Source organism: Acomys minous, assembly GCF_964271855.1.
Source record: "Acomys minous genome assembly, chromosome: 12".
Classification (NCBI taxonomy): domain Eukaryota; kingdom Metazoa; phylum Chordata; class Mammalia; order Rodentia; family Muridae; genus Acomys; species Acomys minous.
In genome coordinates this window covers 95005604-95065354 of record NC_140493.1, presented here as the reverse complement: position 1 = coordinate 95065354, position 59751 = coordinate 95005604, and the positions used below count along the sequence as shown (strand labels likewise).

The 59751-nt window shown below is 52.5% G+C and overlaps 1 protein-coding gene and 1 long non-coding RNA gene across 4 annotated transcripts; one reads left to right on the top strand and one right to left on the bottom strand.

Moving 5' to 3' along the window:
- Positions 1-6651: 6651 nt before the first annotated feature.
- On the top strand, positions 6652-8773 carry LOC311578281. The gene is made up of 2 exons (XR_014772810.1): positions 6652-7114; positions 7292-8773. It is a non-coding gene; the product is annotated as an uncharacterized lncRNA (long non-coding RNA).
- Positions 8774-22913: 14140 nt separating this feature from the next.
- Positions 22914-39743, bottom strand: ADAM11 (ADAM metallopeptidase domain 11; the record flags this gene model as incomplete). Of its 3 annotated transcripts, XM_084748049.1 has the most annotated exons (27): positions 39593-39742; positions 38934-39118; positions 31583-31659; positions 31361-31427; positions 30077-30162; positions 29906-29981; positions 29411-29477; positions 29276-29343; positions 28848-28922; positions 28669-28740; positions 28334-28500; positions 27919-28003; positions 27718-27808; positions 27530-27581; positions 27040-27139; positions 26899-26970; positions 26706-26798; positions 26289-26369; positions 25546-25596; positions 25401-25464; positions 25061-25160; positions 24801-24920; positions 24542-24710; positions 24321-24435; positions 24144-24234; positions 23615-23632; positions 22914-23106 (listed from the first exon to the last, which is right to left on the bottom strand). In XM_084748049.1, the coding sequence occupies exons 1-27, from the start codon at positions 39654-39656 to the stop codon at positions 23091-23093; spliced, it is 2322 nt and encodes a 773-aa protein (XP_084604175.1). In that variant the 5' UTR covers positions 39657-39742. The 3 variants fall into 3 exon arrangements, with proteins under 3 accessions (XP_084604175.1, XP_084604174.1, XP_084604176.1); XM_084748048.1 differs by lacking the exon at positions 22914-23106 and having other exon boundaries at positions 23241-23632; positions 39593-39743; XM_084748050.1 differs by lacking the exons at positions 22914-23106; positions 23615-23632; positions 30077-30162; ... (2 more) ...; positions 38934-39118; positions 39593-39742 and having other exon boundaries at positions 24140-24234; positions 29280-29343.
- Between the last annotated feature and the right edge of the window lie 20008 nt (positions 39744-59751).

Genomic DNA, 59751 nt, shown 5'->3' with positions numbered 1-59751 from the left:
ATGTGTGTGGTTTGCCCATGTCTGCCAATGTGGGTTTCTGTCTGCCTGGTCAGTCTTGGAGATGAGCAGCTCGGTGTTTATTCCCTGTTAGCATATGCACTTGTTAATGGCAGGGATTGATGTTCATAAAACTAGTAGTTTGCAGTGTGGCCTTGCCATCTTCCATCTCATACCACACTGCAGAGCTTTATCCCCGAGTGCTAAGTCGCTGTATACAGCGTTACGGTAAGGTGAGCAGAGCTCTAGGTCAGCGAGCGTTCAGGGGTGTCTTGCTCTTTCTAATAGAAAGCTTCTGCAAGCCACCTCTCATTTTGAAGTATTTTGTTTTCTTTTTTCCTTTTCTTTCTTTCTTTTTTTCTTTTTCTTTTCTTTTTTTTTTTTTTTTAGATTACATGAGGTTTATTAAGTGAGCATGGGAAGAGAAGGTGTGGGGGGAGGCATACCCCCCGGGGGGGGGGGGACGTCAGACAGAGACAGAGGAAGAGAGAAAGAGGTAAGAGAGTAAAAGAGCGTATTTTGTTTTCTTAGATGTGCAGTGCTACCAAGTGGTAGTGCACACGCTGTAAGTCCTAGCACTCAGGAGGCAAGTCAGCAGATCTCTGCGAGTTGGTCGCCAGCGTGGTCTACAGAGTGAGTTCTAGAAGAGCCAGGGCTTCACAATGAAACTGTCTTGAAAACAAAATAAAAAATCTGAAATGCCAGCTCTCTGTTACTTAGAACACTGGGCAGTACCCAGTGTTTGCTCGTTTGCCTTTGCTGTTGTCTGTCCCCTCCCTGAACCCACTTTAAATTTTAGCCTAGAGAAGATCCTTATTGTCTCTTAACCTTTTTAGTAGATGGGGCTAAAGGAGTGCTTCAGAAAAAATATTTTTATGTATCATAAGTAATTAATAGATAGACAGTCCTTCCAAACCAATTGATTATAATAGGGAGTAAGACTGGCAGGATTTTAACCACATAAGTCTAGCTAAAATAACCCCCAGTTTGAGCCGGGCGTGGTGGCACACACCTGTAATCCCAGCACTCGCAGGGACACAGAGGCAGGTGGATCGCCGTGAGTTCCAGGCCAGCCTGGTCTACAAAGCGAGTCCAGGACAGTCAGGGTGATACAGAGAAACCCTGTCTTGAAAAATGAAAACCAAAAATCTCTCAGTTCTTGCGTTGCTAGTGCATTCAGAGTTCTCAGTTGAAGGACAGAAAATGCACATACACTCCAGACATCTCTCCAGAGCCTAAGGGAGAGCAGAGTGGCTGACAGCAGAAGGATTGGGAATCAGTGATGAGAGAAGGAGTCAAGCAGAAAAGCCAGGAAACCAGGCAAAGGCATTTGGTGCCAGGAGCATCCATTGGTTTCAAACAGTGCCCACAATGCTTCATCTTGACCCATTATGAGAATTTTTTTTTCCCCTCTAGCTGACTCTTCAGCTTCTCAAAGCCTATAGAAAGTTATTCTAGCCGGGTGTGGTGGCGCACGCCTGTAATCCTAGCGCTCGAGAGGCAGAGGCAGGAGGATCGCTGTGAGTTCGAGGCCAGCCTGGTCTACTAATTTGAGTCTAGGACAGCCAAGGTGGTTGCACAGAGAAACCCTGTCTTGAAAAACCAAAAGAAGAAAAAAAGTTATTCTAGGTCACCTCCTTATGCACATACACTATAAAGTTTATTTTTACCCTTGCTCTTGCTAAAGTTTTAATCATGACAAGGATTTCCCAACTCCCGATGCCTTCTTAGCATATTTCTTCCAGATTTTGAACATAGACTTTTGCAAAATACGACATTTACCCCTCATGACATTTTATGGACCTACATTAAGGGAAAGAAGGATCCACAGTTAAGAGTACTGGCTACTCTTCCAGAGGACAGGTTCAAATCCCAGTACCCATACATACGACAGCTAACAGCTGACTAACTTCCGTTCCAGGGGATCTGACGGCCTCCTCTAGCCTCAGCAGATAGCACACATGAGGTGCACAGGCATGCATGTAGGCAAAATATGCAAATATACATAAATAACAAGAAACGGTTAAGAAAAATTGATTTTAAAAAGTCATAGGACTGCCGGGCAGTGGTGGCGCACGCCTTTAATCCCAGCACTCAGGTGACAGAGGCAGGTGGATCGTTGTGAGTTCCAGGCCAGCCTGGTCTACAGTGGGAGTCTAGGACAGCCAAGGCTACGCAGAGAAACCCTGTCTCAAAAAAATAAAAACAAAATAGTCGTAGGACCAGGCATGGTCCTTTAACTCCAGCACTTGGGAGGCAGAGGCAAGCAGATCTCTGAACTCAAGGCCAGCCTGGTATAGAGAGTGAGTTCCAGGACAGCCAGGGCTACACAGAGAAACCCTGTCCGGAAAAACCACCAAATACTTGGACTGGAGTTCCATCTCAGAGATGAAATGTTTTTGCCTGGCATTCATGAGGCCCTGGACTCAATCTCCAGGTTTGGGTATGGAACCCCAAACCAAAATAACCATTAACAGTTTATGTCTGATCTCTGATCTTCAAAGGCATGGTCAAGTTAACGGTGCCATTGAGGTGCTTTGGTTCTTGTGTCATGGGCATCTACAAAGATGTGGAAGACCAAGGCGTTTATGTCAAGAGTGGACTTCAGTCGTACTCCTGTTAAACATCTGATTTACACATCCAGTTTTTATATGTCCATGCATTTATATGTTTTTTGAGAGATGGTCTGCTTCTAAAAATAACATGTATAGGTGCTGATATATTTTAGGCCAGCCAGCTTTCAGTAAAGGGCAAATATGTTACCTCCTTTAATGCCCTTTTGTAAATCAAAGGTCTTTCCCAGTGATTTAAAAAAAAGGATTTTTTGTTTTTTGTTTTGTTTTTTGAGACAGAGTTTCTCTGTGTAGTCTTGGCTGTCCTTGACTTGCTTTATAGACGAGGCTGGCCTCGAACTCACAGCGCTCCGCCTGCCTCTGCCTCCTGAGTGCTGGGATTAAAGGCGTGCGCCGCCGCTACCACCACCTGGCTTTATTTATTTTTTAAACATACAACTGCTGGTTGTTTGGGTTTGGGTTTATGGTGAATCTTGTGGCCTCAGATTGACTGTGTTGTAGCCAAGGATGACCTTAAACTCCTCATCCATAGTGCTAGGGTTATAGACATATATTAATTTTCCCCCTCCTGGCTGGTCGTTTTGCTTGAAAGGTTCCAGTATTAGAATACTTGCATCTTTATACAATCATGTGACCTCTTAAAGTCTTGCCTCATCAGAGTAAAACCCCCGCACCTGTACAGTGCAGCTTAGAAAGAATTTCCACTTAGTCTCTATGCAATAGAAGGTCATAGTGCACAGACATCAAGCGTGAGAGCCACTAGGCTGAGTCCCCGGCTTGCCACTCATCCCAGCCCCACAGACAGACTTGGAAACACCCTATGGCTGATGTCCCTAGCGTTCTGTCACCGCTGCTAGTAATGACCGTGTTAAGTGGGTTTGATTCAGGCACCTGTGTTGTCAGAGAAGCACACGTTGTTACTCTCTAAATCCAGGTGTTTAAATGGCTCTCCACTCCAGGCCACAGTCTCCCGTAGAAAATGGTAAAATTCTGCTTCTCAGGGTTGGCTTGTTGGGTATCGGCTAATATGTGCTCCCATTATTTTGAAAAATTGTTTTCTCCAGTAAAGTCTCTACCTCAGGCACTAAGTGTTGGTGCAGTTCCTGTATTGGTTCCAGAAAACATAGCTAGGACTTTACTTTTTTTTTTTTTAAGATTTGTTTGTTATGTATACAGTGCCCATCAGATCACATTATAGATGGTTGCGAGCCACCATGTGGTTGGTGGGAATTGAACTCAGGACCTCTGGAAGAGCAGTCAGTGCTCTTAACCTCTGAGCCATCTCTCCAGCCCCTGACTTTATCTTCTTAAGATAATTTAAATGTAACCAGGTGGCTTCACACAGAGCTCAGGCAGAGGCAGTTGGAGTTCAAGGCCAGCCTGGTCTACAGAGCAAGTTCCAGAAGAGCCAGGGCTACACAGAGAAACTATGTCTCAGCAAACCAAGAAAAACTTTCAATGTAAAAATCAATTGTTAGGGATGCTGGGCATGGTGGTGCACGCTTTTAATCCCAGCACTGGAGAGGCAGAGGCAGGTGGATCGCTGTGAGTTTGAGGCCAGCCTGGTCTACAAAGTGAGTCCAGGACAGCCAAGGCTACACAGAGAAACCCTGTCTCAATTTTTTTTTCAATTGTTAGCCATCAATCTAATGTTGCTGTCATGCAGTCATGTGGAGTGGAGTTTGGATGTTGCATGAACAGCTAAGGGATTACCTGTGTTACTGCTAAGGAGCACCCGTTGTCCATTTGTTCTGTATAGTATGTAAACTTCCCATGCTGCAGACAAGCACTATGCCCAAGGCGCTTGGTCTTTGGAGTGTTGTCCCTTTTTTTTTTTTTTTTTAAGATTTATTTCTTGAGGCGGGGATGGTGGTGCACACCTTTAATCCCAGCACTCAGGAGGCAAAGGTAGGTGGATCATGATGAGTTCGAGGCCAGCCTGGTCTACAAAGCGAGTCTAGGACAGCCAGGGTTACACAGAGAAACCCTGCCTCAAAAAAACTTTAAAAAGAATTTTTCTTAAGGTCCTTTTCGAGGTCACGAGCTGGGAGAAAGATGTCACCTCATGAAAGCAAGGCAAAGCCGTGCTCTAAGCTCAGGAGCTGGGAACAGTCACCCATCTTTGGATCCGTTCGATTCATAGACATTGTGGGAAGAGGCAGAAGTCTAATCCTCCCTTGGAAGGGGAGTCGGAGATGGGAGCATTAATCTCCAACAATACATTTGGTTCCCCAGAGAGCAGACACAGGAGAGTCAACTGGTTGCACGCAGGGGCCCGAGCTCTGCGGCACAGACTAAACCAGTCAGCCAACCATATTTGGTAATGAACTTGTGAGCCATTTAAAGCCTTGACTCTGCTTTGAAAGTGAGTCTTTGCTAGATTTGCTGGTACCTAGAGAAGGTGGTAGTGTCAGGGTTTACATAGGATATCCCCCTCTGTGCGTGCGTGCGTGCGTGCAATATGTTCCTGTGCACGGATATGAGCCTGACTGCAGAAGCTGTAGGTCCATGTCAAGTGTCGTCTTCAGTTACTTCTCTGTTATTTTTTGTGACGTGGTCTTTCTTTTTTCTTTTGTTTTTGTTTTTCGAGACAGTTTCTCTGTAGCCCTGGCTGGCCTTTGTGGAGGAAGGCTGGCCTCAAACTTGCATCAATTTGCTTGCTTCTGCCTCCTGAGTGCTGGGGTTAAAGGTGAGCAGCACCACGCCCAGGTTGTGACATGGTCTCTTACTGAACCTGGAATCGGAGTTTTGACCAGGCAGGAGGCCAGTGAGTCCCAGGACCCACCTGTCTCTGCCCCTGTGCACTGAGGCTACAGATGCGCAGCCACACCCAGCTCTTATCCAGTGTTAGGGATTGACATACAAGTCCACACCAGCTCTTATCCAGTGTTAGGGATTGACACACAAGTCCACACCAGCTCTTATCCAGTGTTAGGGATCTACACACAAGTCCACACCAGCTTTTATCCAGTGTTAGGGATCTGCTCACAAGTCCACACCAGCTTTTATCCAGTGTTAGAGATCTACTCACAAGTCCACACCAGCTCTTATCCAGTGTTAGGGACCTACTCACAAGTCCACACCAGCTCTTATCCAGTGTTAGGGATCTACACACAAGTCCACACCAGCTCTTATCCAGTGTTAGGGATCTGCTCACAAGTCCACACCAGCTCTTATCCAGGGTGTTAGGGATCTACACACAAGTCCACACCAGCTCTTATCCAGTGTTAGGGATCTGCTCACAAGTCCACACCAGCTCTTATCCAGGGTGTTAGGGATCTACACACAAGTCCACACCAGCTCTTGTCCAGTGTTAGGGATCTACTCACAAGTCCACACCAGCTCTTATCCAGCGTTGGGGATCTGCTCACAAGTCCACACCAGCTCTTATCCAGTGTTGGGGATCTGCTCACAAGTCCTCCTGTTTGCCCAGCAAGCTCTTCACCCACTGAGCTGTCCCCCTCGCCCCCAGTACTATACTTTTCATGCTTATGGCTCTTAGCAATCTGAGGTGAAAGCTGTTACACAGGCAGGAAGAATGTGGAAGTAGGCAAGTTGAGGACAGAATCCAGGCCTGTGGGATAGCTGCCCAGTGCCTCATCCAGTGTTCTTTGCTCTTTCCAAGAGGGCTTGAGAGCCCTGAGGCAGGGCTTCCTCTCCCTTTGTGGCTTTGTTTCTCACTGTAGTTCTGTCCGCCCTGGAACTCACTCTATAAACCAGGCTTGAAAAAACAATAACAACAACAAAAAGATGAGGTGAGATTTTTCCTTTCTTTAAAAAAAATATTTATTGTTTATGCAATATTCTGCCTGCTTCTAGGCCTGCATGCCAGAAGAGGGTACAAGATCTCATTAAAGATGGTTATAAGCCACCATGTGGTTGCTGGGAATTGAACTCAGGACCTTTGGAAGAACAGCCAGTGCTCTTATCCTCTGAGCCATCTCTCCAACTTTGAGGTGGGGTTTTCTTAAGCGTTGAGGGACAACTTTGGTTTTGTTGTGCCCCCCCACCCCACCCCTGACAAATGTAGCCATTACATCATCTGTTAAACAGATTTCTTAGGCCTCTATAATCAGAAGAATCAGGTCTATGGATGGTGGTTTTATTTTAAAATAAGTGGTTTGGGTTTAGTGATAAGGACAGAAGTTAAGGCCGTAGTTGTGCCAGGACTGCATTTTGTCTCCAGGTTTACCCACAGACCTAAGCTCCCCACCCCCCACACCTTATGTGTGTGTTTCTGGTAAAGACTGAACCCAGGCCCTCAAACATGATAGCAAATTTTCCACCACTGCCTTTCACCCCATCGATGTATATTTACTTAATTTTGAGTACTCAGTTGCCTACAGTGCCTGGTTTCAAACTTGAAAGCCCCCTGCCTCAGTCTCCTGAGAAAGGGCTCATAGGGCTGTGCCACCATCCTTAGGCCAGAACTTTTAAATTATGTTGTAATCTACGTGCAAAGAAATATATAAGCCTGTTCTACCACCAAAATTCTCTCTAGCAGATTGTTAAATTATGGCTTTAGAAATTAGTCTTAAGAAAAGGTACTTTGGGCCGGGCGTGGTGGCGCGCGCCTTTAATCCCAGCACTCGGGAGGCAGAGGCAGGCGGATCGCTGTGAGTTCAAGGCCAGCCTGGTCTACAAAGTGAGTCCAGGATGGCCAAGGCTACATAGAGAAACCCTGTCTCGAAAAACCAAAAAAAAAAAAAAAAAAAGAAAAGGTACTTTGAAATGCCGGCCCTAGTGAGGGAGAAGAGGATGTTTACAGTCTCCGGTGCAGAGAGAGGTTCAGACTGTGCCATAGCGAGTTGGATCTGAGCTGGGAATGATTGGTGCCTGGGGGGAAGACTTTGTCCAGGGCTCAGGCTTGTCCATCCGGGTTAAAGCGAACGAACCCAAAGTGACTTTGGAAGCCAGGCACAGGGTACACAGAACAGTGTGCCATCTCCAATTAGTTCCTTAAGCCTAAGTTTTCAGAGCCTGAAGTGTAGATTCAGGACGTTGTGACCACGATTAGACCCACGGGAAAAATCATCTCACCCCTAGGTGAGTCAGTATCATTACCTAGAAATTTCTCCAACCTGGACAGAACGGTATCTCAGGAGTGGAAAGCAAGGGAGAGGATGCTGGGTAGCGCTCATTGCTAGTTGATTTCCTCCGCTCCCTCCGTCCTGAGGAAATGGGACAGAATTTCCTTGCCCTGTCCTTGACACGCTCTGCCAACTTTAAACTAGATTAAGGAGCTGTGAAAGAAAACCTTAGGAAGCCAGCCCACTGCTAGTGTCTGGAGGAAAAACTGACTGGATTCCCTCGTTGAACCTCAGGCAAACAAGTGTCTCTATCTGCTCTGTTATCCCTGGGGGCCCAGGGAGGCTGGCAGCCCTGAACCCGAGGCAAGGCAGAACCAAGCAACCGTGCATAACGAGTCCGTGCATGGCCAGTGACCTGAATGGGACCTGACCATGGGGGAAAATGATACAGAAGTGGATAGCTTTTCAAATATTTTATTTTTAGTATGTGTAGTCTTGTGAAAGTGAGATGTTATCTTTGTGCCAGGAACATTAAAAAACACTGACTAGGGAGCAGTTCTGGCCTGGCCCGGCCCGTGGTTCCGAAGGCATGCTGCAGCTGTGACCTCTACCCAGCAGGCAGTGGCCATCTTAGATTCTGTACCCAGGTGCTGTTTAGAGCAGTGACAAGTCTTAGGCTATACAAAGAGGTCAGCATCAGGCCTGGGGTCCCTGAAGTCCACATCTCCTGAGAAGGCTTGGACAGGGTAAGCACAGGCTGTCCAGACTGTCTGCACATTCCTGTTGGGAAGTGAAAGTAAGCAAGACTCCTGAAATAGACCTGGATTTACAGCATTTGGACCAGGCAGAACCTTTGGTTTCAGTGGTCTGCTTACTGTGGGGTGGTGTTGGATTTGTTCGTTTGTTTTTTATTTGTATATGTGTGTATCCTGCCTGTGTGTGAATGTTCACAAAGATGTATGCACATCTGTGTACACATGTGTACTTGCAAGCACACATGAAGGTCAGAAGTGCATGCCTGATTATGGTTGGGCCGCTGTGGGTGGCCTCTTGGTTTTTACCTGGGTGCTGGGGATTCTAACTCCTCACACTTGCCTGACAAGCACTTTGTCCATCGTGCGTCTCTCCTACCTGTCTTTTCTGTTTATCTTTATTAAATTTATTTGTTTTTTTTTTTAAGGTGGTTAGGTGTTGTGTATATGTCTACGGATATGCATATATACCACGTCACATTGGAAGGTCAGCCTCGGTTCTGTTCTTATGCTTTCATGGACCAGGGAACAGCACTTCATCATACTGGGGGAAAGTGCCTTTACCTGCTGAGCCATCCCACAGGCCTGGTTTGGTTTTTTTTTTGTTGTTGTTGTTGTTGTTGTTGTTGTTGTTTTGGGTTTTTTGAGATAGGGTTTCTGTGTGTAGCCTTGGCTGTCCTGGACTCACTTTGTAGACCAGGCTGGCCTCAAACTCCCAGAAATCCACCTGCCTCTGCCTCCCGAGTGCTGGGATTAAAGGTGTGTGCCACCACACCCGGCTTATTTTGTTTTGTTTTGTTTTTTAAGACTTATTTATTATGTATACAATATTCTGCCCTCGTGTGTGCCTGCCCAACATTTGTGGTTGCTGGGAATTGAACTCATGACCTCTGGAAGAGCAGACAGTGCTCTTAACCTCTAAGCCATCTCTCCAGCCCTCCTTTTTTGTTTGTTTCATTTTGTTTTTCAAGACAGGGTTTCTCTGTGTAGTCTTGGCTGTCCTGGACTCACTTTGTAGACCAGGCTGTCCTTGAACTCACAGAGATCCACCAGCCTCTGCCTCCCGAGTGCTGGCTTTAAGCGCATGCACCACCACGCCCAGCTTTAAGCTGCTTTTATGCTGTCGTCCTTTTGCAGATCAAGCTGTCCATTTTGCAGTAATCCCCCTGCCCCTACCTTGTAATTGTTGGGATTGTAAGCACATGCCACCAAGTGTGCAAATCTCTATTTGATTTTGACATGCATCCTGAAAGTGTAGCCCAGAAGGCAGGGAAGGAATTAGAAAAAAAAAAAAACAGCTCTAAGGGCTTCCTCAAGATCTAGCTAGTCCACTCCTTGGAATATACCCAGAAGGTGCCCCAGCACACAACAGGGACATTTGCTCAACCATGTTCATAGCAGCCTTATTCGTAATAGCCAGAACCTGGAAACAACCTAAATGTCCCTCAGTAGAAGAATGGATATGAAGCTGTGGTACATTTACACTGTGGAATACTACTCAGCTATTAAAAACAAGGAAATCCTGAAATTTGTGGGCAAATGGGTGGAACTAGAAATGATCATAATGAGTGGTTAACCCAGACTCAGAAAGACTCACATGGTAAATACTCACTTATAACTGGACACTAGCCCAACATGGATGTCCCATGAAAGTCTTCAATTAACAAGGAGATTGGGATAGATGTGGGGACCTCCTATTGGGACTCTAGGTGAGAGAAGTATAGGAGAATGGGGAAATAGAAGGACCCAGAGGGTCCTAGAGACCTACAAGAAGAACATCATGACAGGCAGATCTGGACCCAGGGGGTGTCTGTTCAAACTACTGCACCAACCAAGGACAATAGAGGCAGTAAATATTGAACCCCTACTCAAATCTAGCCGAGGGACAGGACATTCTCCACAGCTGTGTGGAGAGTGGGGACTGACTCTGGCATGAACTCTGGTGCCCCATATTTGACCACTTCCCCTTGATGGGGAGGCCTGGTGGCACTCAGAGGAAGAATAGGACGGCTACCGAGACGAGACTTGATAGGCTGTGACCATATGGTGTGGGAAGAGGTCCCCTTCTGCCACAGACCTAAGGGAGCAGAAGAGGGTGAAAGAGGGAGGGAGAGAAGTACGGGAGGAGACAAGCAAGGGGATAACAATTTAGATGTAACCTGAATAAATTAATAAAAAAAGAAAGAAAGAAAAAAGAAAAAAACAGCTCTAGGTGTGAACTGTCTGCTAAGTGTGAACTGCTTTACTCTGTTGACAGGAAAGAGTGTGAGTCTTTCCTGTACCTGCCAGTTCTCCTTGGAAGTAGGAAGCATGTTTGATTCTGTAGTTTTGTCAGTGCCAATTTGGTACCATGTCAGTTCAAACTCAGACCAGCAACCTATTTAAAAAAACAGGTGGTGAGCCGGGCGTGGTGGCGCATGCCTTTAATCCCAGCACTCGGGAGGCAGAGGCGGGTGGATCGCTGTGAGTTCGAGGCCAGCCTGGTCTACAAAGTGAGTCCAGGACAGCCAAGGCTAACACAGAGAGACCCTGTCTCGAAAAACCAAAAAAAAAAAAAAAAAAAAAAAAAAAACAGGTGGCGCATACCTGCAATCCCAGGACTCAGGTGGCAGAGGCAGGCAGATCTCTGTGAGTTTGAGTCTACCACAGAGTGAGTTCCAGGACACCCAAGGCGACCTAGAGAAACCCTGTCTCAAAAAAAAAAAAAAAAAAAACAACTAATGAAATAGATGTTTAATTCAACAGCCCCACTTCAGGCTTGTACCTGAGATAATTGAAACAGGGTCCCACAAACTGTTTGCACACCCATATGTAGGATTCCTCACAAACTAAGATGTACAACCACCCCAAATGTCAGGGAAGAATGAATGGATTTCGTATAAATTGTGGGGCTGGAGAGATGGCTCAGCTGTTAGGGGTACTTTCTGTTCTTCTACAGGCTGCGGTTGCATTCCAGCACCCCTGCTGGGCTGTTCACAACCACCTGTAACTCCAGCTCCGGAGTGTCTGGCCCGTGCTCATACATAAGCACACTCACACACAAACCTAAATAAAAGTGAAAGAAAGAGCTGGGCGTGGTAGCGCACGCCTTTAATCCCAGCACTCGGGAGGCAGAGGCAGGCAGATCGCTGTGAGTTCGAGGCCAGCCTGGTCTACAAAGCGAGTCTAGGACAGCCAAGGCTACATAGAGAAACCCTGTCTCGAAAAACCAAAAAAAAAAAAAAAAAGTGAAAGAAAGAAAACAAATTGTAGGGTCTGGGGAGATGGCTCACTTGGGAAAGTTCCTGACTCACAGGCATGAGAGCCCAAGCTCCCATGCAGAGCCCCCACATAGAAAAGATGGCACGATGGCTCCCTTTTAATTTTAGCTCTGGGACAGACAGACATGCTGGAGACACTCTGGCCAGCAAGCCTTGCCTGTGTACTTAATGAGCTCCAGGCCACTGAGAGACCCTATCTCAAAACACAAACCAAGGTAGATGGCTCCCAACGAGGAACCCACATCCGAGATTGAACTCTGGCCCCCCCACCCACCCACGTGCACCTACAAGAACCCCCTCCCCCGTACTTAAAATGTGAGTGTATACAGTGGAATTTTATTCAGCTCTAAAAGAGGAAGTCCCCTGGTGCTGCACATGGGTGAGTTTCGAGTACCTTCTGCTAAGTGAAATAAGCCACTCACAAGAAGACCAGTGCTGTGTGAATCCACTTAGACGTTTAAAATAGTCAAAACCATGGAAACAAGATAAAATGATGGTTGCCAAGAGGCTAGGAGCAGAAACAGATTTGATGGATGGAGTTTCAGTTTTGCATGAAAATTGAGTTCAGTTATATATAGTGTATGTATATATAGTGTGTGTGTGTGTATATATGTGTGTGTGTGTGTGTGTGTGTGTGTTTATAGTGTGTGTGGATATAGTTAATACTACAGACCTGTCCACTTAGAAAGTGCTGGGGATATAGCATACAGCACATACTTACTACGCATGAGGCCCTGGGTTTGACCTCAGTGCAAAATAACAAAACTATAAAGTGCGTATAAAGTTTTGGGCTGGTGAGATAGCCGGGCAAGTAAAATGTCTGCCACCAAGCCTGATGACCAGAGTTTGATGTCCAGGACCCATGTGATCAAAGGAGAGAGAACCAACCCCTGCAAGTTGTCTTCTGACACATTTACACTCTGGAACACACACACACACACACACACACACACACACACACACACACCACACACACATCACACACACACACACCACACACACACACATCACACACACACCACACACCACACACACATACCCCACACACCACACACACATACACACCACACACACACACACACACACACACAGAGTGCAAATTTTTAAAAACAAGGGGATTATTTTCCTTAAAACTTTGTTTTTGCCGGACAGTGGTGCTGCACACACCTTTAATCCCAGCCCTCAGGGAGGCAGAGGCAGGCAGATCGATGTGAGTTCAAGGCCAGCCTGGTCTAAAAAGCCGAGTCCAGAACAGCCAAGGCTACACAGAGAAACCCTGTCTCAAAAAAACAAACAAACAAAAAACCTTTTGTTTTAAATTTTATTTTGTTTTTGAGACGGTCTTAACTCTGTCCTCTCAGCTGGCCTGAAACTATGGAAATCAGGCCAGCCTGGACCTCAACATGTTCTCCCTCTGCCTGCTCCCTGAGTGCTGGACCCTGACACGGAGTGGGGTGGTGTGTGTTTGAGAGGGAGGGAAAATCCCATTGTCCTGAGGAGGGGCGCTAGTGGGGAGGAATTGGGGCTGGCAGGATTTGGTTACACCAAGGCCAGTGGAACCAGAAGACAGAGGGAGGGGCCAGGTGGACATGGAAGTCCTCGTCTCCAGGCTGGACTTCAGCCTCCGTCTGCTTTTCAATGGCTCACCACTACAACTTTTTCTTCAGTTTTGTTTGTTTGTTTTCAAGACAGTGGTTTTCTATGTAGCCTTGGCTGTCCTGGACTCGCTTTGTAGACCAGGCTGTCCTCAAACTCACAGAGATCCACCTGCCTCTGCCTCCCGAGTGCTGGGATTAAAGGTGTGCGCCACCACGCCCGGTGAGTCTCAGCTTTCTTGACAGCATTCATAGATGCTGTGAAATAAAAGTCCCCACAGTGCCTATGACTTGCTTGGATTGACGTGTGTTGAAGTTACTGCTTTCACACTCCAGAAATCACTCAAATTCCAGATTAAAACCTAGAAGAGCATCCATGAGCCAGTCTGACTCTATCTCCTATTGTGTGTCTCCCTTTGGTTTCTACCACACACACACCATGACCATGCACTCTGCCCTAACTGTTGTGCAGCAGGGAACGGAGAATTGGGGGCTGTTACTGGCAGCTAATAAAGAGAAAGTGCTGCAGGAACACAAAGCCCAGACCCCTGCAGCCAGCTAGCGTCAGGAAATGCAGCCCAATAGATATACAAGTCAGACAAAATGAAGGTCAACCTATACATGTGGGGAAAGTCCACGGACGAGAACCTTCAAAGAGCTGAAATGCCTCAGGCTGCAGTCTGTACTGAAGGAGGAGCCAGGATAGCAGCAGGAGGCTGGGAAGAGGCTTCCACCATCCTATGTGCAAGAGGTGATGGGGGAGCCTGCGTGGAAGAAAGAGCAGAGCTGCCTGGTGCCCCAAGCCGGTGGGTGAGAGGCAGAAGGTGGATTTCAAGCTGACAGCCTGGAGGTTTGCATGTGTGGTAAGGAACTGCCTGTGGGATCCTGGGTTCTGAGAGGGAGAGGAGGGGAGGGCTGGGCTTTGAGGGCACTGATCTAGGATGGATCTGGTGCAGGGTTTGGGACTATTATTTGATTAATTAATTTTAATTTTTTTTTTTTTGTTTTTTTTGTTTTTTTTTTTTTTTGTTTTTCAAGACAGGGTTTCTCTATGTCACCCTGGATGTCCTAGAACTCTATCTGCAGATCCTGCCTGCCTCTGCCTCTTGAGTGCTGGTACTAAAGGCGTGCACCACCACTGCCCTACTGGGGTTTTTGTTTGTTTGTTTGTTTTTTTGTTTTATTTATTTATTTATTTATTTTTGAGACAGACTGGTCCCGGACCTCACTGTGTAGGACGAGGATAACTTTGAACTTCTGATCCTCCTGTCTCCATCTCCCAAATGCTGGATTTACATGGATGTGGATGTGCCACTTTGCCCAACAGGATGGATTTTTTTTTTTAAAGGACAGAAAGCGCCAAGCATTGTGGCGCACGCCTTTAATCCCAGCACTTGGGAGGCAGAGGCAGGCGGATCAATGTGAGTTCGAGGCCAGCCTGCTCTACAAAGCGAGTCCAGGACAGACAAGGCCGCACAGAAAAACCCTGTCTCAAAAAAACTAAATAAATAAATAAGAAAGAAAGAACAGAAAGGACTTGATTTGTCCAGTTTGAGGCCAGCTTGGTCTACAAAGCAAGTCTAGGACAGCCAAGGCTACACAGAGAAACCTTGTCTCAAAAACAAACAAACAAACAAACAAAAAACACCAGGAGAAAAAAAAAAGGCCTTGGTTCATGGAAAGAATTAGAATCGATTTTGGGGCAAGGATTGGTGAATGGTAGATGTGCCCTAAGATGGGAAAAGGGAGAAAGGGAGGGTAGCCCTTGCCACTGGTCGTTGTGGAGGGGGGATTGGGGGGGGGGGCTCTGAGGAGTCGTCCAGCGCAGAGCTCCTCAGCACCACATAATAAAATAGTAAAAGGCAGGTGGGGAGTTTTTTGGGCTATGAAGAGAATGAAAAGTGTTTTCTGGATGGGAGGAAGTGACACGGAGTACTGAAAACAATAAAGGGTTAGAACAAGGAGAGACACTCAGCGCTGTGGCCAGCAGAGGAGGAGGCTGCTTTCCTTTTGTTTTTTTGTTTTTTCTAAAGATTTATCTATTTATTATGTATACAGTGCTCTGTGTGCATGTACACCTGCAGGCCAGAAGAAGGCATCAGATCACATTATACATGGGTTGTGAGCCGGGCGTGGTGGCAGAGCCGGGCTGGTGGATCGCTGTGAGTTTGAGTCCAGTCTGGTCTACAAAGTGAGTCCAAGACAGCCAAGGCTACCCAGAAAAACCCTGTCTCAAAAACCAAAAAAAAACAAAAACAAATAGATGGTTGTGAATCACCATGTGGTTGCTGGGAATTGAAATCAGGACCTCTGGAAGAGCCGTTAGTGCTCTTAACCTCTGAGCCATCTCTCCAGCCCCCCAAGACTTCTTTTGTGACGACATTAGTTCTGATCCAGGATACAAACAGCCCTGCCTGGGGTACAGCCCTGCCTCCCAGCACCCCTCTCCCATGCTTTGCTAACCCAGCCCTGCCCCAGGGGTGAGTCCAACAACTTCCTACAGCTTGTGCTCAGTGGTGACTGATACAGCTTGGTCAACTTATTTCCAGAGTCCATCAGGATGGGGAGAGCTGCTGGGGTCGGCTGAAGGAAAAGGAGATAGCGAGTTTATTTTAAACCCAAGTGGGCACTGGAGCTGCGGACAAGCAGGCAGCTCTTGGGGAGAATGGAGATTGGCAGCCTCTCAGACACTTGTAGGCTGCCCAGCAGACATGGCCCTGCCAGAGGGTGTGGGCATAGGGAGAGTGGGAGCCCAGTTCATGCACTGGCCAGTGCTGGCCAGAGGACAGCGACCTCTTGAGATAACACAGACCCGGGCTCTGAGGACTGCCTGTGTCCCCTCCCCAGTGGGTGCCACTGTGTCTGCTGTCAGACAGAAACACACACATAACTCTGTTCAGGAGTGGAGAAGAGCCAGGATGTGTTAGGGGCCCCCGTGAAGCTAAAGCTCCCGCGTGCAGATGCTCTTCCAGCGTCCATCCCCTGTCTTCTGCATAGAAGATAGAAGCCGTAGCTTGCAAGCCCATGGCCTCACCGAAGGTGGGTGAAGGGGAAATGGACAAGTGGAATGGAACTCCTGATGTCAAGGACCACGAGGGCTCAATTCAGGGCATGTCACTGGAGGTGGCCTTTGGGTAAGGACAAGACAGCCATAGCTCAGACCCCAGCACTGCCGAGAGTTTCTATTCTACTTTTTTGTTGTTGTTGTTGTTTTCGAGACAAGGTCTCTCTGTGTAGCCCCAACTGTCCTGGACTCGCTGTGTAGACCAGGCTGGCCTCGAACTCACAGCGATCCGCTGCCTCTGCCTCCCAAGTGATGGGATTAAAGGCGTGTGCCACCGGTGGGCTAGAGAGATGACTCAGAGGTTAAGAGCGCCACCTGCTCTTCCAGAGGTCCTGAGTTCAATTCCCAGCAACCACATGGTGGCTCACAACCACCTATAATGTAACCTGATACTCTCTTCTGCAGATAAAGCACTCATATGCAATAAATAAAATAAATAAATCTTAAAAAAAAAAAAAAAGGCGTGTGCCACCACCGCCCGGCTATGCCAAGTGTTTCTTTCCCTCATAATTTACTTTGAACACTCGAGCACCTGTTAGAACTTCCTGGGTTTGGCTAGAGGTTGTCAGGAGTCCCCTCCGCACCAAACCTCAGCCAAACCACCGTCTTCCGGAGTCCTAGAAAGGCCAGGTGGTCTTAGTGCACTCCACAGGCAGGCAGGGTAGGGCTAGGTTCCCCCCCCCCCACCTGTGCCAAGTTCCCGGCTCTTACTCTTTTGAAACAGTTCACCATGTGTCCCAGGCTGTCCTTAGATTTGCAGTCTTCCCACCTCAGCTGCCGGTGTGCGGTTCCAGGTGTGAGCCACCATACCAGGCTTTAGCTCTTCAACTTGCCTTCTAGCAACAATGATACATACAGGGCCCTCTGACCTCTGGCTGGCCCAGCTCTACCATGCTGTGCCTCTTCTGCCCTGCTCTTGCCTGACCTCAAGATTTCTGGGTTTCCATGTTGTTCCTCCACAGTGTCAGTTAGAGCCACACAACGGCCACTGGGTACTTGACATGCGGTTAATCCAAATTTAGGCATGCTTCAAATGTGGAGGGCACCTCCGATTTAAAGGCCGTGATCACCTTGACACAAGCTAAATTCATCTGAGAGGGGGAAACCTCAATTAAGAAAAACCTAGGGCCGGGTGTGGTGGCACACGCCTTTAATCCCAGCACTCAGGAAGCAGAGGCAGGTGGATCACTGTGAGTTTGAGGCCAGCCTGGTCTACAATGCGAGCCCAGGACAGTCAAGGCTACATAGAGAAACCCTGTCTCGGAAAAAAAAAAAAAAAAAAAAGGAAAGATCTACATGAGTTCAAGGCCAGCCTGGTCTACAAATCATGTCCAGGATTTCCAAGGCTACACAGAAAAACCTTATCTAAAATAAAAAGAGAAAAGAAATTGATGCCTTTAATCTCAGCACTTAGGAGGCAGATGGATCTCTGAGTTCCAGGCCAGCCTGGTCTACAGAGCAAGTCCCAGGACAGCCAGGGCTACACAGAGAGACCCTGTCTTGAAAAACCAAAGAACCAGGTCTAGAGAGATGGCTCAGAGGTTAAGAGCACCGTCTGCTCTTCCAGAGGTCCTGAGTTCAATTTCCAGCAACCACATGGCGGCTCACAGCCATCTGTAATGAGATCCAATGCACATGCAGGCAGAATACTGTATAAATAATAAATAAATCTTTTTTTTTTTAAAGAAAGAAAGACCAAAGAACCAAAGAAAGAAAAGGGAAGAAAACAAAAAACAAAAAAACAAAAAAACAAAAAAACCAAAGGGGGGGGAAGAATGAAAGAAAGAAAGGGGAAGGGAAGGAAAAAAATTTAAAAGTGATCCATAAGCTCAGGCTGTAGGCAAGCCTGTAGGGCATTTTCTTAATTAGTGATTACTGGGGGAGTGTCCAGCCCATTGTGGGCGGTGCCATGCCTGGGCTGCTGGCCCTGGGTTCTGTAAGAAAACAGGCTGAGCAAGGCATTAAGCAGCACCCCCCATGGCCTCTGCACCAGCTCCTGCCTTGAGGTTCCTGCCCTGCTTGAATCCTGATTTCCTTCAATGATTAACAGTGATATGGCAGCATAGTAAGCTGAATAAACCCTTCCCAACTTGCTTTTTCTTTTTTTAAGATTTATTTATTATTTTTTAAAATTTATTTATTATGTATACAGTATGCATCCGATCACATTATAGGTGGTTGTGAGCCACCATGTGGTTAACTGGGAATTGAACTCAGGACCTCTCCAAGAGCAGCCAGTGCTCTTAACCCCTGAGCCATCTCTCCAGCCCTCTATTTATTTATTTATTTATTTATTTATTTGAATTTTGAGACAGGGTTTCTTTGTGTAGCCTTGGCTGTCCTGGACTTGCTTTGTAGACCAGGCTGGCCTCGAATTCACAGCAATCCGCCTGCCTCCCAAGTGCTGGGATTAAAGGCGTGTGCCACCATGCCAGGCTTATTATTTTTTAAGATGTATTTATTATTATTATGTATACAGCACTCTGCCTGCATGTACACCTGCAGGCATCAGATCTCCTTATAGATGGCTGTGAATTGAACTCAGGACCTCTGGAAGAGCAGTCAGTGCTCTTAACTGCTAGGCCATCTCTCCAGCCCCCCAACTTGCTTTTTGATCATTTTTTTTTTAATCACAGCAATAGAAACCCTAACTGGGACAAAGACTTTCTCCCTTTCTTTTTCTTTTTCTTTTTCTTTTGTTTAAAGGCTCAAGAAAAGGCATGTACCATCTTGGCGCCGGGATGTGGCGGAGGGTAGAACACCTGCCTGCAAGCCCTAGATTGTCATATGTTGAGATAATTATGTATTGAAATGAGGATAATTTGGGTAGACTGCATTGAATGACATAGTCAATCTTTTCCTGTTTTTTTTTTTTTTTTTTAGATAGGCTGTTAGAACGTCTTAAAATATGTATGCAGCTTGTCTGTGTGGCCCGAATCCTATCCATCTGGACGGGACGGGCACTGTCCTGGTCTAGACACTGGCGCGCGCCCTTATGACTGACTGGTATGGTTCCTTCAGCTCAGCAGGGAATCCAGTACCTGTGACGTGTAGAGAAGGCTACCTGACCCCAGCCTGGCTACCTGCAACAGGTGACAGAGGACAGTGGGGACACCACTAGCCAGGGACGAGGTAACTGGGAAGCACAGGTGAACGCCATGCCCATGCCTCACCCCGAAGTCCTGACTGGGGAGTACTGCACAGGAAGAGAGGGAGATGGAGAGGCCGTGTGGGAGGTGGTCCAAACAAAGGACTTCTTAGTTTCGGTTCTTAGACGAAGGAGTCTCCCCACGTAGCCCTGGCCGACCTGGAACTGTGTAGACCAGGTGGTGACCCCGCTAGTCTTCCACAGTGCCCTCTGCCACGCCCCTCACTCCCTTTGGGGCCGTGTGTTGGGGCCACCAGACAGAAGCTGCGAACTGAGAAAGGGTTAAGCGGGAAGATGGATGACCTGAGAGCCAGGCGCCACAGAGGAAAGTTAAAAATAGGATGATCCAGCTCAGAGGACGGAAGAGAGGCAAGCCTGGGGAGTGACGGCTTTGAGGGTGCCTCTGCCTCTTCTGTGCAGTGATTGGGAAGAAGGTGCCGTGGGCCCCAGGAGATACTTTCTTAGATGTCCTCTATCCTAGGGGGTCTGGGATGGCAGAGTGCAGAGGACAGGCCGATTGGAGTGTAGGTTGGGTGTGGCTCTGTGCCCTATTTCTTTTTTTTTTTTTAATTTATTTATTATTTATACAGTGGTACACATATACACCTGCAGGCCTGAAGGGGGCATCAGGCTACATTATAGATGGTTGTGAGCCACCATGTGGTTGCTGGGAATTGAACTCAGGACCTCTGGAGGAGCAGTCAGTGCTCTTAACATCTGAGCCATCTCTCCAGCCCCCCTGTGCCCTATTTCTACTTAGAAACCTAGGTAGCTACAATCCTAGACCAGTTGCCGGTTCCTGCACCCCCATACCTGGTTCATTTCTCCTGTCCTCCTCCTCTTCCCCCCTTCCCCCCCCCCCCCCCCCCCGCCCTCTTCCCTCGAGTCTCTCCTCTCAGTGGATTCCTTCCGGTGGTGATTCTCCACGCCCTCTCCCCTAAACTGCCTCCAGAGTGGGAATAACGCAGTAGGCTTGTGAAGGTGGGCCATGCCGGACTACTGTGTGGGAGGGCTGAGCAGCTCTGTCAGCTTTGGTCCAGCTCTCAGGCTGGCCAGCAGGGACCAGAGGTGGGGCCAGAAGCACATCTGTAAACTTATCACTCAACCCTGGAAGGAGGTGATGAAGAAATGTTTTGACAGTGGGGGTGGGGAGGGGAGAGCTTGAGGGTTTTCCTAGTAGCCCATAACCATCCAGGTTTGTACTTGGCCTTTTGGCCAGTGATGGTGTCCCATTTCAGGCCCAGTGTCACCCAGCCAGTCTCAGTGGGACAACGGTTCAGCCTCCTGTCACCCTCACCTCACCCCTGTTGGGAACCAGAGGATGGGCACAGTGTCACTGTTGCAACAGTGAGGAAGGGAGAACCTAGCCTCCACCCACCGCCTGAGGGAAACCACACCCCTTCCTTCTGCCCCCTCACTGTCCTAGGTGCTCTTGTCATATTCTCTGCAGCCAAGCTGTCATACCCCAGAGTCTGGGTAGGGAGGACTGACCGACTCAGACAGGAGAGACATGGGTTGTTGCGAGCTCCGTGGAAGCCCAGACTGTGATCTTTAATCTTTAATGTGGGCCCCTGGCCCTGCCTTCCCACCCCAGCCCAGATGACATATTTACAGGATGCATAGGGACCCAGGTCCAGGCCAGGTGAATGCAGCCCCCCTCCCTCCCCCCCCTTTCCTTCCTGGGTACTGCCAGGCCGGGCGTTGCTGGGGTGGGGGCAGGGGGGTGCAGGAAGTCGGGGACCAGAGTGGACTGGTCATAGGAAGTCTTGTGTTCATGTTTTCACCAAGGACACGTGGACACATACGGTCATGCCCTGGTACGCAGAGGCCTTCACAGTGGTGCAGAGGTGTGGGTTCACATGTCTGTGCCCAGGTGCACTGTCACCTGTGTGCGCATGTGCCACCTGACGGAGGTCTCAAAGTGTTCCAGCAACAACGCAACATCCAGCCTTTCCCCCTGTCCTCAGCTGGTGGGGCTGGTGGCCTCAGTCTGTCCTGTTGTCATGAGGACAGCGCCAGCTGGGGCTCAGTGCTGAGGACCCCAGTGTAGCCGACACCATCTGGCCATCCCAAAAGCTACCGATACGTCCTAGGCTCCAGGGTGCAGCTGGGGTAAATCAACGAAGCCCCTGTGAGCCTTCCTCACAGAGGCCTCAGAAATAGGAGGAACACAAAAAAGGGAACTCTGGGTGTCCAGAGCCACTACTTAGCCTGAGTGGGGTGTCCCCAGGAAGGGGGTTCCTTTCATTTGTGGCTTTCATCCATAAAGGAGCATGCTCCATCTTGTCCCGCCAGCTGCCTTTTAGGGCAAGGAGCCAGAGCTCGTCTGTCTCACATAGGGTCGTGAAGGCAGGCCGCGCCGGACTGCGTGGGAGTGCTGAGCAGGCTCTGCTAGCCTTGGTTCAGCTCTCAAGCTGCCCAGCAGGGACCAGAGGAGGGCAGACTCAGGAACTTCTGTAAACTTGCTACTCAGCCCTGGATGGTGGGGGGGGGGGAGCAGGGGGAGATGAATAAAGGTTTTGACGGGGTGTGGGTGGGGTGAGGGGGGGCTTGAGGGTTTTCCTAGTAGCCCATAATCATCCATGAGGCCTGCCCTCTCCCGATCTCCTCATACGCGTCACAGGCACTGACCCTGGGGCACAGGGCTACCCCTGCCTCTCCCTACCTAGAGCCCTCCCTGGGAAGACAGACTGCTCGGGAACAGCCAGGCACCTGAACCCCGAGACAGCCTGGGCAATTACCCTTCTTGAAAGGGGGAAAGGTGCCGTTTTTTTTTATTTTAGGGACTATATTTTCTATACCCCAAATGCATGCATCCTGGCAGGAACAGGACGGTCGGTTTTGAATTGAAGACAGTTCTAGACAGAGGGTCACCACGGCACCCATGAGCTAGGCAGTGGGCACGGGACAGGCAGCTTTGGTTTGAATCAGCACTGACGTCTAAGCTGGGTGGAGGTGGGGCAAACAAGGCTGCTGCCCGCAACCCCCCCCCCCCCCCGCTGGGTTCCCTGCCAGGATTCCAGTGAGGGACCCCTAGGGAGGGACCTGGGAGGTCTCAAGTCCTCAGAAGCCCTCCCCAGACCCTCCTGTGTCAAAACATCCCTACAACTGCCCCCTGGCCCCAGCAACCCAAAGGTTACATTCATCTGTTAAGATTGAGTTTAAAAAAAAAAAAAGAAAGAAAGAAAGAAAGAAAGAGAAAAAAAGTACAGATCAGCCCCTTCCTGTGAGGTCCCAGAGAGCTACCACCCTGGTTCCAGCTGCCTGGTTTTGAAGAGGGGCCACCCAGCTGTGTCCACTGGTGGCTACCTGCCCCCACCAGGCACCACTCCAGGCCCCAACTTGAGCTGTGGCAGTCTGTGAGGATGGGAGCTATGTTCACGGGGGGGGGGGGGAAGAGGGCCCCCAAGAATGTGTGCAAGGCCAAAGCCGCATGAGGTGGGAGGGGGAGGCTGGGCAGGAAGTGCCCTCCTCCAGGTCCCCTCTACCCAGGTAGTCTAAAAGACAAGGCCATAGTCCCAACCCCCAACCCCTGGGCAGCCAGGAGTTGAAGGGTTTGAACCTGGAAGACATTGGTATGGTGCCTCCTTCTGTGGCAGGGTTGGGGCAGCCTCGAGGTTCAGGGCCGAGATGGTGGGTAGGTGCCAGGCTCGGAGGGAGCAAGGTGGCACTTAGGCCCCTCCGGACCTGGAACGGAGAGAGGGCATCAGGAGAAGACATGAGACTGGACCCTGAGAGTGAACCCCCCTCGCCCAGTTGCTGCCCGCCACCTCCCCCAGAGATCCTGGAGGCATCAAGTCACAGGCTGGCCAGGAGGGGGGGTCTAGGCAGAGGTCAAACAGCGGCGGGCATGGTAGACAAAACAGATGGGACAGGACGCAGGACGCAGGACGCAGAGGGAGGCCACAGTTCCCGCGCCCACCCGGCCATGGGACCTGGCTGTAGAAAGGACAGCTTGAAGGTGGACCAGGGCCCAACAGGCGGGTGGGCAGGAGGAAGGGCCAGAGCAGGTTGCAGACTCCCAGGCTGCCTGCAGGGTTGCTTGCGGGGGGGGGGGGGCAGGGGGGGGCGGGAATCAGATCGGTCCCAGCTCCAGGTCAACAGAATGCAAGAGGACGGATGGAATGGAGACAAGGAACAGCGGGAGGAATGACGTGGCCGGCATCACACTGCCCCCTGCTGGGTCGGGTCATACCTTCCACGACGGATGTTTCTTCAGGAGCCAAGGAGAGGGACAGGCAGAGACAGAGAGAGACAGGAAGGAAAAGGAGATGTGTGAACCTTCTGGAAGAAATGGCCTTCCATCCCAGGAAGACCTTCTGCCTCATAGATGGACCATGGAGATCTACCCCAGCTTGGTGGAGGGTTCAAGTCCTAGCTCTGCCACTAAATCACCCTGTGACCTTGGGCCTCAGTGGGGTCTAGACCACACCGTAACTGCAGTGTCTCTAAGTTCCTGGACTGAATGGACCCAGACAGGTCCCTGGCAGTGCTGCTGGGCTGCACTGAGCCCAACTGAGCAGCTACTGTAAAACCTGCTGTTTAAATCTGAGCAGGCTATTTCTTAAAATGTTCAAACACAACCCTGTGGGCCAGCTTGGACGAGCGATGTGTGAGTCCTGGGTGAGCTAACCTGTCAGGAAGAGGCCATTAGGCTCCAACAGTCTCGGGGTGGCGGAAGCCCCAAGCACCTGGAGGGGGAATCTAGGGAGCATGTGTCTTACTTAAATCCCCAGCCCGTGCCGCCCAGAACGATGGCTGCAACCAGGACAGCCCCGGCGATGGAGCCAATGATGATGTTGGTACCGCTGGGACCTGGGGAGGAGAGGAGGGCTTGGTTGGCAGGGACAGGCATGGAAAAAACGGGCAATACAGACCGCGCCGGCCAGCTTCAGCCTCACCTTTGTATCTCTCAGTCTCCCCGGTGGGAGGGGACGTGGGCAGTGGGTTGTGAATACTACAGTCTTTGCCCGTCCAGTCTGGCTGACAGATGCACTTCCCTTCATTGCTGCAAACCTACAGGTGAGGTGGGGGCGGGGGGAGCAGCATAGGTCAGCGAAGCCATGTCCCTAAGCGAGCCTCCTCCTCCTCCGGCATGCTACCCTGGTCTCCAGACACCCACCCCGTGGTGGGAGCAGATCCGGCGCTCTCCGCTGCCCGGGCAGGTGCTGAAGTTGAAGGCAGAGGCTGGTAGGCAGCGGTGATCTAGGCACAGCATGTTGGGCCCGCAGGCCGTGCCGTCCTCCACGTAGCTCAGGTCTGAGCCATCAGCTAGCTGCACGTGGCCTCCCCTGGAGAGAGGTGGCAGAGCCAGTCTCAATCTCTAGTTCCCAGTTCAGTTGTGTCACTTCATCTTCCCCAGCCCCGGTCCCAGACAACACCTGCAGTCCAATTCCTTGCCCTGGTGGTAAAAGGTGACACTGCTGATGTCTCCCCCGAGGTCCCCTAGCCGAGGAGCTCCAGAGATGTTGACGCACAGGAGGAAGCCACAGAGCACATCCCTGTTGGGGTACATGGGGACAATGAGCCCAAATTTTGCCTCAGACCTGAGCACTGACCCTGTGTTATTTCCCCTCTGCCTACAGGCTCTTCCCAACCCTAGAGCTGGGATGCCCAACAGATGGATGCCTTGACCACTCACTGCTTATTGCACTGGACCCAGCCGGATCCTTTGCGTCCACAGTTCCCACGCTCTGTCCCCTCCACATTCAGCTTTTCATAGCAGAACCGATCAGCAGCCACTGGAGAGAGAGAGGAGAGAGAGAGGGGGAAGCATCACCCCCAGACCCCAGAGCCCCCTCCAAGATCTCAGACCTGCACTCCCAAAACATCATCCAAAATTCTTGGGCTTGATGCCCAAAGTCCCTAGAAGCCACACAGGTAGGTACAGGGCATGTTCAACCACAAGCTGTTCCAACCTAGCCCTCAATTTTGGGTTCCCTGCCCCCCAGTACCTGTTCCCTATACCCAGCTGGACTCACCATGGCCCCAAAGGGCTTGACACTGCCGGTCCCGGGTTTTACAGCGGCCTCCATAGCAACGGCCCTATGGCGCCCCCCAGGGGAGATAAGGCATGAAGACACTGGGGGCTTCATAGTAGAGACCCCTCCTCCCCAGCCCTCATACCTGCTCGTGATCACAGTAGTAACCATCCAGCTTGTGAAGGTTAGGGGGACACTGTGGAGAGAGGGGCTGGCTAAGTAGGGTAGCCCAGGCCTGAGCTGAGGTAGCACGGGGAAGAATACAGGGTACTGAAAGCTCCCCAGAGGGGCCTCATTTGTCACGTGGTTTTTCCACATGAAGGACAGGGGCCTGTTTGGCTCTGTGGATTTGTGGGGTTTGTTTTTTGTTTTTGTTTTTTGTTTTTCGAGACAGGGTTTCTCTGTGTAGCCTTGGCTATGCTGGATTCGCTTTGCAGACCAGGCTGGCCTCGAACTCACAGCGATCCACCAGCCTCTGCCTCCCGAGTGCTGGGATTAAAGAGGTGCGCCACCACGCCTGGCTCTGTGGATTTGACTGGTAAGTTTCCTACGCGTTTCCAGGCTTCCTCAGTTTCTTAACACCCATTGCCCTGGAGGCCTAAGTTGTAGTTAGTCAATGATACTATCCACTTGATCCCTAGCATACACTTAGACGGTGACACTGGTGCCAGGCGGTGGGAGCGCCAGTCTGACTACAAATTGTTTGCTAAGTGACTGAAGGAACAGAGCTAGGAGTTCTCGAAGGACTCCTTTCTTAGAGGAAAAAAAGCTGAGGCTGGTTAGCGGCGGCGTGGCAGCAGCAGAGAGTAGTCAACTCTTCAGAGCCAAACGTATAGGGGATGGGGCTATCTTTGCTCGAGCATCGGCAGGGCAGCCGGTTTGACCGACCTGGCTTGAGTCGCCCGTGCAAGTCTCAGCGATGTCGCATTCATTCACCGCTTCTCGGCAGGAGACACCTCGTGGCTCGTACTAGGAAAAGCATGCAAGTGTTTCTGGGAAGGATAAATATCTCGCCGCTGCCCTTCTAGGGTTACTGCCATGGAACTTGGATCCCAAGGACTGTGTCTCATTTCCTGTCCTTCTCCGCCCTCAACATCTAACGGTGACCCAACCCTACCCCAGACCGCCAGCTCTTAACCCCCCCCCCCCCCCAGTGGCGCTTCCTTCGGGGCAGGCCCCGCCCACACACATACTCATTCCCGCCCCTTGTGGAGGGCATCCAGTCTTTTCTTTGCTCCTGGCTCGACTCCGCCCTGACACCCCTCCCCGTGGCCCCCGCCCCCAAGCTCGCTAGGTCCTCCTCACCTTGCAGCGGCGACAACAGAGCCCATCGCTGCACATGGCGTCGTGAGTCAGGGTGCATTTCTTGCAGCAGTTGCCACCAGCCCGGCTACACTCCTGAGGGTCGCGGGGGAGAAGCGGAGAGGCGGGCGGGCCCTTATCCTCGATCCTACCCACTCAGTAATCTCCCTTCCTGGAGCCCACCTGGACCACTCACCTGCACCGAGCCGCAGTCGCACTCCTCCCCCGCCTCCACGAAGCCATTCCCGCACTCTGGAGGGTCCAGGAGCTGGAGGACGAGGGGATGTAAGGCGGGCCTGGCCCAGACCCTGCCCACCCCCCGCTTCCCGGCTAGTACCTTGAGGGGCTTGTTGAACAGGCAGCTCCCGCCTCCCTCCTGCAAAAACTGGTTGTATTCATCGATGCTGCAGCGCGAGAACTTGCGGGGCAAATAGAACCTGGGCAGGCGGGAGGTGAGGGGGATTGTGCTGCTGAGGGCAGCCCTCCTCCCTCCCTCCGGGGACTTGGTTGTCACTACAAGGAGGCCGAGGAACTGGCCCGAGATTGCACGACAGTCAGTTCCCACGTGCCCATGTAGGAAAGGGTGGAGGACATCGCTTGGGTTCGCTCCACTGAACCTCGGGACAAAGAGCCCAGTGTTGGAACGCTCCGAAGGGACGGCGCCTCGTACGAGGCTCGGGCGCCCCCCAGTGGCCAGAGAGCGCGCCACAGTCTGGCCAGTTTGGTATCTTAGCCTCCCGGAGCTGTTTGCGTTTAACCTGTATTCTAGACTGCTAGTGCTCCCTGAAGTACCCTTCTTACCCGCAAACTCTTCCCCAAGAACTCACCCAGTGTCCTCCATGATGCAACCCAGCCAGATATCCGGACACTTGCAGTCCCCTAAGAGGCGATTTAGGAACACATGAAATAGGTTGCCACCGACTGCCGCATCTGCTCGAACTGTCCCCCCCCACTGACCCCACCCCTCTTGAATTATTGAGGTGCTGGGAGGGCTAGGGGCTTCGGGGTTTGGTACCTGCTGAGCTCCGGTGTTTATTCCACATCATGCCCAGGTTCTGCCCTAGCGTCTGGGCCAGGGTCACAGCCATGGCACCCATGTTGCCATACTAGGGGCGGGGAAGATAGAGAGAGCACAGGTGTCTGCATCTTCCCAATAGCCACTGTCTCTTATCAAGCCTCGCTCTCGGCCTCCCAGCCATGATCCCTCTGGGCTCACCTCGTTCACACCTCCACCCCGAGACAGTGAGCAGATGCCCCCTACGTAGGCCGCCCCACTGCTGGTGCTCTGGAAGGTTCTACCCCTAGAAGGTAGAGAGTTGTCAGGATGACTTTGCAGAAGGAACCGTGGATTCCAGCGCCTCCCCTGTTTGGGTTCATTCACTGATAGGCCAAACCATCGGTTTTCTCCATCACCAGGGTATTGCGTCACTGAGGAAGGGGTGATGGGCAGTCTGGCAAGGAAAGGCAAAGAGTGCACGCAGCCCCAGGTGCAGAGGATACCCAGCTGGTACATGAGGTGGGAAGCAGGTGGCAGGTGCGAGGTGAGCCCCGCCAGCGGACGCCCAACTCCCAAAAGAGCACCTGGCACAGGCAGAAGGAACTAGCTGGCAGGTGCCGTGTAGGGGACTCACGAGAAGAGGTGGGTGGCATCACTGGGCTCAGGCAGACCCTCCCTCCGGTAGACCATAAGCCGGGCCAGGGTCTCCAATAGGTCATCCTGCACCTGGATCTTGTCCCCATCGGCCCATGTTTCCATGGCAACCAGTACAATTCTTGTGTTGAGCTGTTCCTTGTATATCTGGGCCCAGAGAAAAGATAGGGGTGTGTGTGTGTGCGTGCTATGCTGGAGGGAGGGTGCAATCTATATTTCCAAGAAGGGGTCGTGACTGACACTTGACCCCTAGATGCCTTGGATGTGCAGGTTGGGGAAACTGACGGGGGAGACAGGAGTAGGGGTGCTGCCTACCACATCTGCCAGGTTCACAACAGACTTTGCAAAGTTGCTGGTGAGGACCACCGACTGCCGCATCTGCTCAAACTGCCGAGAGAAGTGGGGGGTGGGGGTGGGAAGAAGGCAAGGCTCCCCCGGGGCCTCTCCTCCCAGGGTCCCCCCTCCCCCGGTCCCCCCTCAGTGCAGGAACTTACCAGCTGGTGGTCGTTGATTACAATCAACTCTACATACTTGGTCTCGCTGTGCACTGTGGGGTGGCCCCTGCGGACCTGGAGGGTGGGTGGGCACTTGGAATCAGTCCCCTCCATGTCTGGGCTCATGGGCAAACCATGGGCAGACTTGGAGGGAAGGGGCATTCAGGCCCCCAGTCAGGGATGGTGCCAGCCCCCTCCCACCCTGGAAATGAGAGCAGAGGACATACAGTGTCCGAGGGCCCCCAAAATGGGGACCTGTGTAGACACCAGTGTCAGGGGGGAGCTGAAGGGGCCCTTCTTAGAGGGAGTTCCCTGCTCCCCCCCCCTCCAGATCTCCTTATTCTGAGCTCTCTTTTGCCAGGTGGGGATGACCTGATCTGGACCACAGTCTAAGGTCTCTGCAGCCCGAGGTTGTGCGGGCCCCGTACCTGCCTTTTCCTTCTCAGCCTGGGCCAGTTGGGAAGAGCAGACTGGGCAGGGACAGTAAACAGGCAGCCTGTGGGGAGCAGTAGGTAAAGATGGGTCTAGCTGTCCAGCCCCAATTCCCCCTTCCCCTCTCTTACCTGGTTCCCTGCATCCAAGAGGGGCTGGGAGGAGAGGGGTCCGGTAAATGAGGTGAGGAAGGGGCCCCTGCAATGAGGGGAATTAGTTCTTGGGGAGCCAACCAGATTTTCTCTGGGCCCAGATTGGGGACAGCTGCAGACCTTCCCCCACCCCACCCTGGAGTGACCCAGAACTGGCCAGAGCTCCCATGTCGGATCTGATCTCCCAGATGCTCAGATTCCAGGGTCAAGACCTGGGCGTGGGGGGGGGGGCGGGCACCCTGAGAGACAGGGGCAAAGGACACTGGAGCCCAGTGAGAGGTCACTTGGGGGACAGAGGGGACATTGGAGATGGGGGCACAGAAGGCAGGAACCAGAGCTGGGGTCATCCAGGGCAGTGAGGCTGAGGTTACTGCAGGGGAGGAGGAGGAGGTGCCACAGTTGTTGGGGGGGGGGGGGCAGTCACGGCATGGCCATCAGAAGGAGGGCAGGAAGGCCTGTGCAGGCCGTGCTTACCTGTGGGGGTCCCCAAGGTCCAGCTGTCTCCTTGGGTTCTACAGTGTAAGTCACGTTCCCATCAGAGAAGACCCCACTGTGGAGAAAGGTACAGTTCCCCATCACCCCAGGGGGGCGGGCAGGCAGAGGTTCCCCCTGCTGCCTAGTGCACCCCCCCCCCCCCATACTCACTGCAGGCCCTGGCAGGTGGAAAGTGCAGCAAAGGAGTGTGGGTTGCCCCGGAGCTTTCCGTGGTAGTAGCAGTGGTCTCCAGCCCCCTGTGGAGCAGCAGGGCTGTGAGTTGGACTCCCTGCCCCAGCATGAAGGTGAGGAGGGGTGAGGTGTGTGTGGGGGGGGGTCGTCGGTGTGCAAGGATTGCAGTCTCGGGTACAGCAGAGGTTCTAAGCTGATGAGGCTTCTGTCACCCTGAGCAAGCTCCTAACACTTCCTGGACCAGCTTCATCTACTCCAGAAAAAAGGATATTGGGCCATAGCGGCGGCACCTCCTGACTATTTGTTGGGGCTGGTTAAGGGAATCTCAGACTCCTTTGAGGCCAACAGCTGGCTTTCACATAGTTCCTGCCGTACCCCAGGCTCTGTTCTGAGCATGCCACACACAACGTGTTATTTAACCAGAACCTGCCGTAGATGAAGGCCCACCCCCACCCCCCACCCCGACCCTCATGCGCAAGCTCACAGACACATGTGGTCTTCAGCTGAGCAACTGGGACAGTGTGGGTCCTCCTGACCTGCTCATAGGTCAGAGGCAACCAGCAGCACCCGCCTCTCCCGACTCTGCTTCCTGTAGAATTACTTGTGCTCCAGTTACAGAGCAGGCTTGAGGGGGGGTGTTGGGGGGGGGAGAACGAGCTATTTATAGACACTCATTCATCTTTGTTCAGGCTCCAGGGCTGGGACCCTAGTGTGGCAGGCATCTGGGACTCACAGGGCAAGAGGAGGCATTTTGGTCTGGAGGTGCTGCTTAGGGGTGGATCCCTCAGCTAGGATGTATGAGGCCCAGAGTCTGGTCCCCAAACAAGGGAGGGGTTGTCATCCCTTCCAAAACATCGAGAAGATTCTGGGGATACAGCTCACACGACATAATGAGGACCCTATTATACCTCCGTGCAAGGGAGCAAGTCAGACCTCAAGTCTGAATGAGGGCTGGGGGTGCTCAGGAGCCCACACCCTACAATCTGCCCTTCCTAACTACTGGTCCACAGAGCCTCTAGGAGGGGGGGGGCGGTCGGGATGGGAGGTCTCCAGTCACCAGGCCATGCTGAGCGTGTCCTTGGCATGCCTCCACCATCCACCTCCCTGTTCTCAGTGTTTCTCTGTGCTGGTCTTCTGGGGACCAGAGGCTCACACACGCCAGGCCAGCTCTCTACCACGGAGTCCCACCTACCACCCCACCCTCTCATCTGTAACCCCTGAGCAACACTTCTATCCCACCGGATCCCTTCCAGAGGCACTCACAGTGCTGTGCTGAGTCGTCCCCTCCCTGCTGAAGTGGCGTTCCACATATTGCGACGACAGGAGGTGACTGAAACAGCAAAGTACCGGGAGAAAGGAGGGTCCCTTGGTGAGGCCAGGTCCCACTTAGGTCCCACCCTAGCTAAGGATCCAAGTCCCCTAGGAACCCCCCCCAGCCAAGCCCCACTGCCCACCTCCCATCCTCTGGCTCTAGGCCACACTTACTGGTTTAGCTGCAGGTCCAAGGTGAAGGCTGAGTTGAAGGCTGGGATGACAAAACTCACCTGGGCCAGGTGCACAGGCTGGCGTGGGGGAGGGCAGAGAGGTGTCAGGCTGAGGAGGGGGTGGGGAACCCCAGAAGAGCCTTGGGGAGGGAGCGGCAAAGCTCCAGCAGCTAAGGAGGCCCCCTCTCTGGGGTCCTTGTCCTCTGACACCCCTTTCCTGGGGACAGCTGGTTAACCTTGGCCATAGCCCACTCTCCACCCAGGTCCTGGGCACCCGCTTGTGTCCTGGCTGCCTTCTGGGTCAGTCTTCTTGAGAATCAGGGACACAGGGGTTCAGCTAAGCCTGATGTCTCATGCCAGGCTCTCGGAGCAATGGACAGGATCACCCCAGCTTCAGGGGGGACAAAAAGAAGCCCCCAGCCATACCATGGAAAGATAGAAGGGTCCCCACTCACAGATGGACAGGGCAAGGGAAGCAGGCCCCTTGCTACCCCAACCTCAATCTACACAGGAGTACTTGGGCTTCCAAACAGACGGGCAGGTGGGAATTAACCACTGGTCCCTAATGCTTGGCGAGGGTGGGTGCCACCTTGACAGGAGGGTAGGGTTCCCACACCCCCGAGTCCATCACCCTCTGGCTGCCCGAAGCAGCTCACTTTTAATATTTCAATCCAACGGTAAATTTTTAAACACGGAAGTTTTCCTGATAAATTTTTCAAAGGGGCATATGCAGTGGGGTTGGGAGGCTCCGGGTTGCCATGGCAACGGACTAGGCCTGAGCAAGATGGCTGCCCTCTCTGCCTGGCTGCCCAAGCTGCCTGGCAGGTGGAGTTGGGGGAAGAGAGACATCAGAAGCTGGAGGGAAACCTTCTTCATGCCACCCCCAGAGGAGGGCAGTAGAGCTTGGGGGGATCCTGTCCCATCTATTTAGGAGGAGGACCTCCAGATGCCAGGCAAGAGCCTCACGCGCCGCCGCCTCTCTGCCATTCGGGTTGGAGAGAATTACGCTCTGGCAGGGAGACCTTGCAGGAAGGTAGCCCTGACCCTGAGGTCACCAGGTCAGGCCTCACAGCCCATGCCCAGTTGGACCCAATACCATCGAAGCAGAACTAATTCTTCCTGAGCGCTGCTTAGGGCTCATCCGTTGGTCTGAACTCTTTTAGGAGCACTACCACATTTGATTTTTTTTTCTCCAACCGCTCCTTGGGACAGTTCCTCCTGTCCCTCCTGACAGATGTAACCAAAGCACAGAGAGGGTTAACTGGTGTGCACAAGGCCACACAGGTCAGAGGTCAAGCAAGGCCTCGTGTGGCGCTGCGATCAACAGTCCCAGAACTTGGAGGATGAGATAGGAAAAGCCTGAGTTTGGGGCTAGCCTTGGTTCCATGGCTGCATACTGCCTTGGCTGCATATTGAGACCTTGTCCCCCAAACAGGAGAGGGGGAGAGAGGGAGAAAGGGGAGGGAGGGAGGGAGGGAGAGAGGGAGGGAGGGAGGGAGCACGCTGATACTCAACCCACAGAATATACTTCCAAGCCCTTTCCTGTGGAAAGGTGACAAGACTGGAAGTTGGCCCAGGGCCATGGGCGACACTGGGAATCAAAGACCAGGGCCTGTGAAGGCAGACCTATGAGCCCCAAGGACATGGCTCACACCATCCTAGGCCATCTGAGGTTCCAAGTTCCACCCTAAGCCCCCAGAGCATCGATCAGGCTCAAAATAGGAAGCCAAGGGCAACTAGTCCCTGCTGCCCCCCCCCCCCCCCCCGCTGCTCCTCCTCCCCAACTGCTCTTCCCACCTCAGGACTGCTCCTGGTTATCTGTCTGTCCCTGTCCTGGCCACCCAGAGATGTAGCTTCCTGGGTCTGTTCCTTTGATCCTGTTCTAAGTTGTGTGACCTTGGGGATGACCCAGAAGTCTCCTCCCCCCACTCTCCCCCCCCCAGCTTTTCCTTCTGACGAAGGTAAGGTGAGGGTACTTCGATACTGGGAGGCTGGCTTCTACAAAGGCCAGGCCGATCCCATTCTGGGGAAAGCAATGACGCCAGACGTGGCTGTCTTTCTCCAATTCTCTGCAGCCAGTGAGGCTCAGGTGGGACATAGCACCCTTCTCCAGTAGACCCGGAGCTCAGCCCAGAGAAGACCAGGCAGGCCTGAGAGGCCGGGGAGGGGACGTGGGACTCTGTACAAGGTGGTGGGAGACAGTTGAAAATTCAGGCACTAAGGCATCGGTGGCCTGACCCAGCTTTGTCCACTCTCAGAGGGGAGAGCCAGATCAAGCAAGCCCAGCTCTAGTCCATGTCCCAGGCTGCTGGCTCCAGGACCTAGTCAAGTGTTTGGCCAGTGCTCCACCAAAGTCAATAGCTCTCTTTGCCAGGCCTGGCCACTGTCCCTGCACCAGTTCCAGCCCTATCTCCTCCCGTTACCCTCAGTCCCTAGGGCCCTCTAAGACCTGAGGTCACAGCAATGGGCCACCTCAGCCTCTCTTCCCAGCTGAGCACTGCTCAGGACGGCTGGCCATGACCCCATGGCCTGAGCTTGCCTCTGACTTCTCAGCCACCTCGGCTCTTCTGTGCTCGGTTCATTTGATCTCAACCTGCCCGGGGCTGGCAGGTCCTCAGGGAGCAACACCAGGTGGTGACAGGCCCAGGGTCATGCTGGGCAAGTGCCAGGCCAGGTCTCCCTCTTGGGCTGGAGGTTGCATCTGGATGTCAGCTGTGGTGCCTGGCAGGTGACCGCCCCTCCACCTGACTCTTTCCTGTGGCAGGCCCTCCCTGCCTCCCAGGCACCTGCGTCTGGCTGCCCCATACCTTACTTTCTCACTCTCTCAATGCCCTGTGTTGGGCCCAGCCAGACTATAGGGCACAGAGAAAGACGGCTGCCTCCCTCAGATCTAGAGTCTCAGAGGTGGGAGGGGTGCAGAAGATCACCAGAATTCTAGGGTGCCCCAAAAACACCTGAGCTACAGAGCCCTGCTCCCCACAACCTCCAGACACTGCCTCTCAAGTACTCTGAACCCCACCTCCTCTAACCCTCATCTGCAGGACCAATACCTGCCGGACCCCAGAAAGCTCAGCCCACTGACTGCTCTCAACCTCTAAGTGTCCAGTTTTCACCCCGCTCAATACAAACATATACACACATACATCCACATGCATATGCATACACATAAAAACATGCACACACAATCACACACCATATACAGACATATGCACACACAAACTCACATATGCATACACACACAAGCACGCATACACACACATAATCACACACCACGTACGAATGTATGCATACATACACTCACACACATATGCATACACATACAAACAAGCACACACATGCACTCATAATCCCTAATTCACCTTTCAAGGACCTTTAATCCTCTGTAGCAAGAGCTATTACCACTTCTCTCCCCATCCGAATGCTCAACACTCATCCAGGGTAGATGGGCAGTGTAAGACCGGAGGACCCATTCACCCCCATCTACTACCAAAATGGGGTGTCATTAGCGCGATGTGAAGCTCAACTCAGCATGGCTCAACTGGGCTTTGAGGGGAAAACACTTCCTTGTTGGTTTATCTCCTGTGAGGGGACATGAATGGCAGCTTTGTGCTTCCGGCTCTGGCTGACGTGATTTACCTATGAGGGTCGGTCGTACCCTACTCTCTGTACTTGGAGACACTCTTAGGGCTTGGTGACAGCAAACGGGGAAGACGCCAAAGAGTCAGGGGCCCCCTCATCCAGTAGCACCGTGTCCCCCTCAGCAGCCACCAGCAAGGTGGAAAGGCTCTATTCACCAACAGGGCAGTGGGCCACAGACAAGGAGAACAGGTGCACGGATTTCTGATGATTGGATTTGACCTAAAACTTTGAGGACAGAGTCACCTCCTTACAGGGTCATCAGTCCCTCTGGGGACAGACCCTGGACAGCTGGGCTCCTTGAGGCAGCCAGGAGGGTGCTTGGGTAAGGCCAGGCCCACAGGCAAGAGTCCCCGTAGGAGGACTGCAGATGTCACTGTGCGGTGGGGCTGGACAGGTAACCCCTAAATGCCCTGTCCTTGGCTTCCGGCCATTCTCTTCAGAGAGCCACTCCTCCCCAAGACCCAGACGGAGCTGTGTTGTCGCTCTGCCATAGTAGCAAATCACAGCACGGCCTTGTCTCTGGGGGCCCAGGTCCCTGACCTTGCTGTCCCCTGTGTCTGTCTCCAGTGGGTTGGAGATTCACTCGCTTGCCCCGACTCCACTGCGGCATACACCCCACAGCAGTTACTGCTCTGGTAGTCCTTGAGTGAGCCCCGCCTCCCCGTACCCCCCAAGGGACAGCCTGGCTCAGGTGACTCCTCTCTGCAGGCCTTGGACCCTTGAGTCCTGACCTTGCTCGCTTGCCCACAGCCTGACTTCCCTTTGGTTCCCCGCAAAGAATCTGGGTTTCCTAGGGCCAGGTTAAGATCCACCCAACACTGGAGAGATGGCTCAGAGGTTAAGAGCACTGGCTGCTCTTCCAGGGGCCCTGAGTTCAATTCCCAGCAACCACATGGTGGCTCACAACCATCTACAATGGGATCTGATGCCCTGCAGGTGTACATGCAGGCAGAGCACTGTAAATGAATCTTAAAAAAAAAAAAAAAGATCCACCCAACAGTTTCATGGGCCCATGGACTCAGTCAGCTGGCTTACTCTTTGCCTAGACACGCATCTGCAGTGACCGCCAACCTAACTCTACACCACGATCCTCGTGCCTTCTCTTTTCCCTCAGCTGCAGGCTCCCTGAGAGAACGACTTCCTGGGTTCTCGGGAGTTCTCTCACTTCTCCAGGCCACAGGCCCAACCAATCTGCTTCCAAATAAGAGAAATGAGGTATCGAGAGCCATGGTCAAGAGGGCTGCATCTGGGAACTGGGAACAGGAACTCCCGGCTTCTGGAGTTCCGACGAATACTATAAGCAACCCAGACACTCAACAGCTAAAGAGGTCTCTGCCCCATCAAAGGGTTATGGCGACATTGCTGTCTAATTCCTGGCTCCAGCCGTGGCAGGTCCCCTGTGGCCAGCACAGGGCCTCTAGCCTGCATCGCCAGGGGCCCAGCCTGCAGGGCAAGCAACCCCCTGGCAGAGGATCTGGGCAGAGGCAGGGCCACTTCCTCTTGAGTCCCCGGCTCTACCTACACTCTCTCTGTCAGTCCTGAACTTGTGACCATGGGAAGCAGGTGTGTGTGCTGGGGGACAGGAGGTGCCCCAGGGTCCCCCCCCCACCCCCGATCAGTTAGGGGACTTCTTAGACATGCTTGTACCTCCCCTGTTCTTCCATCCTGCTGGCTCAGGGAGAATTGGAGATGTCGCCCCCTCACACCCAACTTTGGTAATCTCTCGAGGCAAAATAGTTCAGTGCAAAGTGTCCTGGGCTTGGGGATCGCCGCTGCTATTACCAGTTTAAGGTCTATCGACTTTGGGCAAGTGGCTTAGGCCCACTAAGTCTGAGCTGGTCCCTCTGCAGAGAGGGGCAGACGGCAGTATCCGCCTATGGCCTTGTGGAAAATTAAGTGATGTACTATGCACCCAGCACTCAGAGCCTGGCCCACAGTAGCCCGTGGCCTTGGCAGCCCTCCCCTTTACCACCTGAACAGGTGCCCCCCCCCTACTTTTGGAAACTGAGGGCTGGAGACACAGGGTGCCAAGTGATTCTCCTGGGAAGGATGCATGAGGTCCCTAAGGGGTCTCAGATCCAGAGAAACCTCCACCTGAGACAACCACTGGCCCAGATCCACAGAACTCTCCACTCCCACACCTTGGCCACATCTTACGTGCCGGATTCAGTTACTTGCGTCTACCCGGCTTCACACACATACCAACCCACTCAGCCGGAAGGACAACATCCAAAGAGCCCAGCCCAGCCCCACTGTGCGTCTCCATCTCTCCCCACAGCCCAGCTGCGCTGTCCTAAGGAAGAACTACCGGAAGACGACCACGTAGTCTACGCAGCTGCCCCCCCCCTTTTCATGTTTCTCAACTATTTCTTGACCCCGCAGTTTATACATCCGTAAGCCCAAGGCAGAATCCCAGTGGTCAGTTGGGGTCAGATCTACTGTGGGCTGCTCAGTTTGTAGAAAGCTACACTAGGGACCAAACAGCAACCAGGATACTACACACACACACACACACACACACACACACACACACACACACACACCCTGGGACCTGGGACACCCCCAAGGCTCATTCAGCTGCCTCCCTGGATGCCTGAGTGGGCACTGAAGTTGGCCTCTACCCTCACCCTCTACCCCTGAAAGCAGCTGCTAACTCAGGACCATTAGCCCCCTCCCCTGGCCTCCTCGACACAGCTCTGAGTGATGGTCCATTCATTATGTATGTTCCTTCCTGCTCCACTCCATCTCTCATCTATTCCCTGGCCTGCACCACCCCACTTCTCTCCCTCCCCCTCCCCCTTAAGGGCTTTTAACCAAGTACATTAGGCAGGGCCAGACGCCAGTCTCCTCCGTTCCCCTCCTCCCTCTGCCCAGCCCAATTTGCCTCCCACCACTCCCAGCTGCCCAAACTTCTCAGACTTGGGTTTGCCTCTCCTTTGAATCTCTCTGCACCTCCCAGTTCTGCCAGGCTTCCTCCACGGTACAGCCCTCTGCCGCCCCTGTTGGCCTGGCTTAACTTTCAGCTTCCAGCTCCTGGAGAGCGAAGGCATGCTGAATGAATATTCCATCCGGGTGATTATTATTCACATGGTATTAATTAATTATTAATTGCACTTAATCTCCTTCATTCCTAACCTTCCTCTGGGAGGCAGGGGCCCAGCAGCTTTGAAAGGGTGACAAGACAGGGCACAGGTAGAGCTGGCACTGGTGCACGAATTCTGGGCCTCAGATGGTTTCCCAAGGAAGCCCCTCTCCCCCACACCTTCAGCTAGGACAAGAATAAGCCTATGTATGCACAGAGGGACACTGAGGCACAAGTAAGCATCACACTGTTCCAAGAAAGTCCACTGAGGGTGGCTTTGGTGTGACTTCAGAGCGTGCACCCTGACTGGGCGCTTAGCTGTATGCTGCTGCCGCCCTGCCGCCAAGACCTGGTTTAGACAGAACCACACTGCTTCTGGTGGGCAGCGGGGGCTGGTTGAAGGTTGACCCCAGGCAAACAGAGTTGAGCATGCCAGTGTCTACTGATGTGGAGGGCAGGGGGTTTCCACAGTGAGGAGAGGCCGGGAGCTGGAGAGTCCCAGTGTCCCCAGTGTCGGGCCCCACCTGATGGCAACCTCAGCAGGGGGCACCGTACCCTAGCTACTTGGTGGACTGCTGTGGGCTGCGAGACCTCCTCCAGCCCCCTGGCCTCACCACCCAGCCCCACTCACCGTCCCCCTGGGCGGATCCTGGCGAACCCTGGTGTCCAGCTGCTGCCTTCGGACCTCTCCCCCGGAGCTCTCTCTTACCAGCCGGCTGGGCTCCGTGACCTCAGGGCCCTCTGGGTTCTCTGGGCTCCTCACCTGGGCTGAGCTCCTCCAGTGCAGAGCTCCACTAGGACCCAGGGCCCCAAGACCTGAGGAGACAAGGCCATAGCTGCAGGCAGATGCCCTCCATGGGGCAGGAGACTTGGGATGGGGGCGGGGGCACGCCCCAGCCCCCACTCGGTCGCGGCCCTTGGAACCCAGTGGATATACGGGTGGGAGGATCTGGCTGCCTTGCTGAAGAAAGAGCCCCACAGGGAGGGGGCCCCGAGAGCTTCATTCTGCCCAACAGTCACGACTGCCCCCCCCTCCCCCAAGCCCGCAGAGACCTGCAGAGTCCGCCGGCCAGCTGCAGGGGATGGCCGCTGTAGGGCCGATCGGATCCGGACAGGTGGGTGGAAGCACCTGCCCTTCCCTCCCGTTCCCCTACCCTCCCGCGGTCGGGACCGGCTGTCTCCCGGAGCACTGCAGAAAAATGTGGCTGCAGCTGAAACCGCCGCAAAAGCCCGGGACGCAGACTGGCCAGGGGCGCGGGGGCAGGAGCCAAGGCGGTCGGGGTCACTCACCGGGCGGGGGGAGCAGCGGCAGCAGCAGCAGAGCCGCGATCGCCCAGCGCCGCAGCCGCCTCATGGTTCGCTCATAATCCTCCGGGTCCGGGGGCTGCGGCTGCGAGCGGCGCGGGGAGGGAGGGAGGGAAGGAGGGAGGGAGGAGGGCGGGGGCGGGCGACGCCGGCGGCGAGCGGGGCGGGCGCGCGGGCCCGGCGGGGGTCGCGGGTAGGTGGCGCGGGGCTCAGCGCGCTCCGGCAGCGGCCATCCCGGCGGGGTGGCGGGGCCGGGTTAAGAGGCAAGCGGCAAGCACGTGAGCATTGGGCCCGCCCCCCGCCCCCTAGTCGGGGGCCGGGGCCTCCGCTGCGATAGGACAAAAGGGGCACCGCCCGGAGACCCCCCCCTCTCCCCGGCACTCCCGTGGCAGGTGCACCCATCCTGCGACCCTTCCCCAACTATCCCTTTCCTTCCTTGGCAGGTGGAGAGGGTGACAAGGTGAAGAGGGTCCCCGAACTCTGACTCGGTGATGTCCCGTCTGGGGAATTAGGGACTTAGTACTCTTGAATGGGGCACTCCAGCCCCTGCTCATCTGCTAGCAGAAGGTTAGGGCACTTGGGAAGGTACTGCACGGGTGGTATGAGGGACAGAGGTCCTGTTGAACACCCCCCACACACAGACACACACACACACACACACAGACACACACACACACAGACACACACACAGAGACACACACACACACACACACACACACACCTCAGCGCCTCTTCCATGATCCCTAGATCATCCAAAGCAGAGGTGACCATTGCAGCCCTCACACACCAGCGTCTGAACCCTGTTTCCTAATGTGCCTTCTCTTGACAAAGAGGTCCCTGCCTCAGGTGGGGCCTTCCAGTCCTTCCCCCTAAACCAAACCCAAACCACCCAGCTTGCTCATTTATATAAGAACATCGTGCTCCATTTTTCTCCCCCATGTCCGTGTCTTATTTAGAGAGCAGAAGTTACATAGAGGCCCCCCCCCAGATGCGTCTCTGTAAAATAGTGTGACCATAACCCTAGGTTCCCCTACTTGTCCCTTCAACCCAGTTCCTTTGGGCTTCTTGAGCAAGATAGATCCAGGGTGCGGGGCTGAGATATTTGACTTCTCAGAGAGGTCCTAAGACCCCAATGTCTGACTGCGATGTCCAGGTGTATGTGGGGTCAAGATACAGGTCCCTGGCTCTGGTTAGTGATGCTCGCTCTGGGCACCGGGTATGAACGATGCGGCTACAGCGAGGTCCCATCCTGACCTCCCAAGACCACAGGATTTTTATACCAATACTTAGGAACCACAAGTCACAGAGAAACCGAGCGAGAGGAGAGTGGAGGCAGGGAACCCCTTCCTGGGTCCTCTGCTCCCTCAGGGCCTCTGCTGGGGACTGGGGACCTGCCTCTAGCTTGTGACAGCACCCCCACCCCCACCCCGAGCTCTATTTTAGGCCCAGGAGAGGTGAGAAGGCGATTTCCCAGGCGGCACTGACATCAATGCTGGGAAACGAGGTGACTTCCCCCCTCCCCAACCACCTGCCACTCCAGCCAGCCCCAGATGCTCAGCAAAACTGAGAAAATTCTTCCTTCACTCAGAAAACATCTTGAGAACCTCCTTCCAGGCTGCTTGGGTGAAGGGGCTTCTGGGATGAGCACCCCACTGTGTGGTAGTCTCTTGAAACTCAGTTTCCCAGGAGGTCAAGACTTGTGCTTCCTATTTTACGAAACTCTAGGTACCCCAATGAGGCCCCCTTCCTCATGGTCAGACTTGGCCCCACCTCTGCCTTTCTGTATGGCCAGAGGGGACTGGTACATCCAATTACTGAACTTCTAAGGCACTTGGCGTTTCAGACGTCAGAGTGACTGTGCACCCCCACCATGCTGCATCAGGTACCGGGGCACATTGGCAAGCCTTGACCAGGTATTGCCTTCAGCCAGGCTAGGAGGGACCTTTGCACAGAGGGCCCTGGGGCTAGAACCTGGGTCTTGCCATACATCTAGGACCACAGTAAGTCTGAATCTAAAATTCAGGACCTGAGGGATTGCAGTCTCTGTGACTGATACCTTTGCTTCTACATTCCTGGCCTTAAGTGACTTTTTATTTTATTTATTTATTTATTTTTATTTATTTATTTATTTATTTTTGTTTTTGAGACAGGGTCCCTCTATGTAGCCTTGGCTGTCCTGGACTTGCTTTGTAGACCAGCCTGGCCTCCAACTCACAGCAATCCGTCTGCCTCTGCCTCCAAGTGCTGGGATTAAAGGCATGCGTCACCACTCCCAGTTGTGACTTTAAAAAAAAAAAAACAGTGGCACCCTAAGCCAGTTTGGGTTCAGTTATATGACTCCTTGTCCGCCTCCCCTGCCCCCCAATATTCACTTATCTTTTGGGTTCTTGGCTCTGCGTAGACCCAGCTGGATGTTTTGACTTGACTGACCTGTGACTGTGGCTCACTTCACCACCCACCTTGAGTCCTTTCAGCTTGTCTACAAGGTGCCTGGCCAGCTGGGTTGCACTTTCCTGTCCCCCCTCCTCTCCCATGGGTCTGTCTTCAAGCTGGTGGCCCTCCTGTTGGGACCTTTGTAAGAAGAGGAACTGTCCCCCTCAGTTAAGGTCCCCTTTGGCCTCCCTCATCAGAGGAGAAGTTCTCCCCTCCCTCAGGAACCCCACTACCAGGGGGCTTGAGGCCCCTTCTCCTTGTAGTTCTTTCTGTCTTCCGGCCAATTCTCTCCTCAAGTTTTTCTTGCCAAAGGGCCAGGCTGGGTGGGTGAAGGGCCCAGATCTTGCTTTGGAAACTCCAGGTAAAAGGGTGTGTTCTGGGCATGTGGCAAGGACGGCTGCGAGGCCTGGTCCCCACTCTGAAGCCTATTCCACAGGCTGAGCCTGTCTAGGGGACACAATGGTGCCCACTCAGGAGGCAGAAGCGACTGAGACCTACTTTTATACCCCATAAGTCTCTCAAAGGCTGATGTGCTGGGATTCTGGTACCCCAGATGCAGCTCTTTTGTTTTGTTTTGTTTTAGTTTTAGTTTTAGGGTTTTTCTGTGTAGCCTTGGCTGTCCTGGACTCACTTTGTAGATCAGGCTGGCCTTGAACTCATAGAGACCCACCTGCCTCTGCCTCCCAAGTGCTGGGATTACAGGTGTGAGCAACCACGCTCCCTGACTCATTTCTTTCTTTTTTATTTTTCTTTATTTTTATTATTTATTTATTTTTGAGACAGGGTCTCACTATGTAGCTCTGGCTGGCCTGGAACTCACCATGTAGACCAGGCTGGCCTTGCCCTTGGAGATCTGCCTGCCTCTGCTTCCCTAGTGCTGAGATTAAAAGCCTGAGCCACTATATCTGGCCACACCCCCCACCTCAAGGTATGAAGGAGTAAGCAGTTTTGTCCTAGCCAGATCCCACCTCACTCAGCAGAGCCCTTCCCGACGTTGACGTTAGCGTTCTACAGGGTGTGGGAAAGTCCGCGGACAGGACAGAACTTGGTGGGAGGTCAGGTACATGCTGTGCAAGCATTAGGACCTGAGTTTGATCCCCAGGATTCATGTAAAGATACTGTGTGTGCTTGGTGGCATGTATGTGCCCCTAATCCCCGACAGGGTACAGAGGAGGAGAAAGGACCACTGGGGCTCCCTGGCCAGCCTATCCGGCCTCATCAGCTATCTCTGACCAGTGAGAGCCTGTCTCAGAGGGGGTGGATGGTGCCCCTAAGGATGACATCTGAGGTTGTTCTCCGTCTGCCGCCTGTACACACATGTGCACCTGCACACACGTGTGTAGCCACACGTGATCATGCACGTGCACATAAAAATGGGTTGGGTAGACTCATGTCTGCAGGAATGAAGTTCCAGTAAGATGTGGGAAGGAAGGTCTGGGGGCTGATGGAGCAGCAACCTAAGGCCTGCACTGAACTAGTCAGAGGGTGGTGGTCAGGAAGGGGGGGGCAGCCGGGGGGAGAAGGCTAATGTGGGGTTTCTGGGACCGAGGTTTCGAGGAGGAAGGGGACCTGACTTTGCCATCATAGGCTCTCAGGCTAGACAATTCCAGTGCAGTGCTGCAGGCAGAAGCCACCTGAAGTTCAGAACCCGGAGGTAAGAGGGTACGGGGGAGTCACCAAAGGCCGGGGGGTGCCACCTTGTTTAAGCTTGTTGAACCCACTTCCAGGATGGAAGAGACTCAAGTTTGGCAGCACAGGAGAGGTGGCGGGTTTGAGAAGGCAACTGACAAAGGTGTAGTCAGGCCGGAGGGCGCAGCGCTGGCAAGCCTCGGAGGGAGGCACGGCTCTTCTGAGCGAGATACGAAGTGCCACGTGATGAAGGTGGATGGTGGCCGGGTATGGTGGCATGTGGTTCTAAGTGAAGGCCATCTTCTGGGGAGGGCGGGGCTGTGAGAAGTGGACTTGACTGTCTGGTTGAGGAGCCACAGAGAGGCCTGAATGTGTCAGCCTGCTGCCGTCTGCCCGGGGCCTTGGTGTACAGGGTTTCTCTCTAACTTAAGGCTACAGTTGGAAATAGGAGCAGATAAGTGACCGAGATTTTGCCTGGCAGATGTTCAAGGTGACACTTGGGATGGACCAAGTATGAGGTGGGCATGCGTCTTGGCATGGTGGTGGTGAGGGCATCAGAGCCTCATAGGCAAGAATGCCTACTAGATAGGAGGGTTTTTTTCATATATATATATATATATATATATATATATATATATATATATATATATTAACTTTACATCCTGGTCATAGCCCCTTTCCTCCTCTCCTCCAAATCCCCCCTCTCTCCCCACCCCTCCCTTATTCCTCAGAAAAGGGGAGCCCCCTACCCACCCACCCCAGCTCTTCAAGTCCCATCAGGTCTGAGTTCATCCTCTTCCCCTTTGGCCTGGCAAAGCAGTGCTGCCAACAGGAAGTGATCAAAAAAACAGGCAACAGAGTCCTGTCAGGGACAGCCCCCCCCTCCCCTTACGAGGAAATCCACACGAAGCCAGAGCTGCCCATCGGCTACGTCAGGGTAGGGACCTAGGTCCAGTCCACGCATGGTCCTTGCTCGGTGCTTCAGACTCCACAGGCCCCTCTGGGCCCTGGTTAGTTGGCTCTGCTGGTGTTCTTGTGGGGCTCCTGTCCCCTCTAGTGGACAGGAGTTTTTTGTTTTTGTTGGTTTTGTTTTGTTTTTCGAGACAGGGTCTCTCTGTGTTAGCCTTGGTTGTCCTGGACTTGCTTTGTAGACCAGGCTAGCTTTGCTCGAACTCACAGTGATCCTCCTGTGTCTGCCTCTGGAGTGCTGGGATTAAAGACCTGTGCGCCACCACACCTGGCTTGACAGCTTGACAGGAGTTTTTTTTTTTTTTTTTTTTTTTGGTAGCAGGTGACAAGCTTCTTTCTCTCTACAAGTGACTACTCAGTGGACAGAGGAGCTAAAAGTGCCAGACAGGACAAGGAGGAGGAACAAGGTAGGGACAGGTCCCCTGAGGGCTCTTGGCCCCAGGAGAGCCTGAAGGAGGCAGTAGCACTCACACAGCCTCCTTTTGAGGTGGCCTAAGCCTATGCCCAGTTGGCTGGGCCCTGACCTGTGTCTGGGGTTACTAACGGGCAGACTGAAGACCAAAGCACTGCACTCTAGCCTGGTCTCTCCACTATAAGTTATTAACAAATGTATTGACATCTCCTGAATCATTGTAGACCTTAAAGGAAATGGCATAAAAAGGCCAAACAGGGCCTCAGAGGAGCTTGGCACACTGTTGCTCTTATTTCCAAACTGACAACTCAGGTCCTCACCCTCAAGAGGCTCCCCCTTTCTTCCTCTGAAAGGAGACAGAATAGCACCAGACTTCTGGCAGCTTCAGCATTTAAAGAGACAAATACACAGGCAGAGAGGGTGAGGAGGACCACAGTACAAATTGTAATAAAAAAAAAAAAAAGTGGCCAAGAATCAATAGCAAGCCCATTTCTGTCTCCAGATAATGGCTTGGCTGTAAGAAATGGGAGGGAGGAAGGAGGTCCTGGGGGAGGGAGTGGGGGGAGGGGGATGCGCAGTTGGCAGGTGAGACACCCGCCCTGGGACAGCAGTGCTTTGGTTGGGTGGGAGGCTCTAACTAACTGGGGTGAAGGAGAAGGGCTGAGCGGGGTTCCCCAGAGGCCTCCAGCCTCATCCTGCGCTCAGGGGAGAGGTCGAGGCTGGGTTCCAGCTAAGTGCGTGGGGGGAGGGAGCGCTGGGTGTGAGGTAGCCCAAGCCCCTCCTCTGCTTCATATGTTCCCCGGAGGATCTGCGTGAGCGTGGGGGTGGGAGTGGGGGGGAGGGGACATAAACAGCCATTTCAGAAAGCAGGAGAGACCACATGCTTGTGGGAAAGGAGGCTGCTGTGGGGGTGGGCAACACCAAGTAACCCTTGGCTCTGGAAGGAGGCGAGTGCTTGGGTGGGGGTGGGGTGGAGTGGAGTGGTGGTGGCAGCAGGAGGCTGGGCCACTGCTCCAGCTTTTCTGTGATTTGCCCCCCCCTACCCCCCCTACCCCCCCCCCCATGCCAACCTTGTGTCTGTGGGCAGCTGGTTGTGGCTGGGCCAGCCTACTGCAGAGTTGTTTCTGGTCTCAAGTGTGAGTTGAGGTAGACAGCAATTCCCAGTCCAGGATCTTTTTTTTTTTTCCTTTTGTTTGTTTTTTTTTGAGACAGGGTTTCTCTGTGTGTATCCTTAGCTGTCCTGGACTCGCTTTGCAGACCAGGCTGGCCTGTAACTCACAGCGATCCAGCTGCCTCTGCCTCCCAAGTGCTGGGATTAAAGGTGTGCGCCACCACACCTGGCCAGACTCCTAGCTCTTTTGGGGGTGGTCTTAGACTTTGGTCCTCCTGTTGTCCCAGCCAGCCCTGGTCAGTGGGCAGCACCAACAGAGATATACCCTGTGTCTGCCCCCTCCCTCCCCACAGTTAGAAGCTGTCTCTGGGATTCATAGGAGTCGCATTCTGTCAGCACTGAGCAGGGGCTGGACCTGGGAGACAGGGAGACAGGACGCTTGGAGAGGCTGGGGCGGGTGGGGGTGGGGGTGTCCCAAAGCAATGGGACCCTATAACATACCCGCTGACAGAGAGTGGGGAAGCAGAGGGGAAAGTGCTCTGCTGTTGGAGTGCCAAGACTAGCTGGGGAGCTGGTCAGCCTGTGGGGAGCAGAGCCAGGGGCTGCACAGTCAGTCCACAGATTCTAGAGGCCATCTTCCCCTAGCCCTGAGGGACGGGATGGTCCAAACTGCTAATCTGCAGGGGTCTGGGAGGGAGAGGGAGTCCTCTGGGTGGGCCAACGGCAGGCAGGAGCCTAGGGGTCTGGACTCAGGGCATGGAAGACCAAAGGGGCAGCCAGGTCTACTACCCTTTGTCTTGGCACTGCAGAGACTCGAAGCTCTTGGGACACACACACACACACACACACACACACACACACACACCCCAAAAACAAAACAACAACAACAACAAAAACTGAGCTGTGTGGCCAGAAAGCCCCTGGCTTCTTCCCAGCATCCCCACTAGGGCACTGAATCTTGTGCTTGTGGCCAGTAAGTGCCAGGTCTGGGTCAGAGCAGAGGTCCCTAAGAGCAGAGTAGGTCAGAAGGTACCTGGTGAGGGGGCACAAACACATGAACTGTTTCCCTGACCCTCCCGGATCCTGAATGCTTGCTTCTGGTCCAGGCGCCTCACTAGCTTCTGGGGGTTCAGCTGGTGCCTTTCTGATGTCCACTGCCCTATTGTCCTCTGGGGTACCCTGGGAGTCTGGTTGCCACCTTCCATCTTCATCCCAGGAGATGGCTGCTCTTGATGGGGGTGGGGCAGAGGGAGGAGAGGGCTAGAAGGTGGAGTCTCAAGACAGAGTGGGTCACAATCAGGAGCCAGGGGGCCCTACAGACAGCCTGTGGGGACAGAAACACAGCTTGTAAGATTCAGCTTCATCTGAGGTGCCCCTAATGACGGAGCCTGCTGGCCCGGGCCAGGACAAGGAAGTGGCCTGTGGGTCTACCCCAAGGGGTCTGGCAAATAGAAGGTGGAACACTCGGGAGGCAGAGGCAGGAAGATCGCTGTGAGTTCGAGGCCAGCCTGGTCTACAAAGCAAGTCCAGGATAGCCAAGGCTAACACAGAGAGACCCTGTCTCAGGAAAAAAAAAAAAATAGAAGGTGGAGTGTTCTGTGCAAGTTTGCCACCACAGGGACAGTCGGAGCTGTGTTTGTGTCTTTTGGCTCTAAGGTCTGTGGTTGGAGTTGGCCCTAGGATGGCTCAGGGGCTGTTGCACTTGGTGGCTGTACCCTTTGGTTGCTGCACAAAGCAGGGCAGAGCCTGCTGGCCAAGCTGAACCCAGACAGGCAGCAGTAGTAAGGCCCACCCCCTGGATGGGAGAGTGTTTGTCCTTGGTGGGCAGCAGGGGAAAGCTGGGTTCCGAAGGCCCTGAGGTCCCCACCACACAGTCCTTTCTGGGAGTGGATAACTTCTAGAAAGTGAGGAGGGCCTTGCTTGTCACCCATCTCGAAGGGACCTAGGAGCTCTGTACAGCCGGTTCTAGCTAGCCAGAGCCACTCAGTGTCCATCATGCCTATGGGCACTCGTAATACACCCTGGACAGAAGAGAGCGGGAAGGAAAGGGGAGGGGAGAGAGAGAGACCAGTATAGCCTGGTTCCTGATACTGTTAGGCTCCTTCCCACCTGGACGGGTGGCAGGTTGTACTCACCTGGGGAGGCTGACCCAAGAAGGCATGTCCACAAAGCTGTGGCTGAGGAGGGTGACGATGTGTGTATGTGTGTGTGTATACGTCTGTCCATGTCTAAGTCTGCGGTCTTCTCAGGAAAAGCCTTGGTGCTGGGCACTCTGAAGATGCTGCCCAGGAGGAGACACAGGACATCAGGGTCGGGCAAGCCGAGAATCCCAGCGCTTCTGGCACTGGACGTAGCAAAGAAGAGACTGGACAAGCAAAGATTGTCCTTGCTGTAACTGCGCTCCCTCAACACAGCATGGGGACTGGTGGCCTGGTTGAATGGGGCTCACTACATGGAGCCCCGCAAAGACCTCTTGGCAAGCATTCACAGACCCCTTTCTTCCTCCTGGGCATGGGGCACATGGCTGACCATGCCGCTGCCTGCAGGTTTGGCTCTGCACCTTTGAGATCTCTGGGGAGGGGACAAGTGAGTGGTCACTGCTGGGGCCCTCAGCGAAGGCTACTGCTTAGGACCTGGAGCTCAGACTAGGGATGGCACAGTGGGCAGGCCTGCCCTACATCTGATAGCACATATCCCAGGTGGCACGAGAAACAACAGAAAAGAGGCCTCCCCGTGGGCTCTCTCGCGTGCGCACGTGCGCGTGCTCTCTTCGTTCACACATCTGACACACGGTGACAGTGAGGGGTGGTGGCTGTGCCTAGACCCCTATGTAAGAAGTTCCTCCCATATCTACGTGCATCTGACCTGTGAGATGAAGGGGCAAGCTCTCAAGAGCAGGAAGGGGCCTGTTCTCCCCTCAGCTTCTTCCACTTAAATGTCCCCTCCCTCATGCTGGCCTGGTCCTCACACAGCTGCCACTTTTTACTCAAGTCTTTCAGAGCTCTTCCTTAAAGCCCGGCATGGTGCTTCCATCTGTAATTCCAGCACTAGGGAGGCAGTGCAGGAAGATCAAGAGTTCAAGGCTCGTCTGCTCTGAGAGGAGAGACACTGTCTCAAACGGAATAAGTAAGACACATTTCTTTGATGAACGTCTCTCTAGAATTTCACCTCTGTATTGCAAATAGCCTAAAGGGTGTTTGGTTGTCCTAGCAAATTCGGCAAGTGCAAAACATTCCCCCCCACTTTTTTTCTTTCTTTTTTTAAAAACATTCCCTTTTAAGGACTTTTTAGTATAACACAAATGGTAAGAAACACACAGAAGCTGGGCGTGGTGGCACACACTTTTAATCCCAGCACTCTGGAGGCAGAGGCAGGCGGATCGCTGTGAGTTCGAGGCCAGACTGGTCTACAAAGCGAGTCCAAGACAGCCAAGGCTAACACAGAGAGACCCTGTCTCGAAAAGTTGAAAAAAAGAAAAGAAAAGAAAAGAAACACACAGAAAAGCTGATAAATTCGACTGTATACAGATGCATGCACGGCAGAAGTCATAAACACAGTTAAAAGAGCTGCCAGTGATCACAAGCATAGCTATGAGTTAATAAAGAAAAAAAGAAAAAGGCTTCACTGCCCTAATGCATGTCAGGCTCCTTCCGAACCACCAAGAAAGAGACCAATAACCCAGGAAAATGCGCAGAGGGTATGTGGAGGCCTCACACAGAAAACGCAAACGATCAAACAGGAAAACCTGTCTAACACCATTCAGGGTAAGAAAAACTGAAGGATCACTGTGAGTTCAAGGCCAGCCTGGACCACAAAGTGAGTCCAGGACAGTCAAGGCTTCACAGAGAAACCTGACTCGAAAAACAAAACAAAAACAAAACAAACAAACAAACAAAAGAACTACACCCATACACTTTCCAACTTCTCAGATTGCTGGAGGCCAGCGGGACATTATACGGCATTCAGCAAGGGGGTGCGGAAACAAGTGTGTGTGTGTGTGTGTGTGTGTGTGTGTGTGTGTGTGTGTGTAAAGCCACTTGGCCACACTGATGAAAATTATAAGTGCAGGTGCTCTCTGATCCAGCGTCACCAGCTCAGGATTTTATTAGACAACCACACTTTTACCGTAAACGCTTGTTCAACGCAGACAGTCTCTGTCCATCAGCAAGAAACTGGTTAAACAAAGTGCAGCAAGCAGATTCAGGCAGCGGCAATGGTGTATTCTGCAGTGAAAGAAAGGGGAGGTGGGTGGGATAAAGATGCTTTTTAGTAGCAGCTATAAATTATTCAACATATACCGGGGGAAGCAAGGAGCCGAACACGTGGCACCACTTGCCCCAGGGTGGCAGGAAGATGGGCAGAGGTGCGTGCACTGGTGTGGAACCCCAGGAAGGATGCGGACTACACTTTTGCCTTAAGCCTTTCGTAATTCTTTTCATAATTCTTGAATTTTGAGTACATATTATATATGTATGTGATACACACGCATGCTATATATGTGTGTGCGCTATATATAGTGCCATCTGTATGCATATATATATCTATGGAAGGAGAGAAAGTCCCACTAAATAGCATACTCAGCCTACTTCAGGACTGCTAAGGTTACAAGCGTGTACCATGCCCAGCCTAATTATTTTTAAAATGTGAAAGTATCCATTTCTTTCAATAATTCTTTTTTTTTAATTAATTTATTCTTGTTACATCTCAATGGTTATCCCGTCCCTTGTATCCTCCCATTCTTCCCTCCCTCCCATTTTCCCCTTATTCCCCTCCCCTATGACTGTTCCTGAGGGGGATTTCCTCCCCCTGTGTATGCTCATAGGGTATCAAGTCTCTTCTTGGTAACCTGCTGTCCTTCCTCTGAGTGTCACCAGGTCTCCCCCTCCAGGGAACATGGTCAAATGTGAGACACCAGAGTACGTGAGAAAGTCATATCCCACTCTCCACTCAACTGTGGAGAATATTCTGACCATTGGCTAGATCTGGGTAGAGGTTCAATACTTCTTATACGCACACATTGTGGGGCTCTATATATGCAGAGATTCCTGATTTGGGCCACTCTCCTGTTAGACTCCTCAGAGTGCAACACCAAAATTGTACTGCTTCATTTCCCCACCTCCCTCTTCCCGCGTTCTCAGCCCCCACGGTAAACCCAAGGCCATCCCAGGCCCAGCCCTGCTGCCACACCCACCGAGGCCACCCGGAGGCTGGCACCTCTTGTACCCTCTAGGAAAGGGCTGAAGGCCTTCCGCATTTTAGCCGTAGACTCCCCGAGGCACCCTTCATCTACTGGCCTGTGTCTTTCTCTGCCCTCACCTCACACTGTTTCCTGACCCACACTGTTTGTCTGCTGACTGACGTGGGCTCCTCGTGGCTTTACATGCTCCTCGGCTGAGTCTCCCTTGTTTTATTGTGCTCCATGGACTAAGGCCATGACTCAGAAGTAAGAAAGGATCTGACAACAGGCCAGGCTCACAGCACTCGGGAAGCTGAGACACTAGGGCAATGGGGGGGGGGGGGAGGGGAGACAGACAGAGAGACAGAGAGAGATAGACAGACAGACTGACAGACAGACAGACAGAGACAGACAAACAGCAACAGAGAGACAGAGACGCACACAGAGACAAGGGAGCCGAGAGGATGTCTAATGCATCACCTGAGCGGAATTCCTTCTCTCTTTTATTTTATTTTATTTTATTTTATTTTTGGTTTTTCGAGACAGAGTTTCTCTGTGTAGCCTTGGCTGTCCTGGACTCGCTTTGTAGACCAGGCTGGCCTCGAACTCACAGCGATCCGCCTGCCTCTGCCTCCCGAGTGCTGGGATGAAAGGCGTGCGCCACCACGCCCGGCTCCCCCTTCTCTTCTTTGTTCAGTGCAAGTTCAAATTCTCAGCATGGCGTGCAGAGCCGGAGCACTGACAAGCGTGTATGTCACATGGCCATCCAGTAGAGCAAGTGCCCTGAGCCCCCTCAAACTCTTAGTCAGTTCTCACTTGTCTCAAGCTTTGGTGTGAATGGAAGTCACCTGTGAGCGGTTAAGACTGGTGTCTTTGGGGTGCTAACACCGAGATTCTTTGCCCGTGTGAATGTCCGTGATGCTGGGAATCAAGGCCAAGGCTTTTCACGGAACCGGAAGGTGTCCTGCTACCAAGGTACAGCCCCGTCCTCAGTCCTTGGGGTTTTTGAGACCAAGTCCTGTTGTGTAGTTCAGGTTGGCCCCGAATTCATGACTCTCTAGCTTTTGCTGACATTTAAGCAGTGCGCCATTGTGCTTGCCATCATGGCTCTGGTTCTGCATGTATGGGTGAGTCCAGAAGCATGCATTTATCTTTTTAAAAAATTGGGGACCTAGCCAGGTGGGGAGGGGGGGTGTCTCATGCCTTTAATCCCAGCACTTGGGAGGCAGAGGCAGGCGGATCGCTGTGATTTCGAAGCCAGCCTGGTCTATCAAAGAAATCCAGGACAGGCAAGATAACACAGAGAAACCCGGTCTCGAAAAACTAAAAAATAAATAAATAAATAAATAAAAACTGGGGCCTGCTTTGTGTCTATGTATGGTGCCCGTGCACATGTCTGTGGGTGTATGCGCACATAAGCACAAAGAGACCAGAGGACGACACTGGCCACCGTCCACTTTTACCCTCCACTTCATCCCCTCGAGACGGGGTCTGTACTGAACCTGGAGCTAAGCTGATATCAGAAGACCCCAGTGACCCTCCTGTGCCCCACAGTGCTGGGGTCACATGCGTGCACAGCCATGCCAGGCTATTCTCATGGGTGCTCAGGATTCAAACTCAGGTCCTCACACTTGCCCAGAAAGTGTTCTTACCTAGTGAGCCGTGTCCTCTGTCCCTGACACCTACATTTTCAAGGGGACCCAGGACACCTTGATGATGGTGGGTTTTGTTTTGTTTTGTTTTGTTTTTTAAAATAAATCTGAATTTCAGCAAACAGCCTATTGCTCTCTGAACGAGGACTCCAGTGTGGCTCCTTTCTGGGCTGTGTTCCACAAGAGACTTTGCCAATGGAGCCAACAGAAGGCCAGTGCCAAATCTGACCAGCAGGCCCCCCGAGGGTGGACTTTGGCCTATAACCCCCATGGTTCTCGAAGAGTAAAAAGGACCTGCCTGGGAGGGGGTGAGCTGTCTGTGGGTGCAGGAGCTTCAAAGGAACTTGCGTTTCTGGGTTCCAGAAAAGAAACTTCAGGCAAGGATTTAAAACAGATGGTGGCAAGGGTGAAACTTCCTGGAACACAAAAACCTTCCATTTTGACTACAGTGAGGAAGGAAAAGGACTAAGGAAGGGCACTGTCACCACTTCCTGCCCACGCCAGGCCTGCCCCACAATATATATATATATATATATATATATATATATATATATATATATATTATATATATCATATATATGATATAGACAGTGTCTGGCTCTCTGTATCAAACCTGCCTCATCTTCAGATGTGTTTATAATGCCACATGAAAATGCTACGGGAACCCCTTGGGCTGGGCAGAATATGTGGAGGCATCCTACTTACAGGGGAGGGGCTGACCAGAAGCCTCTGGGCTTGTTTGACAGCTTACAGTTTGGAATGGAAAACAAGGTTAGACCAACAGACTCCTGCGTTAGCCCGTCCCACTTTGTCCCTTAACCCTGTGCTGACCTCTGAAGATTCTAGTCTGGCGAAAGCCAAACAGAAGGTGTTAATCAGAATAGTAAATTGCCTGCCCTGTTTATTTATTTACTTAAGCTACCTGGTGCTTGATATCATTTAAAAGTAGGCAGCTTCTAAAAAATGTTTGTTAGGTTTTTTTGCTTTTTTTTTTTTTTTTTGAGACAGAGTTTCTCTGTGTAGCCTTGGCTGTCCTGGACTCACTTTGTAGACTAGGCTGGCCTCGAACTCACAGCAATCCTTCTGCCTCTCCCTCCCAAGTGCTGGGATTAAAGGCGTGTGCCACCTTGCCCGGCTTTTTTTTTTTTTTTTTTTTTTTGAGACAGGGTTTCATTATGTAGCCTGGGTTAGCCTTGAATTCATTATGTGTCTTAGACTGGCCTCAAATACTTGATCCTCCTGCCCCCACCTTTCAAGGACAGGGGTCATAAATGTATGTGCCCCACCACAGCCAATTAGGGCTGGAGCTCTGAGGAGAGAAGAGAGGCCCGGTGATGGTTTTAGATGGCTAGACCTGCACCGCGTGGTTCTGGGAGTTTGCCTCAAGTAGCAAGCATTTAAGAGACTTCCAGGGTCAGAAATGATTTGTGTGTATTTGGCAAACGCTGCTGACTGAGGTCACTGCCAGGCACAGCATTTGGTTATACCAGCCTGTGCTCTGGAGGGACAGAGTGCAGTCCCATGGGCCCCTGTGGGGAAGATGAAAGGCTGTGGCCTCAGCGGGGAATTACAAAATGAGCCTCCTTAGACCTCCAAGAAGAGTACCCACAGCTCTAGCGCCCCCTGTCTTCTTTCTGAGTGACATCTTGTCTCTGCCGCGGAGGCTGCAGACTTGAAGTTTGGTCAGGCTAAGGAGTTTTGACGGGTACGCGCTTCAGAATAACACATGGAAAGAATCAAAAGAAAACCGAGCTCCACTCAGTCTCCTCTCTGGCCTAAGATCCAGGGCCTACGAGCTGTGCCTCGCGTGTCCGCAATGCTACCGGTGCCTGCCGTACACAGTAGACAGTGAGGCTACGGCACTTGTACCCGTAGCCCGAGTACTGGTTCTCCGTCTCCGTCGTGGTTGTGAAGGATGCCGGCTGCATCTCATCAGAAAGGGGACGTCCGAACACCCTCCCCTATCTATGCCCTTTCCGTATACTTTGAGGCACAGAGTCACACCGTATGGACTTTAGACTCTGAGAAAGAAAGCGAGGTCCTTTGGGGGAGATAAGGAGCAGGCATGGGGAGCTGCCCTCTCTGAGGCTGAAGGGCACAGAGAATCCTTGTCGTGGGTAAGCATGGACTTGGCTCCTTCAGCCAAAAAAAAAAAAAATTGTTTTTTTTTCGAGACAGGGTTCTCTGTAGCCTTGGCTGTCCTGGACTTTGTAGACCAGGCTGGCCTCGAACTCACAGAGAGCTGCCTGCCTCTGCTTCCCGAGTGCTGGGGTTAAAGGTGTGCGCCGCCACCACTGCCCTTCCTTCACTGCCTTTACCTTCAGCAAATTAAAAAAAAAAAAAAAATATATATATATATATATGCATTTACATTTGATCTAGTACTTCCGGAAGACTCACTAAGCAATATGGCTACTGGGAACTCGTCGAGTTAATATCCCCAGTCAGTGTAGCCATCCTGTTCTTGGTATGAAGGGGCCATGCTGGACGACAGGGAGGATGAAGTGGAGAGGACACTGGGCAGGACAGTTGGGGACCCTGACCTTGACCCTTGCACTACAACTGGCTAAGAAAGTGGTAACACATGTATCCCTTGCTCTTTCTTTCTTTCTTTCTTTCTTTCTTTCTTTTGTTTTTATTTTTTGAGACAGGGTTTCTCCATGTAGCCTTGGCCGTCCTGGACTCATTTTGTAGACCAGGCTGGCCTCGAACTCACAGCGATCCGCCTGCCTCTGCCTCCCCGTGTGCTGGGATTACAGGTGTGCGCCATCACGCCCGGCCAGATCCCTTGCTTTTTCTGACTTCAGTTGCCCTTATGAGGACAAGGATGGACTCTCATGTTTTCACCCAGAAAGGCTTCACGGAGTATAAAGTGCACCCCAGGGCTACTCCCCACCCCTTCAGCCAGGAGGGTATAGCGTGCTAATAACAACTCATCTTTAAGTGCCAGCATATCCGCCATGAGCCTGCACGGAACATCACAGGCTCATAAAAACAGAGTATGAGGTGGAGGTAATTCACGCAGCATCACTAACCTCTGACTCCTCCCACGGAGGACTATCGGATGCCCTGCTTAGAGCCTCTCCCCTCCCCGTGTGACTCTTCTGACAGTAGGAGAGAGTGCCTTCCAAGGAACATCGGAGGTGCAGAGACATGGTCTGTGTCAGCTGGGGTCCCGGGAGTCCCTTCTCCTTCTTCCTGGGGGAGCAAGCAGAGAGCAGGGAGGTCTCCCTCAGCAGCTCACATCTTTGACTTTGAGGAATGGTGCCTTCAGTCTGTACACTGGAAGGGGAAGACTGCACACATTAGCTCTCCGTCTGTCCCAGAGCACCCTGCACCATAGACACAGGAAGCTCTGAGAGGCCAGGCTCTGCCAAAGCTTAAGAGCCCGTGCTGTTCCATTTGGCAGAAGTTAAGCCCTCCCCTTCTGCCCTCCTCCTTCTAGCCCAGGGAGAGAGTCACATTACTGAGGGGCAGGTCACAGTGTTGCCCCCACCCCCCACCCCCCACCCCCTGCAGCCCTAGACATGACCTCCCTCAGGACTTGTGTTGGGTTCTCAGGCTGCTACCAATCCCTGGGGAGGCCGCCTCCGTTAGAAAGCTGGGCAGTGGTGACACAGGCCTTTAATCCCAGCGCTCGGGAGGCAGAGGCAGGCGGATCGTTGCGAGTTCGAGGCCAACTTGCTTTACAAAGTGAGTCCAGGACAGCCAAGACTACACAGAGAAACCCTGCCCTGAAAACATAAATTAAAAAGAAAGAGAGAAAGAAAGTCGGCTGGTGGGAGTCACCAGGTCCTGGCAGTCTCTGGCGGAAAAGAAGGTCGAATGTTTTCAGTGTGCTAGGTCCTTCCTAGACCTTGGATCCCGAGAACACTGTCCAGGTAGCAGTCTCCACGAAGACTGGCTTTTGTCATTGTTGTTGTTTTGTGGGGGAAGAACAGAGAAGATGAGGGATGAAGAAAGTGTGGCGTCAGGTATGGCGTCCCAACTGAAATCCCAGCACTTTTAGGCAGCAAGGCGGGAAAAGCACTACATGTCTGAAGCCAGGCAGGCCAACACACTGAGCGTCTACATGGCAAAGGAAAGTGGGGGGGGGGGGAGGGGAGGGGACAGCGTTTGTGACTTTAGTAGTAGGGTGGGTGACAGAGGACCACCACAGGTGGTCTCTGGTACCTGATATAATGCAGGGCAAAGTCAAAGGGGTACCAAAGAGACAAACTGGGGACCAGTAAATCATGAGATGAGACACACTCCTACAGGCGGGGCTGGGCGTTTGCAGTTTACAAAAGCTCATAGGCGTTAAGGCCGGCTCTGTCTACTCAGTAACCAGGGCTGCTGAAGAGGGAACCAGGCAGGCTGGCATCCAGACCGAACAGCCACGTATTCCCCAAAGAAGCTGCTGCTGGTGACCCACGGTCCCAGCCCCACTAGAGGCCATCCTAGCACCCAAGCAAAAAAACGCCTCAGCCTTTTCTCCTTGGTTAATGGCTCCGTTAATTACTTTGGGGCAGGGGTGGGGTGGGGTGGGGGATAATTTCTTGTCTCTCTAATTAACTAAGACAGTGATTGAAATCAAGTCCCCTGTAGAATTCCTTGAATGCAGAGGCTCGGGCAGTGTGTGCCCAGCAAGTTTTCTTAGCTCCTGCTTGTGCACAGATAAATGCCACCGAAAGAGCAGCTGCAGAAGCATGGGGCGGGGGGGGGGGGGGGGGGGGGGGCGGTTGGTTCCGCTGTCCAAGAGGAGCCAGGAGCCTGAGTCCGTCAATCTGCCTGTTTGTCAGTTTCAGAGAGTTTGGCATTTCTGGGGGGAAAAAAAAAACACGGTAGGCAGCTGTCAAACTGCCCACCCGAAACTGCTAACTGAATCAGAAGGAAAAGGATGCTGAACTTCAGTGTGGAACCTGCTGGAAGATGCCGGACCCACAGCTCCTGCCTGCATGCATGGGGTCCTGGCTCTAGAGGAGAAGCCGAGGCGCGGCAGCTTTGCGCTTGCACTTGGATGCGTTTCTGTCTCCCCCAGACACCCGAGGCCCTGAGCCCTGGAAACATGAGGGGGGGCAACACAAGCTGGACCTGTTTCCTGTCACAGAGAAGTGAGCAGATGCTGCCTCAGAGGGAGCCGCGGGGAAGTGTTTACAGAGGGAGGGATCGCAATTAGACGAGGGAAAGCGACTGACTCTGACCTTTCTCTGTTCTTGACTCTGTTCCTGGACCTGTTCCCCTAAAGGGAAGGGAAAAATAGGTTAAGGATATGAGGGAACTACGGGGGGCCCGAGGAATTGGGCTTGGCAGGGTGAGCCGCTGCAAGTCGGCCTCCCTTTGCCTCCTGCGGTTGGGAGAGCTTCAGAAGCTGACTGTGAGGCTGAACGCTGCCTCGGACCTGGCGAGGGCCTCCCAGGGCCATGCTATGATCAGTGTGGGGCCTCTGTCACTCTGGAGAAGGTGGGCAGAGTGGAGAAAACCAAGAGCTTTTTTTTTTTTTTTTGAGACAGGGTTTCTCTGTGTAACCTTGGCTGTCCTGGCTGAGGCCCAGGTGGGAACTGGAGCCTGCGCTGCTGTGAGAAGAGTGACACCAATGAAAAAAAAAACCTGACAACTTTTCTTTTCTAGACGTTGCTGGACCATTCTCTAGGACCAGAGTGAAGACACTGAACGCTTGATTCCCAGTGCCTAGTTTGTAAGTCAAAAACCAGTATTAAAATCAAGGTCAGCCGCGCAGTGGTGGCCCATGCCTTTGATCCCAGCACTCGGGAGGCAGAGGCAGGTGGATTGCTGTGAGTTCGAAGCCAGCCTGGTCTACATAAGTGAGTCCAGGACAGTCAAGGCTACTCAGAGAAATCTTGTCTCAAAAAAAAAAAAAGGGGGGGGGAGTTCAAAACTAAATATGAGAATATGAGGCAGTGGAGAGACAGCTGGGCTGTTAACGAGAACTGCTCACTGCTCTTGCAGATGGAAATTCACAACTGCCTCTAACTCCAGCTCCAAGGGGCTCTGCGTCCTCTGGCGCCCAGAGTACCTGTACGCATGTGGACATACCTGCAGACACATGGTTAAAAAAAAAATTGATGAAGGATGGCTGGAGAGATGGCTCAGAGGTTAAGAGCACTGGCTGCTCTTCCAGAGGTCCTGAGTTCAATTCCCAGCAACCATATGGTGGCTCACAACCATCTATAAGGAGATCTGGTGCCCTCTTCTGGTGGGCAGGTATATATGCAAACACAACATTGTATACATAATAAATAAATAAATCTTAAAATTTAATGGGGGCGGGGGAAAGCCAAAGATCTGGGGAGTAGAGTACAGGTAATATTCAAAACTCATTCCAAAAAACTCCAAGATGATTATGTTAAAGTAAAAAAAATAAACCATGTGTTTTCTTTTTTCTTTTTCTTTCTTTTTTTTTTTTCTTCTTGTTTTTCGAGACAGGGTTTCTCTGTGTAGCCTTGGCTGTGCTAGACTCGCTTTGTAGACCAGGCTGGCCTCGAACTCTGCCTCCCAGTGCTGGGGTTAAAGGCGTGCACCACCACTGCCTGGCTTCCACGTGTTTTCATAAAAGGATTTTTTCCCCCGTTTGTTTCTGGGTTCAAACTCAGGGTTTGGTGTGTTTTAGGTGCACACTCTATCTGAGCCAAAACCGTAGCCCAGGCAGGGGGAGGATCTCTGACATATTTGTTGTTTGTGCATGAAGTTCTATTATAATAGGACACCCAATGAGCTGCTGCTCACCCTGAGAGCCCAGTGCCTAAGGAACAGAAGCTGGCC